This window comes from Pholcus phalangioides, unplaced genomic scaffold (assembly GCF_987345545.1).
Source record: "Pholcus phalangioides strain wild (caught in Gottingen) unplaced genomic scaffold, Ppha-v1.0 ptg000005l_1, whole genome shotgun sequence".
Classification (NCBI taxonomy): domain Eukaryota; kingdom Metazoa; phylum Arthropoda; class Arachnida; order Araneae; family Pholcidae; genus Pholcus; species Pholcus phalangioides.
The window spans coordinates 5,425,540-5,497,628 of record NW_028301598.1 but is presented as its reverse complement, the minus strand read 5'-3'; the positions used below and the strand labels follow the sequence as shown (position 1 = coordinate 5,497,628).

The 72,089-nt window shown below is 40.3% G+C and overlaps 3 protein-coding genes across 3 annotated transcripts; all 3 read left to right on the top strand.

The window, feature by feature from the left end:
• The first annotated feature begins 32,837 nt into the window (after positions 1 to 32,837).
• LOC149085781 (intracellular coagulation inhibitor 2-like) lies at positions 32,838 to 36,803 on the top strand. Its single transcript, XM_089232379.1, has 2 exons — positions 32,838 to 33,721; positions 36,225 to 36,803. Exons 1-2 carry the CDS (start codon positions 33,065 to 33,067, stop codon positions 36,771 to 36,773), a joined length of 1,206 nt encoding a protein of 401 aa, XP_089088505.1. The 5' UTR covers positions 32,838 to 33,064; the 3' UTR covers positions 36,774 to 36,803.
• A 7,928-nt stretch (positions 36,804 to 44,731) lies between these two features.
• LOC149085780 (leukocyte elastase inhibitor-like) lies at positions 44,732 to 48,631 on the top strand. Its single transcript, XM_089232408.1, has 2 exons — positions 44,732 to 45,616; positions 48,080 to 48,631. The coding sequence occupies exons 1-2, from the start codon at positions 44,930 to 44,932 to the stop codon at positions 48,629 to 48,631; spliced, it is 1,239 nt and encodes a 412-aa protein (XP_089088534.1). The 5' UTR covers positions 44,732 to 44,929.
• Positions 48,632 to 61,191: 12,560 nt separating this feature from the next.
• On the top strand, positions 61,192 to 65,090 carry LOC149085779 (leukocyte elastase inhibitor-like). The gene is made up of 2 exons (XM_089232407.1): positions 61,192 to 62,076; positions 64,539 to 65,090. The coding sequence occupies exons 1-2, from the start codon at positions 61,390 to 61,392 to the stop codon at positions 65,088 to 65,090; spliced, it is 1,239 nt and encodes a 412-aa protein (XP_089088533.1). The 5' UTR covers positions 61,192 to 61,389.
• The last annotated feature ends 6,999 nt before the right edge of the window (positions 65,091 to 72,089 follow it).

Sequence of the window (72,089 nt, the reverse complement as noted above, 5' to 3'; positions counted from 1 at the left end):
CCAAGGACCCACTAAGAACGGGTTTTTCAATATCCGATCCAAAGAGTGGGGAAGGGGGGGGGGTTCAAAGGTAACGTAGAGCAATCACGCCGTGCCGAAACTGCTGAAGCTACAATTATGAAATTTAGACAGTTTTATTTTATGATCTAAAGCAGTGATTACCAACGGGGGGGGGGGGTAGTAAAAGCTACCGGTATAACATAGGATCCTATGGGCTGGATTGCGTTGGGAGAAAAAAAATTCTGAAGAAGGGGGCAATGTGGGACAAAAAAGGTTGGGAAACTATGCTGTAGAGCAGTGTTTCTTAACCTTTTTTTGTCCGTGGCCCCCTTTGAACCATTTTTTTCCTCGTGGCCCCCTACCTTACCTTGAGTCTTCAACTCCCATCTAGAAGCAAGATCCTTTGTACGTGATGAAATAATTTTTTCATTGAATTTATACTGAACGAAAATTTTGCAAAGAAAATTGGCATCCAGACCACTGGCCTAGAATTTATTGATCTCCCCGCTAGTCCGTGTTCTATCAGAACCGTCTCAACGCCGCCCCCCCAGGCAAAGTGATGCTATGTTAGTCCCATACTTAGCTGGAAATAAACAGCCTGCACATTTCCTACTTATTTTCAAAATTTATTGTACCATACAAATATCATAATGTCCCTACCTTACTTATGGACATGAGGGCCCCGGGCATGACCTCTCACAAGAGTGGGACAGTCAGAGCTGCAGCCCGAGGCCTGATATGGTTTTCATCATTTTTTGTTTTTCACACTATAATTCAATATAGAGAAGGGGGTCTGTGGAAAATCTAGCCAGGGACGTGCGAAAAACTTCATCCTAGGGAACTTGTTGCGAAATGTAGGTGGTGAGGCCCGGGTAGGTCCATGCTTTAAGACGGCCCTGGTTTTATGGGTGGTTTCGTTGGATTCTGTAAGTGTATAGTCACTAATATAAAAGCTTTATTTCTTCACACCTTAATTTTTCTTCTCAGCTCTCTGAAGCCCTCCAAACCACATGTCATGGCCCCATTTTCCATTTTCTTCCGTGGCCCCCTTGAGGTATCCCAGTACCACTAGGGGGCCATATGGCCCCCGGTGGAGAACCACTGCTGTAGAGCATACATGCTCAACCCTAGAGCCACGGGTAAACAGTTCACTTAAGTGGCAAGTGGTTCATTGGCAGATTACTTGAGAGGCTGGCCGGCACAATGCCAGATCGCTTTAGTGACCGGCGACACATTTACATTAAAATTAGGTGGCCCGCGAACATTTTTATAGATCACTTAATTAGCTCTTGGCACATTTCAAGATTACTTAAATTGCCTGTGATATATTTCTACACCATTCAAGTGTCACTTCCATATCACCCGAGTGACTCACGGCTCATTTCCATGTGAATCAAGTAGCCTGTGACGCATTTTCATGATGACCTGAGCGAAAAAGTGAGTTCAATACGGAGACACGATGACCCTTTTCGTGTCGAAAAACCGAGAAGGAGTCATCCCTAAATTCCGACATAGCAGGTTGATGGCATTCCACGTTGAAGCAGTCTAGACTCTAACACTCTCTCAAACTACACATATTCGGTTCCAAGAAGGTAAAGCGATAAGAATACATGCATCGCAATGTATGTATTCGACCGTATAATGTCGTGAGCATACGTGAGCCCCAGCTAATGGTGCGTGTGCGCATCATTTCGCATCTATAGGTAGTCTGCCGGGTCCTTGCAAAAATAGTCCATTTTATCTTGGCACCATCACGGGTTTACCCACAATTGTCAATACTATCCACACGATGGGACGGGCTTTTGACACGTTTTCCATTTCAAAAAACTACTCTCGAAAGTCCACCGGTGAGTATATCAACTCTTTCGGCATCTATTCGGCACCCGTGTGGTTCCCACCGGTTAAAATTCGCAAAAGAAACGACAATTCTTGATGCATTGTACATCTACTAGCTGGAAACCGGCTAAACAACGGGTACATATCACGTTATGAAGAAGTGGAGCCCATGGTAAAATTTTAATGACAAAATTTCTAAATTTCGCGTTTTTCCCACCATATTATGTCGAACACAAATCTGTGAGTTTTTTGGACCATTTTGCTTACGTGCGGTTCATACACCGTAGTTTCAGCCCTAATGCGGCTCGCTACGGTATAGCTGACCATTGCATTGGCCCTTCTTGAACAGTGAGAGGTTGGTCATCACTCTTTAAAGCATGCAACATTAAGAGAGTGCGACACATTTCATTGGTTAGAGTAGGGGTCGCGGCCACTTAATTAAGTGATCTGGGACAACGCCGCAGGTCAGTGATCTGGAACAGTGACCCACCGATCTGATAATGTCCAGCGGGTCGCTTGAGGGATGTGGAACTGTGCCAGGGGTGACTTTGGTTATGTCTCACTTGACTCGTTTTTAAAAAATTAGATTTCAGGACGCGGGTCACATTAGATAACTCCGTGGGCTATATATGACCTGCGGGCCTTGGGATGAGCATGTCCATGACTGATAATCGTGTAGCATTCACAGCTCCCACCAGGGAGATGCTATTCCCATTTTCTTGGAGCAGGGGTGCGCAACCTCCGACCTGCAGGCCAGATGTGGCCAACCAAGGGGTTGCATCCGGCCCGCGAAAGGTGTTCTGGTAGGAGAGCATGAATAGACACACAACACGATAAATGCCTAGCTAGGCCGTATATTTTCTCTCCATAAAAAATATGGGAAATTGAGATTCTGGCATTCTGCCAATTCCCTGACATTAAAATTGTCAGAGGCAAGTAGTATTTTCAATTACAATTACAGCCAAAAAAAGTTGTCGAAAGCAAATAAAGTTGGCAATCACATCCAAGAAAACATACTTCAAGGGCAAGCAAAGTTGGCAATGGCAGCCAAACAAAGAAAATAAATAATCAAATGCAAATAAAATTCCTAATTATCGCCAAAAAATTGTCGAAAGCAAGTAGAGTTGTCAATTACATCCAAAAAATTTGTCAAAGGCAAATACCGTTGGCAATTGCATCGAAAAAAATATTTCCAGAACAAATAGAGTTGCCAATTACAACCGAAAGAATTATCAAAGACAATTGATAATTACAGCCAAAAAATTTTGGAAGACAAGTAAAGGTGACAACAGCAAGCAAAAAATTGTTAAAGGCAATTGTCAATTGCCAGCTACAGCCAAAAATTGTGGCAGGCAAGTAAAGTTGCCAACAATAGATAAAAATTTTCTAAAGGAAATCCCCATATTGTGCCAATTACAGACAAAAAACTGACAAAAGCAATTGCCATTTGCAAATTTCAGCCAAGAAAATTGTCAAACAAAGGAAATTGCCAATTATTTGACTGTAATTGGCAATTGACAAACGCAATTGCCAGTTACAGCCACAAAAGTTGCCAAAGTCAAATGAAGTAACCCCACCATTGCTAAAATTGCTGAAAAATCGCCAATGACGGGCAATAGGGGGCTGCTGCAATTCGCAATAGGTAAAAACATAATTCACCAAAAAAAAAAAAAAACAACGTTAATGTATAAAAGTAAGTATATATGCAATGTATACGAGATGAATTGACTACAATTAATAATGGTAATCATAATTATCATAACATAATTTATAAGCCATGAAAATAACATCATTTCCTGATTTCCAAAAATTTCAGTAAGCCTCATGGAAAAAAAAAATAAAAACAGGACATTTGGCAAAAAAGTCGGACGTTTGGCAAAAATTACGGGAATAACCAGTAAAATACGGGTCATATGGTCACCCTATATGTACACCAGAAATTTCTGACCCACGGACTGGAAATGTTGTGCACCCCTCCCTTGACAGACTTCATATATACATATATTTATTTACATTAAAATGAATATACTACTTCTGGTCAAGGGGTAGGGCACATTCAAAGATGTAGGGTCCATGAAATCTACTGATAAATATACTGATGGAAATCGTACTCACCAGCCGTAGGGTTCGGGATGTGCATTTCAGGTGGTCCAGCATGTTCGAACACCTGTGGCGCCTTAAAATACAGAAAAAAATAGAAACCCTCATTTATATCTAGTCGAAAAGATAAACATAAAAAAGATCTGGAGAGAGACTGACGCCATAATTGGCGAGCAATTCATGTCATACTGTAATTGCATTCTAACCTGAAGACTAGAGATTGTATTTGCTTTCGTCACAGCAGGTTAATGCCGCATAATAGATATGTTACGATAGAGATGTGATAAATTGGTTATTATACATAATGATTGGTTATTATACATAGCGATTGGTTATTATGCATAATGATTGGTTATTATACATAATGATTGGTTATTATAGACAGTGATTGGTTATTATGCATAATGATTGGTTATTATGCATACTTATCAATCGTGTTGGTAAGTTTGATAAATTTATCACTTTTATCGGTGAACATAATATCCAAAGCGTCGTTGGTAAAATGGATAAATTCTTGAAATTTATCGAATTTATCTGTGATTATGCATAAGCACCCTAATGTAATTGGTGAATTTGATAAATATGAAAAAAATTTCAAATGTTTCTAGTATGTATGATGAATATATAGTCGGACCCGGATATAATGTTAAAAAATTTTACGATCGTACCCCGATATAGTGACACAATATCGGGGTGACTGTATCATAATCAAGTGTAGTCAATTCATCTCGTATACGTTGCATATACTTAATTTTATACATTTACGGTTATTTTTTTTTTTGGTGAATTATGATTTTACCAATTGCGAATTGCAGCAGCCCCCTATTGCCAGTCATTAGCGATTTTTCAAAAATTTTAGCAATTTCATTTGCCTTTGGCAACTTTTGTGGCTGTAACTGGCAATTGCGTTTGTCCATTGCCAATTACAGTCAAAAAATTGGCATTTTCCTTTGTTTCACAATTTTCTTGGCTGAAATTTGCAATTGACAATTGCTTTTGTCAGTTTTTTGTCTGTAATTGGCAATATGGGGATTCCTTTTGAAACTTTTTGTATCTGTTGTTGGCAACTTTACTTGCCTTCCATAATATCGATATATACTATATCATACACCACAGTTTATCGTGTTTACCAACGATGCGCCGCTTGAGTGCTGTGAATAATCACCGATAAAAGTTATTAAAAAAAATGAGTGTAAATTTTTCAAACTTCCAAAATGCTCGGCAATTATGCATAATAACAGGTTATTATACATCAAAAAGATTAACCCGAAAGGCGAGTGAGTGACCTAGAGTGCGAGTGATTATGAGGCTTACCAAAAGAATGGACTAGAGAGTGTGTTGTGCAAACATGTGAATGATCACAAGCGTAACCTAGAAATCGAGAAACCAGGTGAGTGATCAAGAAAAGAGTGACCCAAGGGAGTGTGTGTGAGCACGAGACTGACTAAAAGTGTTATCTAAATAGAGCAGCGCTTCTGAACCCAGCAGTGAAATGTCTGAAACGATTCGTCGGACCTCTTGTGTTTCGTATTGCAGGGCATTTCCTGCAATTCCGAACTGTTTCATACGTTTGTCCCGTTTTTTCAACGATGTTTATTTGAATTTGTGCACAAAATGCACAAAAGAGTTGGTTGACTTACAGAGCGAACAAGCATGTGAATGACTAAAAGTGAGTGCGACCAAGAGAGCGTGTGAGGATATGAGTGACCAAAAGAGCGACTTTCAGATACAGGCTTGTTTACAGGAGGGATTGACCAAACGGATTTCAGCACAAGGAGGTGAATTTGAGAAGTGAGTTGTCCAGAATAATTAGACCAATAATGGAAAAAGCGAAAAATTTCTTGTAGCCCTCTGGCGGCAAATCCGAAAATCCGCCTCTGATACGCACCAAAGTTTAGAATTGGAAATATTGTCAAAAACAACTTGAATATTGTCAAATGTTTTGCCAGTGATGCTTTGGTCGGCATCCCTATCATAGGTGAATTGAATAATTCTCGTCAGCTTCTCTGAGTTTAGTTCGACCCTGTGGGAGAGGAACATATACAAGTTCTTTCTCGACGAACCTGAGGCTACCACTGATAGATGGCGCCTTTATTCCAGACTCTCACAACTTATATCGTTAGTGAATTGCTGTATGGCGATATGACTGGAATGGGTGTGCGGTGAAGTAATAGCTCATGACCCGGAAAATGCCAATTACCCGTAGCTCGTGATCACTTTACAATATGCAAATGTAATTTCAATGATATTAAATAGGAGCTGAGAAAGTTAATCCGGTAAATCTTCTAAAATACCTGGTAAGATTGTGAATATCGTGACGTTTATACCTGTTTAGAGGCGTTGATGAGTGGAATTCCCTCTATCTCTTCGGGGTGGTCCATCGTTTGGCGCCGAGTTCCAACGAAAGTCTCCTCTTCGGAAATTTTAGATATTGACGTTGATGCGGGAGTGAGGCTTGTAGACGCAAGCTGTGTTTTTCAACTGACCGAAGCTATTTTCCACAACCATTGACGAACGCATTACCCGTTCGCGTGAATATGTGTTGGAATCAGCGATGAGGTAAAGACTTTACAACGGCTAACAAGAAAATCTTTGGACTATTCAGTTAAAAAAATTACTCAGAAAATCGCGTCCTTATACCACTAGAAGTCACTTGGCCTCTCACGACAGGAAAATACCCATCCTAAGGCATCTGTAAAATCAAGCGGGCTCGTCACCCATCGTTCGGCTAAAAACAAGGTTAGCGCTTGAAATTAAATCTATGGTCGCATTAAAAAAAGCAGGATAGGTTAACACAACGGTTGACTATAGCGGTAACACTGACGTCGTATAGGCCACTGGAAACCCAAACCTATTCACATCATCCACCATTAATGTGCAGTGTGATGTCAGTATTTTCATTGTAGCCAATAGCTGTTCTCTATGCCGTGTTTTTTTTTACGATTAGACTTCACTTTTGAATATGAAAACACCTTTTTTCACTCTCGATGAGTCCGCTAGGATATATAGTCACCTTATTTCAAGGGAGGACATCTAATCGATTCGATTATTAACGAAAAGGGACAAACGGAAGAAAATTCGCCAAAAATGGTAACTTTTGTCACCAAATATATGTTTATTCACTGCCAAAATCTGTGAAAATCTGGTTTTCGGGATGATATTCTATCGCAGGTATTTCAAATTTGTTGCTCACGAGCATGCCCGTGCTCACATCGAGATCTGAGAAGGTTTAGGCAAGGCCTCTGCTTGTGACGTCAGTAAGTAGTCTATTTTCCATCAGAATATTCAGGGGAAAAAGAATTCCCTTCTCGCGGTGCCAGTATCATTGCGAGTAAAATAAATGATCGGGCTCAGAATAAGCGATTTCTATGCCCCCACATCCAATACAACACGGTATTTGTGAGCCAATCGGGAAGATTCTACGCCAAAATAAGAAGAAACGAAATAGGATGCTGTGTTTTAAAATGTGGCAAACTTGCTAGGTAGTCTGAATGACGTTTACGGCAAACTGTGCAGAGGCCTTCTATGGTTTAGGGCCGTATTCACCGACATAGTTTAAACTGTAGTTACAATTTTTTGATAAGTGATCGACAAGGATTGGTTAAATTCGGGTTTTTAACCAATCTATGTTGGTCTCTTATCCAAAAATTGTGACTACAGTTTAAACCATGTCGGTGAATACGGCCCTAATGGTTACACTCGATTTCGTGATCGCAACATATTGATGAACTTCTTAAGGCCGATACACACTAGTATGACGTGACGCAGTTACACGTCACGTCAGATGGCACGGGATGATATCAGACATTATACGGTATGCTCACTGGTCTGATGTTTTTAAGAGGTGCATTAAGGCCGAAACACACTACGATGACGAATTTGTGAAATCTTATTCGTGGAAATTCTGTGACGTACAAAATTATGTACACGGAATTCAAACGTCACAGAGTTTACCGCGTCTCTGACATGACGTGATTTCACGTCAGTGTAGTGCGCTTTAGCCTTTACGCCTTCAGTCGAAGTGAAGTCATTGCGTGTGTTGGTTGTGATATCTGTTGCTGTACTTATCGTTTTGAGAACTTAAAACTAACTGCTTTGACTTTTTTTCTTCCAACACCAAATGGATGTGAAACGTGTTTTGGATGACCTTGAAGAGAAAGAAATTACTACATTAATAGTTGCAATAAAGTACTCGAGAAGAATGTGGATGCATCCCATAAATATGATCGGCTTTACCATACATGGGGCGCGGGGCGAAAATAATACAAATACAAATACAAGGTCACAACAGGCAAAATGCCCAACGAGGTGGATGAGAAAAAGATGCTCATAAAAATACGGATGTCATATATTTCAGAAATATAGCATCCCAATTAAAAACACAATCACAAAAATTATAAACAAATATATACACATGATAAAATATTATACAATGCCCATAAAGAATACTTATGGTTGTCTTATTCTAAGAATGGATAGCTTCTCGATTTACCCCAACATGTTTATCGTATTTCTTTTTAAACGTGTCAATTGTGTTACAATTTACTACCTCCGGGGGTAAGCTATTCCATTTATTAACAACCCTATTAGAGAAAAAAATCCCCTGCGACACCATAACCTAGAATTGTACCTTACCAATCGATACTGGTGTTCCCGTTAAAAATTTTGAACACTTTGATCATATCTTCCCGACACCTGCATTTGTGGCGATGCTGTCGGCAAGAGTGTGTAGGTGTTGGTTTGGGTTGAGAATTTAAGACCGAACCAGTGAGATTTGGGAACTTGGTCAAAATTTTATGGTATGTAGTGGCACCAGAAACTGTAGTTAGACCGAGAGAAGGACCAGTGGTAACGACACCAAGAGAGTATAGAGTTGTCAAATTATCAACCAACCGGCGATTCTTGACATCAACAAGTAAACCGAATCTCTCCAAGAAATCGGCACCCAAAATAGGACTTGTGACGTCGGCCACTAAGAAATTGAATGAGAATATTCTCCTCAGTCCGAGATCAAGTTCAAAATGCTTAGTTCCATATGTGTGAATTTTAGTGCCATTAGCCGCATATAACGAAAGGTCGTCAGGCTTGGAAACTTTGGCAAGTGATTTAGGAAAACAGCTCACAGCTGCACCACTGTCAACAAGAAAACGAATTTTCGATTTTCTATCACAAATGAATAAGCGACTTTGAAAGTGGCAATCTCCGGCCGCCGCTGTAACAGGATTGCCCACTAGTTTTCCGAGTGTTGGCAAGGTGAAATGCAACGATGTGCTTTTTCACCATATCGAGCATGATACCAGCACAATTTGCGTCGATCGGAGCGATCTGAAGATTTTTTCCGCTCACGAGTTTTCGAATTGTTTCGCGACCGACCTCTGTATTGGTTTCGAGAACGAGAGAGCTCTTCGACTCGTGTAGCGAGCGATGCAATTTCTTTTTTAAGCTCATGCAACTCTGAAGAAGGCAGAGGAGGTTGAGACACCTGAGAAACGACAGCGTTGAAACTCGAAGCTTCTAATATGCGATCAGCTATCTGAGCTAAAGAGTCAAGAGGATCCCGACAAATCGACAAAATTTGTTGAACACTGACGGGTAATCTTTGCTGCCATAATGTGCTCAAAACATCATCACTGATTGTGTTATTCGACAAGTTTCGCATCTCACAAAGTAGCTGGGACGGTTTTTTGTCGCCTAGCTCGCACTCATGAAAAAGAGATTTCAAGCGAGCAGTTTCAGATTGAGCAAATCGGGAAAGAATACGTTTCTTTAGAGTCTCATATAAATCGTGTGAGGGAGGATTACGTACTAAATCACTCACGTAAGACAAGATTTTTGTGTCGAGAACGGAAATCACCGAATGAAACTTCGTCTTATCCGCGGTAATGCCTGCCGTGATAAACTGGGATTCCACTTGAAGGAACCATAAATCAACGTCGGCTTCCCAAAATGGAGGCGCACGGAATGAAACACGTGAGACTTCGGTTCCCGAAAGGGAAAGTTCAGTCTGACTAGCAGTTGCTTGCGGATTTGCCATAGCGAAAGAATGAAGACGGCAATAGTCCTACGAAAGAGAGAAATATTCACTCACCACGAAACTGAAATTAAAATCCACATTGCAGAGAGGTATTCATGATTCGTTGTAACGAATCCGATAGTCCTGAGTCACCAGTTTGTGGACACCATATGTAGTTGCCGGAGGTGATAATGACATTTAAATTGAAGTAGCTATTTATCCATAGTTAAATTTTATTTGACTCCACTAAGACTGTTCAATTCTAGATACGGTTAAATATACGGTTTATTAATTAGAAGAAACACACGGCACGTTAACACATATATACGAAATAATAATACACGGACACACAGTCAAAAGACATCTCTACTCTGCAAGAAACCAAAGCCTTCTCTGCCAAAAAGCGGAAGAGAGGCTAAGAAAAGGCGCGCGCACATAACGAGGTGTTGGCAGATTTATGCTATTCGAAACCAACACCTACACACTCTTGCCGACAGCATCGCCACAGTCAATTTTCAACCCGTATCAAGCACATTTCAGGCGATCGAAATGCGGTAGCCGATGCATTTTCAAGAATATCGGAAATTGAAATACCTCCTAGTATCGATTTCGCCGAGATGGCTCGCGCTCAGGATGAGGAAGAATTGCGATTACTTCGTGAAATGGACTCAGGTCTCGAGTTAAAACCAATGACTTTCGGTTCTCCTGAAGTCACTCTACAGTGTGATGTTTCCACTGGTTCAATTAGACCTTACGTACCGTCAACGTTTCGCCGCGCTATTTTTGATGCAGTGCACAACCTCTCCCACCCTGGTGCCAAAGCTACTACTGAAATGGTTCGCAGACGATTCATCTGGAAATTTTTAGAAAGGGACTGCAAAGAGTGGTGCAAAACTTGCATCCATTGCCAGCGATCCAAAGTTGGTCGTCACACACATTCTCCTATTGGTGCATTCGGATTACCTTCCGCAAGGTTCTCGCATGTCCATATTGACATCGTGGGTCCACTTCCACCAAGTAAAGGAAATCGCTACGTTGTGACTTGCAGTGACCGATTCACCAGATGGCCGGAAGCTATTCCTGTACCCGATCAGACTGCTGAAACTGTGGCATTCGCTTTCCTGTCGAATTGGATCTCCCGTTTTGGCGTTCCAGAACGCATTACTGCAAATCATCTAACGGACAGGGGTTCTCAGTTTGAATCTGAACTCTTCCGATCTCTTGCGAAGTTGCTGGGTGTGGACAGGGTGCGTACTACCGCTTACCACCCACAAAGCAATGGAGCCATCGAGAGATTCCACAGGGACTTGAAAGCTGCCATCATGTGTCACGCCACTGAAAGATGGGTTGACGTTCTTCCTACCATTCTACTCGGGATACGCTCAAGTTTCAAACCTGATTTTGGTGCTACGCCGGCGGACATGGTCTACGGAACATCTCTGAGGTTACCAGGAGACTTCTTCAAAGATTCCGGTAAGCACACCTCAAAATCTGATTATGTCACGAACTTGCGTATGACTATGTCAAAGCTTCGTCCTTCGCCTTTGTCCAATCATTCCTCAAAAAACATTTTTGTGCACAAGGACTTGGCCAGATCCACACACGTTTTTGTGAGGGTTGACACTGTAAGGCGTTCGCTACAGCAGCCTTACCAAGGACCTTATGAAGTTTTGAATAGGACTGATAAATTTTTTACTTTGCGTATCAATAATGAATCTAAGTGTATTTCTATTGATCGTTTAAAACCTGCATTTTTGTTTAATTCTCTCGAATGCAAAGAATCTAATGTTCGCAAATCATCTATATGTAATGCCCCAGCCTCGCCACAGGGCTTCGTCACGAGGTCCGGACGGAAAGTCCGTTTTGTAACACCTTATCAAGCTTAACGTCCTTCGGACTCGTGGGGGAGTACTGTGGCGATGTTGTCGGCAAGAGTGTGTAGGTGTTGGTTTCGAATAGCATAAATCTGCCAACACCTCGTTATGTGCGCGCGCCTTTTCTTAGCCTCTCTTCCGCTTTTTGGCAGAGAAGGCTTTGGTTTCTTGCAGAGTAGAGATGTCTTTTGACTGTGTGTCCGTGTATTATTATTTCGTATATATGTGTTAACGTGCCGTGTGTTTCTTCTAATTAATAAACCGTATATTTAACCGTATCTAGAATTGAACAGTCTTAGTGGAGTCAAATAAAATTTAACTATGGATAAATAGCTACTTCAATTTAAATGTCATTATCACCTCCGGCAACTACATATGGTGTCCACACATTCATCAAATGTAAACATATTAAAAAAATGAAATATCCCAGAAGGGACAGAGCGGGGGCCATGTTTGGTGTTTGCGTAAATCAATAAGGACACGCGTAGCTCTTCTCTTCACCCCTTCAACCAAGTGTATGTCCCTCTGTAGGTATGGTCTCCAAAACCTTACACCATACTCCAGTCCAGGACGAACAAAGCTTCGGAAAAGAGGAAGAATGACTTTAGGAATGACTTTAGGACTTACACGCATGCTAAACTTGTAGGACCTACACGCATGCTGAACTTGTAGGACCTGCACGCATGCTAAACTTGTAGGACCTACACGCATGCTAAACTTGTAGGACCTACACGCATGCTAAACTTGTTGGACCTCGATGCACGCTAAATTTAGTGACTACGACTAATATTCGCTGAACTTTGGCACAAACTGAGCTTGGTATGATTTGCACAGGCCAAGCTTGCTGAAAATGGCATACTGTAAGCACGCTGAAAACGACATACTCTACGCTAAGCTTGTTGGGCCTTGGCATACGCTAAGCTTTTTGGACCTTGGCATAAGCTAAGCTATTTGGACCTTGGTCATACGCTAAGCTATTTGGACCTTGGTCATACGCTAAACTTGCTGGATCTTGATGCACTCTAAGCTTGCTGGGTTTTGGTTGTGATGATGACTCCCAATTGACGCGAACCTTGACACAAACTCAGCTTGCTGAACCTGGAGAAAAACTGAGCTTGTTGAACCAGGACACAAACTGAGCTTGTTGAACCTGGACACAAACTGGGCTGAACCTGGGCACATGCTAAGCTTCCTGACAACGACATGCATTTGTAATTTTGTTTTTTTAATTTGGTCCACACTGAGCTCGCTGGACCTTGATGCGTGCTGAACTTGGTGACACCCCGACTAACATTTTGGTGAACTTTGGCACAAACTGATCTTGGTGACAACGACTAACATTTTGGTGAAACTTGGCACAAACTGAGCTAGCTAGAGTTTGCAAATGCCAAGTTTGCTGAAAACGACATACACTAACCGTGCAGGGACCTTGACATACGCCAAGCTTGCTGTGCTTTGACATGCGCTAAGCTTTCTGGGAACTTGACATACGCTAAACTTGCTAGGGCTTGTTATACGCTAAGGTTGGGTTTAAATGAGCTTCCGTCAGGAAGGAGCCGAGTGTGGTCGTTGTAATGAGTCGAATGATATTTAACGGTCGTTATATTAGATAAAAATATCATGGGAAAGGGGAAATAGGAAAAAAATTGGTGCTAAACAGTTGTTATAACGAATGTTGACTGTGATATGAAATATCGAAACGCAAAATTTCAAAAAAGGGAGACAGAAATCTAGAGAGGAGAGAAGGACGCATATTTAGATTAAAACTCAGAGCCATTAAAACGAAAATTTCCCCGAGAAAGTCGCGCTTTAAATCACGGAATATTGTTGTTGTTATCATTAAACTGAAGAGATTCCCGAGTTTTCTCTCCAAAGCAAAGAGCGGGGGAGAGAGATGGTGGGAGAGTTAACGAGCTCTCCCATATTCCAGCGTCTAATTCAGCTCTTCCGGGCGTATAATTCAATTCTCATGGGGCAATTATACCAAGAAAATATGAATTACATTCCGATAAGATCTTGCCAAACTAACACGAACATTAGGACGCGAAAAGAATCCCTCCATTCGCGGTTGTTTCCTCCCACTTGATGCGAAACCAACTACGCGAAGCGAATGAAAACCCTTCACGTGGAAAACGACGCGAGAGGTACTAATTTGAATCATTGGTCGTGCTGGTCGTCGGTGGTGGTGATGGTGATGAGGCACCACCACCACCACCATCATCATCATAATCGATGGGAATCGTGTTCACGGAATTGTTAATAATCTTTTCCACCCCCCTCCCTCCTCTTCTTTTTTGGATGATCCAATGGCCACCGATGTAATTAAAAGCTTTTCGTGTAGTAAGTATACGCTAAACATCTATTGAAGGGAATGGTTGAGTAAATTAGAATTTTCTTCAGACATTTTCGGCGGCAGTGGCGTAAGTGAAGCGATTCCGCGATCACCCAAGGACGACGTTGTGAATTATTCTTCGTATTTGTTGGGATTTTCTGTCGTTTCTGATGTTGTCTCTGGAGGTCCACGGGGAGGGGACAATTCTTAAATCAGTGAGAGAATATTATTTAGAGCAAGGGTGTCTCTCCAACCTTTATGAGAGTGCGGGCCACTTCATTGATTTGAGAACTTTTCGCGGGTTACTTAATTGAGTGATCTCTAGAACAGCGCCGATGGTTACTTAAATGTTGTGTTAATGTGCCGCGAGCCGCTCGAGAGATCTGGTACTGTGCCGCGGGTAACTTAAGTTTTCTGTAAAAGTGCAAGGGACACCAAAGTGATTTGGAAGTGTGCCGCGAGTTACTCAAGTGATCTTGAATTGTTCAGCGATCTGCAAATGTGCCAATGGTCACTTAAATGATCAAGAACTGTGCCACGGGTCACTTAAATGATCAAGAACTGTGCCACGGGTCACTAGGGGCCGTTCAAGTATTACGCCAGCAAATTTTTAGCCATTTTTGACTCCCTTCCTCCCCGTTGTCAGCAATAGTCAGCAAAACTCTGTCCCCTTCTCCCCCGTCAGCAAAATGTTATGAGCTTTGCCCCTCTGAATCCTAACGCATATTGTTGGGATCAGAGACGTACACGGGGGGGGGGGGGCATAGGGGGCTATTGCCCTTGTACGTCTCTGATCCCAACAATATGCGTTAGGATTCACAGGGGCAGATGCTTACTTAAGAAAAACGACATGAGATAAAGTTTTTGAAAACCTCCACTAAGCTTGCTGGACTTTGGCATACGCTAAGCTTGCTGGAACTTGACATATGCTAAAACTTCCTTCCCCGTGGGGGCATGGGGGGCTAGTGCCCCCCCCCCCCCGATAATGATTATTTTATAATGCAAAAACAGATTTATTAAAATTTCGGGAGAAAATACCTTTATGTGTGTTATTATAATCAATTTTTGTCAATTTAAATGCTATTTGAAGGGTAAGAACTGAAAATTTATCTTCAAAATAAATTCATTGCGACCCACCCTTTGAGCCATATATGGTAAATCACATAAAGGCCCTTGGCCCGCGGACAAAATATGACACTGGGGGTTATCTGATGAGGTCCGTGCCCTCCTCAAACCTAATTTTGTAAAAATGAACTAAGCGGGCCCCAGTGCGGTTCTCCATCACTTAAGTAGCCCTCGACACAGTTTCAGATTACTTAAGCACTCAAGCGGCCCGGAAACATTTAGAGATCACTGAAGTGTCTCTGTAGGGCACTTATGAATAGGGGGGAATGATGTTACTTCAGGTGCCCACAAACTATCGAAAGGTTTTCCTCGTTTTTGGCGCACCGAATAAGATGCCATTAAGAATATTTCATATCTTCAGGAAGGGTGGTTTATGATGTAAGCATTATCCAACCCCCCTCCCCCTTGTAATCAAAAGTCAGCAAATCGGAAACCCCCTTATCGATGCTGACGTAATACTTGAATGACCCGCTACGTGATCTTTAAATGTGTCGTGGGACACTAAAGTGATGTGAAACTGTGACTCGGGTGAATTAAGTGATCTGTATATGAGCCGTGATCACTTATGGGATCTGAAAATGTTGTGTGGTGATCTGTAAATATGCCGTGGGTATAATTTAAGTTAATGAAGTGGATTCACATAAGTGAACTGCACTTAAGTGAATCCATCTCTCTCTCTCTCACGGTTCTCCTTCATCACCTTACTGATATACATACAGGGTGATTCCGGAATTCCATTTGCCGCGTTTTGCTGACGAACCGGTGGTCCTAGATTCATGCTTCCAATTAGAAAACGTGTCGAAATAACGTGCAGAGACTTCAGCCAAGTCATTCATGTTGCAAAGGGTTGTATAGTTATTAAAATATGAAACTTAACTTTCTATACGGACACCCTGTCCTCAAAAATCCAATCAGAAAGTTGTTGCCCTGTCTTTTCTGAGGCCAACAATAGAAAAACCCACGTTTCAAAGTGCAAATCGGGAGAAAGGTTTGCAAAGAGCAGCATAAAAACGAGGCAAAGAAGCGTTTTCCTGTAGTTTATGACGTTCTTTCCCAACATTTCTCCAATTTTTGAATACTGCACTTAGAAACGTGGAATTTTTCTCTGTTGCATATTTGTGTTTATAAACCCTAGGTGGCGCTACTGGAATTTTTGTATGTATATATATATCCTGTGTAACCGTGTTGCGGGGCTTCACTCTCTCGCTCTGTCTTGCTTGTTCTTCAGTATGTCTTCCGCGGTGATTAGTTTCTAATGTATTAAAAAGTTCACATTAATGAATTGAAACCTCCGATGTGTTTCCCTGCGTACACTGTTGTCGAGTGCTCCTTACCACTCGGTACTACAGCCGCAGAAGAGCCAGGGCAACAATTTCCTAGTTTGGTTTCTGAGGACATGTTGTTCATTTAAAAAGTTTTTTTTAATCATTTCAATAACTGTACAACCCCTCTGTAATATATGAGTGACGTATCTTGAGATCCATACCATATTTGGGTACTTATTCTTATTGGAAATAAGCCGGCTCTTGACCAAGTAAAACCCCAATCTAGAGTCATCGCGACCCACATCCAGCGACAAGTACCGATGGCCCCACGCGATCGAAATCAAATCGCGTGCTGGTCCTTTTGCGACCTAATAAGACGTCAACGAATCGAGAAAAAAGAGAACTTTACCCTTCGAGAAGAAGCTCCCTTCATGAAGCCATCCCTCCCCATCATCGCCATCTTGTTCCCACCCTCAATCCGCCATGTTTTGATCAAGTCATGACGAAGGCATGATCATCGTTTTATGATCAACGGTTAGCCCAGTGATTCCCAACGTGGGCGTTAACGCCCCCTTGGGGAGCGATGGAGTGTTCCAGGGGGGCGGTAGAAGCTACGGGTATAACATAGGATCCTATGGATTAGATTGCGTTGGGGGGCGATGGGAGAAAAAAATTGTGAAAAAGGGGGGCGATGGGACAAAAAAAGATTGGGAAACTGGGTTAGCCAGTGGAATGCGGCAAGTTGAATTATGGAATCACCCTGTATATTATCAAATTAGGCAATTTCAGACACTTAGGACATTTCCGTACAACAAGTCTGGGAACATAAGGCCACACATTACAATGTGATCGAGCACATCCATCACAAGACACAATCTTGAGTCTACCACAGCCCCATACCCGGATATGAAAGTAAATACCCAATAAAACTCCGATATCGAAAACATTTAAGAACTAATAACAAAACCCCCATTTTTATATCGACATTCGTCTGCAGAGATCGACGGACCCCTGAAATATCGAATTCACCGCCGCCATATTTGACATTCTTGCATCACGTGACTGCATTTTGGTCCCTCCCTCTCTCCCGATTGTTCCCGGCAAATAACACAAAGAACGTTTATTATTAACCCTTTCCCTGCCACGAACGTCGATACGTTCCGGGGTAGGAAGTAATACAAAAATGGATAGGATGACCGCAGAGGGTGTATATGTAAGGGACGCACCAAAACAGATGTCCGCTTATTTAAGAGGGGGGGGGTGCGCACACACACACAAAAAAAAAAAAAACATGGCGGGACATTACCGGGCATATATAAGTTGAAGGAGGGAGGGTAAAAGAGGAAAACCCCGTACGTCTCCCGTCCTTCTTCCAGGGGCCCACCATAATGTAACATGTTGTTGAATCGATTCAGTCCGTGTCGTACTCTCATCCATTAAGTTATATGAACATCAATTTTTCCTCCCGGAGACGTCAATCCGGGCTGTTGCATGTACTGGCGGTGCTCGATATGAATCTGGAGACCGGGGGGGGGCGGTTTCTCCGGGAATTCTCCTCTATTTTATATGAATGAGTATGGCTTTGGGGGGGGTGGAATCGGGAGAAGCTCTTGAGGAATGTATTGTAACTTATTGGAACGTATATTTGGGGTTTGATTCGTGTCCGATACCAACGTGATATTGAATTTCATTGTTTTATGGGGGGGGGGGGGAAGGAGGAGGAGGAGAAAAAAGAATTTGAATTTCATTGATTTTTCTGGAGAAATTTCATTTTTGTCCCCTCTCCTCCTGCTCCCGTTGCATATGTTTTCGATATCTGCGATCCAATGAATGAATGCGAAACGATAATCAGATATCGACTTGGTGTTATTATTTGTTCGTTTGTCATTTTCTTAAGTCGGATGGGATGGGGGGGGGGGGTTGATCGGATACGTGGGACGCTAAGAAAGGTTTCAACTACAAAATTCATTCGTATGCAGTGCACGCCGCTTAATGTGATCACTTCGGGACACTTTTGTTTTTTATAACAATAATCTCCTCCTGACAAGATCATGCCCACCACCCCGGTATGTGTCAATGAAGGATTTTAGCAGTTGGTGGAAGTGGTGGTCTAGTGGTAATAGTGATGGACTCGAGGTTCAGGGTTTAAATCCCCCCCCCCCCCCCGATGCCACAGTGGTCGTCTGAAGTTGGTTCTCTGTGGTTCAAAACTTCGAGGAACAAATGTGAGCCGATCCCCACGTTAAAAAGTCTCGCCACAGAGAGAGCACCATTCCTACAAACGGTACAAATATTCAATCATGACACTTCGCTCACTTCCCTTCTGAAATACAGACGGCGACACTGAAAAATCAGACGCAACACTAGATACGCACTCAGACTGTTAGATACAAACACGCTCACATTTCCGGCACAACTCACTCGGTAGTAAATTGCCCATGGCGATGGATCTGGGTTGTGCTTGGTTTCAAAAAGAAAAGAAAAGAAAGGTAGTCGAAAAGAAGACTTGGGCCATGCTGGAAGCTATGCATGTATGTGTTGTGCGCCTAACGTGAAGTCTGTTTGTGTGTGATGCTTGTGCGTGCAGTGCTGCCATCTGCCGTCAGATTTTCTAACTATGAGTGAAGTATAGTGATTGAATAATTGTATCGTTGCAGGCCCTAGTGATGTGAGTCCGTCACTATGACCAGTTGACCACCACAGCGGCGATTAAAATAACCGATCGATAACTATATCCAAAAAAATCTGGAACCGAAAGAAACCTCCGGACAGAATACTTCAGAATAAGTAAATACTTCAGAAACTTATTGTCGAGTCTATTTTCTAGTCCATATAAACCTTTACCATTTTACCACTTTACCAGTTCTTTACCATTTTTTCACATTACGAGTTTCGTCTTAGATAATCTTGTATTATTGTTCCTGGGTATAGTATTCATGAACTCTTTCAATTTCACAGCTAACGTGGTCTATTTCTCTTTTTTTTTTACGTTGTCACAAAAGCAGGCCTCACAGCATCAACAATCGATGCAAGCCCGGTTTATTGGAGGCTTGGGTTCAACTTACTCCTTTGTGAAGGATGGCGGGAGGTAAAACATGTCCCAATATGAGCGACAGACATTTGACTACGCGGGGAAAACGAAAATATGCAATACGTTGTTCGTAACAGTTCATAATCGGTTCCGATGGATTTCTCCAACGCATCGAATCTCTCGAAAAGCAGACAAAAAAGCAAGGGATGAAAATATCAAATAACAGAAACACGATCACCGCCATACTTTTCTGACAGCTTGACGTCACCATTCTAAATCAACATCTACAGCTTCTCGCTCTCTCTCTCTCTCTCTCTACGTACAAGTAGAATGTAAAGAGAATTCTCTTTCGGAGCTCAATTTCCGGAGCACAGACAGAAAATCTCGTCTTGTCTTCGTTCATATAAAAATGGGGGGGGGGGGGGACGACCTAAACGTCATATTCTTTCATGTTTCTTCTATCCCAAAAAAAAAATAGTCCTGGATACACACAGACATACACAAGTAAGAAGAGTGATCATTGGAGCATGAGTCCCTTTTCCCCCGTCTGTTTCGACTGGATAAGGAAAATATCAAGAATGGGAATAGGATAGGGACAAAAAAAAATATATCCACTCTCGTGTACTACTGTATGTATATATACAGCGGAATTCGATTCCCGGGATGGACACGAGGGACGACGGAGCAGTTTCGTCCACTAGGGATTTTCCACGTTTCATCGATATCGGTACTTATTGGTGTGTAGGGGATACCGACCACATTCTTGAAGACGGTGGGGGGGGGGGCGAGTGGGAAGGAACATACACGTTTACTTCTTCTTTTCTACCGAGGAATACGTTTCTCGTCTAGCCTGTTTGTGTGCTTCGTGATGGACTTTCATCGTGAATAAACCGTCCGCGTTGTTTGCTTCCGAATTCGGAAGACAGATGGCTTTTGACTAATCTCAGGGGGCGCGGTAGCACAGGTCGTTGAGTACTCGCCGGAAGTACCAAAGTATTGTTCAGAGGTGTCGCGAGTTCTATACCCGGTTCGTCCTTGTCAGAAAACTTTCCTGACACAGGGGTGCAACAGAAACGGTGACGTGACAGCAGAAAAAATTGCTACCGCAGGGAGTCCCCCATCGAGGGGTTAGCGCACCGACCTCTCGATGATTATAAAAAAACAAGCCTGCCGTTCGGAATCGGCAATAAATTGTAGGTCCCGGTCTAATTAGCCCTCGTGTGCAGAAAATGACAGTGGTGCGACAAAAATTATCTCAAATGATCAAACTAATCTCAAGTATTCCTCAGAAACAAACTTCACGTCAGGTACATAACATATACACGGCACAGTCGTTAGAATTTCCCCCCAAAGGAATGTTTACGAGTTGTGTGTGCGGAGGAGTGTCCATGGGGACCTACCATCCTACTATCTCTTAATGCTTTTTCAAGAATAACCCGAGAGGCAAGAGCCGGTTCTCAACGATCGTTTCACGGACAATGATGAAAAAGGAACCGAGGGTTGATCCGTGAGAATTATGATTGAAACCACGTGACACAAAAGGAGGGAAATTCATGGGGATATATTATCCCTTGCACCTTCGTAATCACTGGCTCGTGAACGCATTTCAGAATTTTTTTCTGGTAGCACTGGCATCGTGCTCTTCTTGCTGTGTTTAAATTATTAACCCTCAGGGTGTGGGATTAGTCGGAGAAAAGATGCCCTCAAAACGGCTGAGTAAAAAAGTTTCCTTTTTTCAGTTGTTTTTCAAATAACTCATACGTTGCAAATAAGGCGAAACCTATACAAGGCCGGAATTGCACTATGGATGTTCAACAACAGTTCTTTCATAAATCTTGAAAAATTCAATCAGTAAGATTATTGGTTGCATTCAAGTGAATGTAACCAATAGGATTATTAGTTCAAGTTTTGTAGAAGTTCTTTTATCGAACCTTTATTGTGTAATCCTGGCCTAAGACTAGCACAGTATAAGACGGAAAACTTGTCTTCGACGGGATCAAAGAATAGTCCCTTCATTGGTTAATGCTTTTATGTATGTGCTCAGATTTATGAAATGGAAAACTGTCTAAAATTGATTATTTCAGTCTCTTGATGTTCTGTTTCACACTGGGTTCACTGTATAATACAATTAAAAAAAAAACGGTGTACTACTAACAGAGAATCTAGGTTCGAACCTACAATCACTGACAAAATACCACTCGGTGGCAGACAGGCCCTCTATCATTACTCAACAATATACATCCATCACTTATATTACAAGCAAATCTGTTAAAAATATTTATATACTAGGGGGGCTCTGCCCCCTTTTGGCGGCCAACCCCCCCCCCCCCCCGTCTCTTCACAACATATCTTGTTTATTTAGTCCCACTTCATCAGCGTGCTATAGAGCCGCTGCGGTGGGTGAGTGGTCATAATGACGGACTCGCGCCGCGAGGATCCGGGTTCGACCCCCACCGTCACCGCAGTGGTGGTCGGCTGAAGTTGGTTTCCTGTGGTTCCCAACTTCGAGTAGCAAATGCGAGCCGATCTCCCCATTAAAAAGTCTCGCCACAGAGAGCAACAGGCCTACAACGATTAATTATTCAATCATTACACTTCACTCATAGTTAGAAAAAACTGGTGGAAGATGGCAGCACTGCACACATAACAAGCATTACACAGAAACAAACTTCACATCAGGTTTCACTACACGTACACGCACATTCCCGCATGTACCAATTCGTTAGAGGTTCCGCAAAGGAATATGGACGAGGTGCATGTCTGGGTTTAGTAGTAGTAGTAATAGTAGCGTGCTATGGAAAGAGACGTGTGACAGCACCAGCTTATTGAAGAACCGAATTTTAATAAAAATAATAATAAAGCACCAAAAAAATAAAAGAGATTCATCAAGTACCCCCAGAAAACTTCCCCATGGGGGTCCCCAGATTCAATTCGCTGAATTTTAGTGGGGCCCAACACTGGATATATCCTGGGCTACCGATGTATTGCAAATTTTACAATATTAAACAACAAAAATCAATGAGATACATCCAGGGCATCGAATTATAACCTGTCAACATTTCCACGGAGGCCTGACGTGGAAGCTTGCGGGACACCCCCCTGTGAGGGGCCACGAAAATTTTTCATTTTTATCAATTTTACAACGAATAAAATCCAGGGCCCCACATCCAGTAGCGGGGACGCAATACGTAGATTTTTAGTGTGGCCCCAGACTGGCTTTATCTCGGGCTTCAGCTGTTGCAAATTCTACAACAGAAAAGAATGAGATTCATCCAGGGCCCCCGAAATCAAACCTGCAAACATGGAGCCCCCGACTTGGAAACTTGTCGGTCATCCACCGCTGCGAGTACCATGAAAAATTTTTATTTGTATTCGTTTTACCAACGAATAAAATCCAGGCCCCTCAACCAATTACCCGGGACACCAATTCACATACTTTTAGTGGGGCCCCAGACTGACTTTATCTCAGGCTTCCGCTGTTGCAAATTCTACAACAGAAAAGAATGAGGTTCATCCAGGGCCCCCGGATTGAAACCTGTAAACATGGGGCCCCCGACTTGGAAACTTGTCGGTCATCCACCGCTGCGAGTACCATGAAAAATTTTCATTTGTATTCGTTTTACCAACGAATAAAATCCAGGGCCCCCAACCAATTACCCGAGACACCAATTCGCATACTTTTAGTGGGGCCCCTGACTGACTTTATCTCGGGCTTCCGCCGTTGCAAATTCTACAACAGAAAACAATGAGATCCATCAAGGGCCCCTGGAAATGAAAACTTTTAACTTATACGTGCAATCCCCCGCGGGTACCCCGACCCTGTGTGTTGGGAACACTGCTGTTGTATGTATATTATACATAGGGATACATCTCGGCATGACCCCCCCCCCACACAAGGGCAGGGCCTACAGGGGCCACAACGATTCTTATCACTTTTTGATTTTTCACACTATAAATTAACCACAGAGGGGCCCCTGAAAAGCTGGTTTGGGGGCTCCCATATAAATTCCAGCCTAAGGGCTCTGCTGCAGGATATAGGAGCCTCCCGGTACATGCACATAACATGGTCCCGATGGGTCAAATGGGTCCCGATATATGCAAGAGTTAAATGAAAACTTGACCCCAAAATCGTAACCGACTTCCGTAACACAAAAACGTAACAGATTTCCGTCACCCACTTCCGTAACACAAAAACGTAACAGATTTCCGTCACCCACTTCCGTAACATAAAATCGTCACTAATTTCAGTTGCTTAGAAACAGGCCCTTTTCGAGTTTGTGATTTTAAATTATAGAGTAGATAAATACTCAACTCTACCACCTGATAGCCTAGAACGGTTGCCATTACCAACTTATTACCTTTCAAAAAAGACACATGAAGCAATATCTTTTTTCAATCAGTGACATCGAGTGTTTCTTTTGATTTGCCTAATGCTCCTCAATCAGTTAAATTATGAATCTATTTGATCTTACGCATTGCAACATTACTTTGATTTTTATTTGCATATACTTACCTGAAAATCATGCAAAGTGTATTTCATAAAATTGCACTTCTTGCTGTTGCCAAAAATACTACAAATTATGCGAAAGTTTTGTTTTGAAATTTGATTTTTTTTTTTGTGAAACCCCCTCCCCATTTTGTGTGTGCGTGTAATTGTGTTTTTCTAATATTTCGTTTTTCTGTTTTAGTTTGTTGATGTTGTTTACTAATAAGTAACTGTGTTCCTTATTATTCATTATAAATTTGCAATGTATCATCCAGTATGGGTCTCTAGACCCCTTGGCTGATTTTTTGTTTCATCTTGTGTTTATATAAAAAATTAAAACAATAACAATAAACTGGAATATATGCTATATATACCGCCATCTATACGTCTTTTCAGAACTTGATGTTGAAAAGAAAAAAAATCCAGATCACACACACACACACACGCCTCAGGATGATCAGAGCACGCTACTGTGTTGATCATTCCTGGATTATGGCAGCACGCTTAGGGTTAATATAATACTTATTTATTATTTATTCATATATTTTATTAAATAATAATTTACATAAATGAATAATAAAACAAATATCTCCCAACAATTTCATTTCATTTATAAAAAAATTCAGTTTTTTTTACAAAAGTCCCGAACTAATCCAATTATATATGGCAAAACAACTTCTTTCCCCGGGGTTCGACTGCACATGTTTATAATTTATATTATATTGTTTAATGTTATTTCAGTCAGGTCTCTCATATATTGATCTGTAATTTTTTCATGTACGAAAATAAATTGAAATTGTATACAAATATCCCTACAATTTTTACTTCATTTGCATAAAATTTCCATTTTGTTAACGAAAGCCCTTTTTATTTGTTTCCTTAAGGCAGAGTTTAATGAATGAAGATTTGTACTTTCATTATTACACTTCACTCATAAATCTAAAAATAGATGGAAGATGGCAGCACTATAACAAGCGTTACATGGAAACAAACGTTTCGTTAGGTTCACAACACGTTCACTCTGATTCGAAAATGTACCAATTCATTAGAAGTTCCTCAGAAGAATATGGACGAGTTGCATGTGTGGAAAACCACGTCTCCTCTTGACTTTTAGTTACGGAGACTAGAACCGAGGCCACTCTCATGTCCAGCCCGGTCCGTTCCAAGGCTAGCGATGTCTGTCAATACGTGCCAAGGCTAGCGATGATGGTCAAATGTTGGACTCCACGAAACCACACATGCACCTCGTCCATATTCTTTTGCGGAACTTCTAACGAATTGGTACATGTTGGAATTGTGTGTACGTATAGTGAACCTTCCGTGAAGTTTGTTTCTGTATAATGCCTGTCATGTGTAGTGCTGCCATCTGCAATCAATTTTTTTAAAAGTATGAGTTTTTCCTCAGCTCATAGACAGTGAATTTCAATGAATGAATTGTTGTAATGTTGTAGGCCTGTTGCTCTCTGCGGCGAGACTTTTTAACGGGGAGATCGGCTCGTATTCGCGCCTCGAAGTTGGGAACCGTAGAAAACCAACTTCAGCCGACTACCACTGCTGCGACGGTGGGGTTTGAACCCGGATCCTCCCGATGTGAGTCCGTCACTATGACCACGCGACCACCACAGCTGCAAATGTTGGACTCTTGAAGATATTGGGAAGCTAGTTAAAGAGAGCGATCAGGTGGGGCTTGGAAGCCCCACCGGAAGTCAAAAGCGTCATCTTCCTTCCCCTGATCTTCCAATCCATCCGGCCACACATGGTCGAAGAACGCCAGCAGTCACAACACGTGTTGGCTTGGAGCTATTTACTTGGAGAGTGTGTTGGTAGCATATGAAAAATTGGGCCAGTGTGTAGCCAGCCTATGCCGTTAGTGCTTCATTGCAGCAGGAGAAGACAACCACTAGAAGCAAATATTTGCGAATAACTATTGGACCAGGCTGGACATGAGTGTGGCCCTAGCTTTATTATTTCACCCCCCTAACCAGAAATTTATTTTTTTGGGGTAGGGGTTTCTTTTTACAAGAGTAGCAAGCTGACAGTAGAATAGTCTCAGTTTGTTCTCCTCTCCACTCTGAAATACCAGCTTCACCCCCGTCCCTTACAAAAAGAAATTTCTGGCGACGGCCTCGAGTCACCTGAATGAGTCGATGCGACCAGAACATTTATGAAAGACAAAGAAGACTGTCTTCATATACCACAAACCTCATACTGTACTTCAGGCTACCTGCAGATATCTCACCGAGTCCATAACGCGTCGAGAAAGTCATATAACATCTGTTCTACTAAATCGGGACTGTCTATAAATATAGTGATTCAGAAAAACCTCGAAGTTTTATTACGAGAGCGTGCGATCGGTTTCTCAAAACCGATCCCGAAAGAAAAGTAATTTTTCAGCCCTTATATCGATCGATCCCGATGGTGTTCAGATAACGACAGTTTTATCGACGAGTAGAAAATAAAAAAAAAAAAATAAATAAAGGATTTTTGTTCTTTACTTCTTGGGACAAAATTTCAGATTTCTTGGCACTTTCTTTCATGTGAGTCTCTCTGTGAGTGTTTGGTGGAAGTTCCTGTCATAAGGAGTTAGGAAACAGATAGAAGAGATGTTAGTAAATGACTTTTTCCCACTCTCTCCTTCCCCACAATCGGGAAGAAGTAGTAGTTATTTTCTTCGATTCACGTAAAGAAGCGATTTTTCCCTCATCCCTTTGTTTACTTCCGATGAAGGATTTGCATTTGAAGGTTCGATACGCAGTGTAAACTGACACCGATTCATACAATGCAATCAAATTCGACCACAGTAGTGTTTTCTACTACTACTACTACACCACACATGCACCTCGTCCATATTCCTCTGCGGAACCTCTAACGAATTGGTACATGCAGGAATGTGCGTGTAGTGAAACCTGATGTGAAGTTTGTTTCTGTGTAATGCTTGTTATGTGTAGTGCTGCCATCTTCCACCGGTTTTTTCTAACTATGAGTGAAGTGTAATGATTGAATAATTAATCGTTGTAAGACTGTTGCTCTCTGTGGCGAGACTTTTTAATGGGGAGATCGGCTCGCATTTGCGCCTTGAAGTTGGTGTGTTGTGAAGGGTTAATTTTTTTTTCCCTTCTCCCTGGACGGTTTGGCGTTGTGTTGGCGATGCTATCAAGGCGCCAACGGTCACTTGGCGAAACGCTCACAACAGTGGGCAATATATCGCTCACCTTTTCTTCCTTTCTTTCTTTCTAACCGAGCACAACTCCGGTCTATCACCATCTATGGGCGATTTACTACCTAGTGAGCTGTGCCGGAAGTGTAACTGTGTGCGTACCTAACAGTCTGAGTGCGTATGTAGTGTTGTGTTATTTTTCAGTGCCGCCGTCTATATTTCAGAAGTGAATTGAGTGATGTGTTATGATTGAATTACATTTGTACTGTTTCTAGGTCTGTTGCTCTCCGTGGCGAGACTTTATAAAGAGATCGGCTCGCATTCGTGCCTTGAAGTTGAGAACCACAGAAAACCAACTTCAGCCGACCACCGCTGTGGCGACGGTGGGGTTCGAGCCCGGGACCTCGCGACGCGAGTCCGTCACTATCACCACTCGACCGCCACAGTGGTGATATCGCTCACTGGGGGCCGGGGCGATGGAATGTACTAGTGGGTGATAATAGTTCATTGCGGCTCCCTTGTCTCTCTCAATTCTCAGATATTTACTTCTTCAGCCAGGGCAATCTCCAAGACATTCAGCCGGCAAAATGCCGAGAAAATCCCTTAGTCGGCAGAGGCGTACGCGATAGGTGATGACTAGGATTTTCGGGCGAAAGTTCCCGCCCGTCCGTTCTCGGGAATATTTTACGATCTGCCATTCCCAAAATCCCGAGAATTCGGGAAAAATGCTGTTGCAATACTTGCAATAGAATAAAACTTTTTTTTAAGTCAATGTTGAATAATCATTATTCAAAATGGATTAATTTTCTCCAGCATTGTTTGGAAAAGGAAGATACAGGGAATGGGAGGGGGCTTCCAATTTCCAATTCTGAAAATTATTGCAAAATCCCAATACTGAGAGAACTATACAAAGAACCTGAAGCAACCCCCTCTTTCCTGCGGTGACCACACGTCCTGGTTTTTCCGTTTTTTTTTGGCCGTCCTGACTTTTTAGGAAAGGTGTCTCGGTTCTCCCCGTTTTTTCAGACGAAGCTTACTTGAATTTTTATTCTTTATTGAAGTCAAAGAATGAAATGATTTTTCCACTCATAAATTATATTATGATAATCACAATTATAAATAAGAATATTAATCTCTCACATTTGTCTTGGTGAACGTTTTATTTCGTGGAATTAATTTAAATCCACTGCAATTTTCAGTAATGCTTCATTTGCCCGCCATTTGTTTTTTTACAGAATTTCTCTTATATTTGGCGACTTTGTTTACTTTTGGCGCCATTTTTGGCGATAATTGGCGATCTCCCGTATTTTCCTAGAAAGTACCCTGCGTTTTGCGATTTCTTCGACTAATTTTACTTTTTGCTGTTTCACAATTGTAAGTAGAGACGCCAAAAATGTTAAGAAAACAGCAGAATTCCCAGGGGCCCTGATATAACAACACACTGTCTTTTAAGGAATCATCAAGACTGATAAAGATCAGTACGGGATGAGAATGCGCAGCTCGACAAGGGTCCGAAACAACAACAACCCATTTTTCATTTCCTCCCAACAAGGAATGTGGAGTGACCCTTGTCCCCTTTTTAAATGCCGAAAACACTATTATACAAGTGGGATAATAATTTGTTCTTATGATTGTACTACAAATCTCAAACGAAGCGGGGGGGGGGGGTCTTCAACCTTTTTTGGGTCGCGATCACTACCTGTGTCAAACAATCAATCTTTACGGCAACTTTGACATGAGTATTGCCTGAAATCTGCGTAATTATAATCCTTGGATGAAGTTTTCACAGGATATTTAATTGATCAAGTGCTCGCGAGCACGGAAACAGAAACGAGCACTAAGCACTCTTGATGCTTTCAAGAGCACTGATCATGACTTGTGATTGGGTGGAAAAACAAGTCAACGCCTTTCAGGTGGGGGCTTAATAGTTCAGGGATGAAAATTGGGGACTTGAAGATTCAAAAACGAAATCTCCAGAAATTCCCTAATTAGTATTTTGTGCAAAAAAAAAAAGTATGAAAACTATTTTTTTTTCAAAGGGATGTGTGAAAATTTGATCAGCCTTGTTATCAAAATATTATAGTAGCAATCAGGGCCGTGAAACTATAATTTTTGCCGCCAGGGGTAAAAATGACATTATTTTGCCGCCACTACAACGTTTAAATTCGATAATTCTAGACGGTGTTCTTTGTTCACAACCTGAAACTGTCGCCTCCTAAATTTTGCTACCCGGAGCAGTTGCTCCCTCCGCCCCCTATAGTTCCAGCCCTGGTTGTACAGTGCCACTTGTACACTGGTGTAAGAAATCAAGAGAATTTGCAGACTTGGTCGATTATCTCTAGAACTACTGTACCGATTTTAATGAAATTTGATATGCACATACATTGATACAATACAAAACAAATAACCATTAAATAATTGTAATACACACGCACGATCGTGCGTAACACTCGTTGGAGTCGGAAGGTATGAAACAGCGGTTGCAGAATAAACAAAAAAAAAGGGTTAATAGGGGGGTATGGTCCCCTCTTACAGACATACAGGTCTCACAGCGTGATTTCATACTTGAAATAAGGCAGTTTATCATTTCCTGTGGTAATTGGTCCCACTCGTTCAGCAACGCTGTTTTCATTCCCTGGATGGTTCCCGGAGGGGGGTTGTGAGTTGATATTGCCCTCCCCAGACATGCTCTATAGGGTTAAGGTGTGGAGATCTGGCTGGCCAATCTATCCGGCGAATGTCCTCGCTCTCTAGAAAATCGTCGAGCAGAAGAGCTCTATGTGGCCTCGCGTTATCGTCCATTAAAATGAACTCGGCCAACTGCACCCCTGAAAAGGCGAACATAGGGCTCCAAGACCTCACATCAGTCACAGTACCTCTTTCAAAGACATGGAGAGGTGTGCGGCCATTCAACATGATGCCTGCCCAGACCATTAAACCTCCTCCGCCATAATGGTCCATTTCGCGGACATTGGAGGGTAGGTAGCGGGTCCCTGGTTCCCTCCATATGAACGTCCGGCGAGAATCGGTGCTTAGGCTGAACCGGTACTCATCAGTGAAGAGAACGGTCGCCCATTGATCCATACTCCAATCTCTATGCTCTCTGCACCATGATAAACGGATTCTCCTGTCCGTAGAAGTGAGCGGGACGCAAACAGCAGGTCTTCTTGCAAACAACCCCTCATGAAGTCAATTCTCATGAAGTCTTTTGGAAACAGTCACCCTTGATACACGGGTTCCTGTGGCTGCATACAAGTCACGAGAGAGCTGAGAAGCTGTAGCACTCCTGTTACGCCTCGCTGTAATCGACAAATAGCGATCTTCTCTGGCCGTCGTGGCTCTTGGACGACCTTGCCCAGGCTTTCTCTCGATGGATCCAGTATCCTGGAACTGTTTCCATAAGTTACACACGACGCTGGGCGTTAAATTGAACTCTCTACAAATCTGGACTTGAGATTGGCCTGCTTCTAACCTCCCCACAATTCGCCACCTCATTCCATCATCTAAACGTTGGTGGTTACTCATTTTTACTGTTACAATTTGAAATTAACCAATTGCTGCAAAATAACACCAAGAAATTCGCCGAGGTGTGCTAGCGAACGAAATGCGTCTTAACTTACGCGCGCATATAAAGCTTGTTTCTCTACTGGCTCCGCCTACACACACGTGTACGTTTACGTATTTGACGTATAAGATTTGCATTTTTGTGTAGAAGCAGTGGTTTTACATTCAGTTCAGTTCTTTTCATGAAATTCGATAAAATATGCAAATTCTCTTAATTTATTTCACCAGTGTACGTGTCTCTCTATGGAGCTCGTTTGTATTAATATGTCTGTTATTTGTTTTGAAAAGGATTTAGTTTTCACATACCTATGTATGTGACGAAAGCACTGTAAATTAATAGCGTTATCCCAATATTGACAGGAATGGACGTAGTAGGTCTCCGGCATAGAGATTTAGAATAGTCAAAAGAGGAAAAATAAAAAAAAAGGGTAAAATTTCATTTAATAACTGTAGGAAAATTAGAGAAAATTCTCTCCAAAATAAATTTTAAATTACTCAACTTGGAAAACATTTTAAAGCAATGGAAGGTATTCATATCAATTAACACGTATGCGTTTAAAACCTCATTTTGGATGAAGGTGCAGTTTGTTTGTTATTCTAAACCAGGGCTTGTTTTCTTTATATGACGCTTAGAACCGAAGTTAAGTCCACTTTAGAGTTGCGTTTTTGCATAAAATAATCTGAATGAAAATTTTAAATGCGTTTTATGGGGAATGTTATTTCTGGCATTTTATTTGAGTTTGAAACATGATTTTTAAAAATCTGTTCTCTGTGTATTATAGCAAAATTTTAATATTACATTTTGGCATTTATAGTCAAATGTTATAAACCAAAAGCTAAGTTGTACTAAAATGTATTCGTCTATATATAATTGCAGTGTTTCAAATACAACGATGTGTTAAGTGATATTTCAAAAAAATTCTCACGTACATCACTTGAGTGAAATGACTCTCCTGCCAAAATTTGGGATTCGAATTGGAATCAAAAGATCGTGAAGTTACGTGGTGTATAAATGAAATATTTTAATATTAGAAATTACGGCTAGTCCGATTAATCGATTGATCGGGTTGATCGATCAATTGTTAATCGCAGCTAAAACTTTTAGATGAGTTAATCGATTCGATCAATTCGATTAAATTTCGATTAAAATGTTTATTAAAAATTTTTGAATTAACTTGAGTTTTATTTGATAAAACCGATTAGTTCACTTATCCAAATATATAACATTTTGGATAAGCGAACATATTTAAAAATATTTGACTCAATATTTTGATCAAATTCGATTCAACGAAAACGGATGATTTCTGTTTCAAATTGATTTGTTGGGAGTTTTGGAAGACAAGACAAAATTTATTGTCTCCACTATGAACAGTAGTTTCTAGTATTCTTGGTAGCATCAGTTCATCTAACAATTATCCTGCGAGAGGAATGTCTTGGAAAAACAAGCAACCCAGTATTATCAAAAGTAGTTTCGAAATCAGTGAATAATAACTAAAAACAAACGATTTAAAAAAAGAACAGACAAGATCCAAGTGAAGAAATGTCAAGTTTTTGCGATTATGTTCGGCATATATATATATATGATACTTTGGAGCGTGTATATATACATATATACACGCTCCAAAGTTGAAATATTCTATGTTGAAAGGCTCCCCGTACATGTACGGCGGCAGCAATCAACTCATGAATGACATAGGCCACATGCTTATAGAAATGTCCTCTCCACCTGTTAATACTAGATTCATTGAAAGACTGGTTAATTGTGGAGATATGAAGATTACAAGGAAGAAAATTCAAGAAGATAAAAATTTTGATCGTCAGAGGCGGGCGGGGAGCCGGGGTGGGAGGGCACGCATCAATTTCTTCAATGTGTTCATGGCGATTGTGACTAGCATGACACCTATTTCCCACGCGCTTATGTTTTGAATTTGCAATACATGAATTTCCCAATTTCAAATGCGATAATAAAAATACGCAATGGTGAACAGGTGTTCTTGTTTTCAATCGAAAGTCACAAAAAGGGTGACATTTCATGTCACAACCCATTCTTTGACGAAAACCGCTCAAGTCTACTTCAAGTGAAGATCGTTCGATCCGTAATCGTTTCCTTTCAGGTTTGGAGTCCATCCCGAAACGACCGAAATTTCGCACATAAGTTGCCACACGTTAGGAACACAAAATATTTTATTTTGCAAATACTCATACTTTGGAATTTACAACGAACAAACTTTACTTGTTTGCATTGTAAATATTTCATGCAGAAAAGCTGGTTTACTTCAACATGTTTCTTTTCGTACCTGCTCTTTTAAGAAGCATGATGTCCTCTCCCGTGAGTTCGTCAGACCTGTATGGATCATCCACCGCATTGGTCGGAAACATAAACGACTTCGGGATCGGGCTGAGCAGAAATCTGAACCAGGCCGGGAACCTATTCATATCTCCGTTCAGCATATACACAGCGATCGTTATGGCATACATGGGTGCGAAGCAGAGAACGGCCATCGAAATCGAATACGCCCTGCAGTTGGGACAAAACGGCCTAATGGGTTATGACTTGCAACAGCGTTTCAAGGCCCTTTTTGGAGACTTTCGGGATAATGCGAGAAACAGTTACAGCTTGGAGACGGCGAACGGACTGTTTTTGCAAGAAGGGTTTCCCGTGAAGGAAAAGTACATTAACGCCGTAAAAGCTTTCAATCAAGCGATAGTAAAGCAGTTGAATTTCAACAATGGTCAAGCAGCAAAGAGGGAAATAAATGGATGGGTAGCAAAAAGTACTCACGGCAAAATAACACAGATGCTTTCCGAACCGCCACGGGCTTCAACGAAACTCATGCTTCTTAATGCCATATATTTCAAGGGAACTTGGAAGAAGAGATTCAACAAGTTCAGCACGCGCGATGCCACTTTCTACAAGAGAGGCGGTGTAACAAAACAGGTGAGTAATTTGTCACTGTAAACGTGTATCGATGAACACCAATCCTAAAATGTCTCATCACAGCTAATCTCATTTAAGATCTGGGGGGAATGCCGTGGAATTTTTTACTCTTCTGTCCCACCTGGACACGGAAAGGCATACTACTCTCTGGTTTTAATACTTCTTACAATGTGGGTACCACGCTCGTGGTCCGTTTTTGTAGCGAAATTATTTTACGTTATACCTCAAAAGGTCTCATGTCAATAGAAGCCACTGGTTTCGTCTTATAGGTATATTGAGGACAAATCAAATACTACCACTCTTATTTAAATACTTCTTCCGGTTCGGGCGAGCGAGAAGGGAGGCTACTAATATCTCTCACTTCAGTGCTAGTCAGTGCCGTCTTAAGAGCATCATGGGACCCCCCCCCCCCGAGCCAAGTGATTTTTCTGAGGCCCTATCTGATAAATTCTCAAAAAATTCAACAACTTCTCATTTTTCTGAGGCCCCCTCTTATCATGCGTTAAGACGGAACTGGCCATAATGCGTGAAATAAGGAATGCGAGGTCGTGTCTCCAGTGGTGTATATTCACAACTAGCCATAATACCCCGCGCTGCAGGGGTTTTCTTCAATGAGGTTTTTTGGTGTCTCCCTCTTTCTTTGAGGGACATACAAACCGTGTGCATGTTAACTAATATGGTGCCTTCCTGCGCGACTCATGAAAGAAACAAATCTATATTTAAGAAAACGCAGAAAGGAATATACAGGGTGTTTCTAAAATAACCATCCGCCACGTGCTTCAACGAAACTCATGCTTCTTAATGAATTTTAAAAAATTTAAAAAAATCTAATTAAAAAACCCAGCTCTGACGATACTCGTGGCAAATGTAACAAAGGTGTTCTGGAGTTATGGAGAATACTATACAATACAATACAAATACAACGCCACAACAGGCAGATTGCCCAACGAGATGGCTGACTTAAGAACATCATGGATCCCCGAGCCCTACCTACTACTGCTACACCACACATGCACCCAGCCCACACCCCCCCCCCCCCGCGGAACCCCCAACGAATCGGTACATGCGGGAATGTGCGTGTACATGTAGTGAAACCTGACGTGAAGTTTTTTTTGTTTCTCTGTAATGCTTGTTATGTGTAGTGCTGCCATCTGCCACCAGTTTTTCTAACTATGAGTGAAGTGTTATGATTGAATGATTTATCGTTGTAGGACTGTTGCTCTCTGTGGCGAAACTTTTTAACGGGGAGATCGGCTCGCATTTGCGAATCGAAGTTGGGAACCACAGGAAACCAACTTCAGCCGACCACCACTGTGGGGTTCGAACCCGGATCCTCGCATCGCGAGTCCGTCACTATAACCACTCGACCACCACAGCGGCAAATACAATAACCTTTCTCATCTTTCTTCTTTCTTCTTGGAGTTTTCTAAATCTTTCTTCAAGCAAAATAGGAATCAATAGAGAACAGTAAAAAAGAAGTAAGCAAATATTTTACAATAGATTCAAAAAACCGCACCAATACACCTACTGAAAAATGATATTTTTAACTAAACTTTGACATACTTAATGCCTTTACATCACTTGAACTGAATTAATTATCTATCAAAAACCTTAAGACGTTGAAGATAAATAGACTCGGTCTACTATGGTTGTGAACCCCTCATACATATATTATACGGCCGGACCCACTTATTAACCCACTGTCTTCCCGGAAAAAAAAGAGGAACATTTTCAGCTGTAGCTAAGCCTAGTAAAAAGGTAAATTCTCAGAAACGAAGATTTAGATAATAATACAAATAAATACTCGGAAATTCTTGTTTGAGAATTCGTTACTTTCAGTCGCACTTTGCTGAAATCGGCGATCATTATAAGCAATCAAAATAACACGAATAAGCAATTCGGGGGGGGGGGTTCCGCGGGGGGGGGGGGTGCATGTGTGGTGAAGCAGTAGTAGGTAGGGCCTCCAAAAAATGGGGGATGCATGATGTTCTTATGTCAGCCATCTCGTTGGTCAATTTGCCTGTTGTGGCGTTGTATTTGTATTCTTTGTATTGTATTCAATACGAAATTCACGGTTCATGGATAAAAATTCGTTGCATGTGAAAATTCGTAACATCCGTGTTCGTTATAAACGGGTTCAACTGTATCAGCACTCTTGCCCGGTTTGCAACAGGGTTCGAGAGTCACGGCGAAGACCAGATGACTTTTATTTCCGAGTTCACCTTGCATAGAAATATCCAAAGAAATGTGCAATTCCTTTGGATTTCAGTTAGCAGTACTATTGCTATGCATAGAGTAGGATCAGTGTATTGATTGATTGATTAAGTTGACTGATTCAATATAAGGTTCATGACCTTCTTTTGAGACTGTGTTATAAGTACATCCACACCCAATTCCCGATATTGCGTTTTATATACGGGTACATTCATAAACTAATATACATTTTCTAAATTCGTTAGTAGGTGCGCTGCACGAGTTACGGATTTACTGCTTTATATTTCAGGTAAAAATGATGACAAAGACTAACGACAGGTTCATGTTCCACGAAGATAAAAAAACCGGATACAAGTACATAGAGCTTCCTTACAAAGGTGACGATATCGTCATGGTCCTCGCCCTACCACCACGTAGTGCCAAGGACTTTCTATACGCGCCAATGAAGTCGGTCGACATGTACAACGTCTTTGCCAAGCTTAAAAGCGTGCATGTGAAAACCCTCGTTATACCGAAATTCAAAATCAAATTTGCAGAGGAATTGAAAGACTCACTGAAAGCTCTCGGTATACGGGACCTATTCAGCGGCTCATCTGACCTCACTGGAATCAGCGACTACGGCAACCTGTTCGTGTCAACCGTCCTACATAAAGCCATCATCGACGTCAACGAGGAAGGAAGTGAAGCTGCTGCAGCGACAGGGGTTCAAATAATGCCAGTTTCTGCAATACAGCATCTTTTCTCGGTTGATTTCGTGGCTGACCATCCATTCTTGTTTTACATCGTCGATAAGAGGAATGGATTAGTCCTGTTCTTTGGTAGAGTAAATGACCCATAGATTCAGGGGAAAATCGAATAAAGTCTATATTCCTAATTCTCTTCCGTCGTTCTCTTTTAGTATCTCAAATCCAATCTCGATTAGAATCGTATACAAAGTATACAGTCGACGCTCGTTGTAACGACCCTCCGTTATAGCGACAATTCTATTACACCGACTGTTAGAATAAATCCCAAATGTTTACATAGAACGGTCATCATTCGTGTTTTACTTTCGATATAATTACCCTGCCAATATAACGTCCATTTTAGACGGGACGAAGGGGATCGTTATATCGAGTGCCGATTTCACTACTCATTTTTGGACGACCCGGATCACCAGATTGATTTGATAAGCTGTCGTGGGTCATTTGAAGGTTTTGTGATGGAACTCGTGTGGTAATGAAATGATATCGTTTCAATTTTTCAAGCATATTTAATTGTAAATAGTGTAGTATAAGTTTAAAAATAAAACCCATAATTTTCTGTGGACTCCACTGCTGGACTTAACATTCACAGCCCACTGGTGGCAGTGGGCTGTGAATGTTAATATCAACGTCAGAAAATGCCAGTCAAAACAGGTTAATTGGGGGAAAAAGGACAAAAACATTTTCAGAAGTTACAGTCGACACTTGATATAACGACCCCTTACGTTTCGTCGAAAACGGACGTTATATTGGGAGCATTATTGTAACGCAAGTAAAACATATATGATAACCGTTCTATGAAAACATCCGGGACTCATCCTATCGGTCGTTCTAATGCAATGGTCGCTATTATGTGAGGCAGTTATCACGAGTGTCGACTGTGTTTCATTCCTTTAAGAATTCCGGTCCGTCTGAAACTTCTCTTTTTATAGTCAATTAATTATTATATTAGATGCATAGAGTTGCCAGCAATTATAGTTCTCCAAACTATGAGAATGAACCTGGATCAACATCAGCTATAAAAGATGGACTCCACACGAAGCTTGTTATGTCACTGAAGAAGGTCTTCTCACTTACAGCCATTGGATATACTACAAAAAAGGGGTAAACTTGGTGGTCGCGTCGGCCTGCTATATTCAATGGCTATAAGTGAGCTGGTCTTCTTCGCAACGTCAAGAGCTTGGTGCGGAGTCCTTCTTATGCAGGTGGTGTTGCCTGAATATGCCACATCACGTGAAATTGGAAGATTCCATTCTTTTTATATCTGTAAGACCATGTTAAGAACGAATTTCTCGCAGGAAATCATTTGAGTTTGGCATCTTCATAGATAATTCTCGTCTTTGGAAACCTTGCTATGAAAGAACTTTCTCAAGGAAACAGTTATTTTCCGGATATTATGCTGAGGTGAGCTCGGAAAGAAAAGTCATCACGTCTCCGCCGGGACTCGAACCCAGGCCCTCTTGCATACCAGGCAGGCATGCTACCTTGGTAGCATGACTGTTTCCTTGATATCTCCGGCTGAGAAAAAAGCCATCTATATCTCTCTAAAGAACTTTCTACTCCCGCTGCAAATCTTCATCATATTAGAAAATTGCCTTAATTTTCTCAGCAGCATTCACGTCATATCTCGCCTTGCTAAAAGCGTCTCATTTTAAGGCGCGGTAGCTTAGACCAATAAGACAGTACGGAAGGATGTTTAGAGATGTCACGAATTCGATATGGATGTCTCAATTCGCGACATCTCCACAATACGCAATGCGTAACAATACGCAATCTACGAATATCAGCAGTGCACCACAATAAGCAATACAGCACAACACGCATTGGTGCCAGAATACGCAACACAGCACAATACGCAATACGCACTGCATTATAATACAGAGGAGCACGCGACATCTCTCGCTTCGTCCTTGTCAGAAACTTTCCTGGTACAACAGAAATGGCGAATATGGCCAGAGAAAAAATGTTGCATCCGCAGGGAGTCCCACACCGAGGCGTTGGTTACCTCACGATCCTCTCGGTAATTATGCAAAAAAGCCACCGTTCGGAATCGGCACTAAATTGTAGGTCCCGGTTATAATTAGCCCTCTTGCACAGAAAATGGTGTGACAAAAATGATTAAATGGCTTTTATTTGCTAAAATAAAAAGTTAAGTTATTTTGTAAAACTGATTTCTCGAAGGGGAAAATTTTTTTCCTATAACCCCCTTTACTTTCTAAAAGCTGAAAATTGAAAGAAAGCGTACTTTATTGCAAAGATATGTCACTTTAAAGGGACTACCACTACCACTTGTAAAGGGATGAAGTATCGTATAACCACCGCAATACGCCATAACCACTGTATTACAATAAGCAATACAGCACGCGATGCACTACAACCAGCAATGCACCACTATTTGCAGTGCGACACAATAAGCATACAATAAGCAATACAGGTCACTAAACAATGCATCCCTATTTCCAGTGCGGCACAATATGCAACGCATCGCAGTAAGCAATAAATCAATAAGCAATGCACCACTATTTGCAGTGCGGCACAATAAGCATACAGCACCCGATGCAGTACAATATGCAACGTATCGCAGTAAGCAATAAATCAATAAGCAATGCACCACAATGTACAATAAGCAATGCACCACAATGTACAATAAGCACTGCATTAAAATAAAAAATACAGCACTGCATTAAAATAAAAAATACAGCACTGCATTAAAATAAAAAATACAGCACTGCATTAAAATAAAAAATACAGCACTGCATTAAAATAAAAAATACAGCACTGCATTAAAATAAAAAATACAGCACTGCATTAAAATAAAGAATACAGCACGCGGTGCACTACAATACGCAATGCACAACTACTTTCAATGCACCGCAATGAGCAATACAGCTCAATACGCAATGAACCACCATTGGTAATACAGCAAATACATATATACACACACACACACACACATACATATAGGGCACCACAATAAGCAACACAGCGCCCGATGCAGTATAATATGCAACGCATCGCAGTGAGCAATACCATAAGCAATGCACCACAATGCACAATAAGCACTGCATTAAAATAAGAAAATACAGCACAATACAATAAGCAATAAGTAGTTTAATTAGCAATACGGCAAGCGATGGAAATACAATCCGCGATGAATAAAAATACGCATTGCATTGCACCTAAAAATCAGAAATACACCACAATAAGCAGTACAACTCAATACGCAATGAAAAGCAAGATAACAATGAGATTCATCAACGAGATGAGAATCTCTAAATCAAACCTGTCGACTTCTCCACGAAGGTATCTATTCAAAGCCCAGCCCCGGGTACCCCAGACCCTGTGTATTTGGAGCACTGGTGATATACTGTATCTCTGTACACACGCAACACTTGGTCCCGATTGGTTAAATTAACACTTCCCGATATGTTCAGGAGTTAAATGAAAACTTGACCCAACCGATTTTCCTAATAGAAAAACGCCACTTTCCGTGCATAGAAACGGACCCTTCTCCTGTTTTATATTATAGAATATTCTACATAGATAAAAATTTCGCACGTATCGATTTGATTATCGATAATTTCGACTATGCCTGAAAAAGATTAGTAATTTATGCGGAACAGTATCCAGAGAAAAAAAGAAATGTCACTAGAGTATAGGGTGTCTCCCACTCGGTATTTCCTGCCCGCCCGCCCGCACGTTCTCGGGATTTTTTTTAACGATTTCCCGTTCCCGAATTCCGAGATAAATTCCCGAAAATTCAGGAAAAATGCTGTTGCAACATACTTAACATACGACATTCAAAAATGGAATATCAAATGTTTTCAAAAAAATCAGTAGGGAATATTCAATGGGAAATTAAATAATTTTCTCTAGCATTGCTTGGAAAAGAAATGCAAGAAAGAAAGATACACGGGAGGGGCTTCCAGTTTCGAATTCTAAAACATACGTTTGTGCCCACTATAAAATCCAAATACTGTGAGAGAACTTATACAAAGATCCTGTAAGATCCAGTAAGTAAGAAGCAAAGAACGGTCCTCTCCCATTTTGTGACCTGGTTTTGGGAACACCACGGGGATGGGCACGAGATATTGGTACGTACTCTCCTAGAAAGCAGGTTACAATCACTAACTTTAGTGATTTATTCGATTAATTTTACTTTTCCGTCAGCAACGTAATGACGGGATATTTTGCAATTATCCGAGGATGATGTCACACTCCGATATCCATATAAAGGATTTTAACAGCTGGCTGATGCGAAGATATATTTTGGTAAGAGATAAAATTCAACTGTCCCTGCGGGGAATGAAAGGACGTGGGTTCGATTCCCCGCAGGGGAAGTTGAATTTTCTCTCTTTCCTAAATATATCAACGCATCAGCCAGCTGTTAAGAGTGGAGTGAAACTTGTTGGATTTTTTTTTCCGAAAACACCATTATACGAGACGTTTAAGGTGCTGTGTGTCTTTGAGGGGATATAGTGGAGAGAGAGCTACACTTTTTAAGGGGGTTAGTGGTTAATGGTCTTTAATGACCACAAATCAACTCTGCCAAAAATTTTTTATCATGATTTGTGATTGCGTGGACGAACAAGTCAACTCCTTTGAGGTGGGGCCGAATAGTCCAGAGAGGAAAATTGGGGACTTGGAGATTCAAAAACGAAATCTGCAGAAATTTTCTAGTTTTGTTATTATTATCGAATAATTATTTTTATCAAAGTAGTGTGTAAAAACTTGCTTAGTTATGAAATTATTATAGTGGCGAGCAGGGCCGTAATTATGATTTTTGTTTTGATTATTTTCTCAATCAAAGGGGGGAAAAAAAGTTACATGTTAAAAATATATACATTCTATATCACCGGAGCACCATTGGTCCTAGATTAACAATTCACCTTACAAAACTCGGGCAACACCATTAACAACCCGCGAGCAGGAATTTGGTGCTCCCGATTACCACTTTTCAATCTATTTGTTTCTCTCGGGAACATTTCACTCTGTTCCTAAGTACCTTTGCACTGCCAAGTCCATTATACCAGAAAGAAGGGTTCTTGTTCTTTGGTTTTTAATCAGTGCCGTAATTGGAATGTTAGTGCTTGTGAAGTTCTGGATTTCTGTATCCAAGAGGCCCCATGTCTCAAAGGGAAATTTTACAGGATAGTCATTTTGAAGATTTTTTTTTTAGTACATTATGTCTCTCAATGGAGCTCGTTTGGTTCAATATATGTTATTTATTTAAAAAAAGATTAGTGTAATGTGACGAAATTTCTGCAAATTAATAGCGTTATCCCAATATTGATAAAAATGGACGTACCTCCTGTATACGGTTTTTTAGAATATTCTGAATAAGATAAATTTAAAAAGTTAAATGCCTTATTTGATAACCGTAGAAAAATTTAAGAAAGTTCTAACTTAAAAAAAAAACCCGTTTTAAATCAATAGAAGTTGATTAGGGGAATCAGACTACGTTTTAAAACCTCATTTTGGAAGAAAATATATGGGGTTTTTTTCCTTTTTTATGAAAGCCCCATTTTTCGTGATTCGGAACCAGGCCTTGTTTTGTTTAGTAAAGCTTAGAACCTAAGTCCACTTTAGAGTTTTGTTTTTACATCAAGTAATCTGTGAATGAAAACTTTAAAGGCATTTAACGAAGAACGTTCTTTTCTGGCATTTTACTTGAGCTTGAAACATTATTTCTAAAAATGAATTGACTGTATAATTGCAAAATTTAATATCATATTTTGCAATTTATTTTAAGAGTAATAAACCAATATGTGTAAGGTGCAATAAGTGCATATGTCTAATTGCAGTGTTTTATATGCACGATATGCTAAGTGATATTTTATAAAATTCTTACGTACATCATTTGAGTGAAATGATACTTTTGCCAGAATTTGGGATTCGAGCCGGAGTGAAAACGTCGTGTAGTTGAGGTTATGTGGTGCATAAATGAAATATTTTAAAATTAAAAAGGATAAGGAATGATTCAGAACAAACTTAAACGTTGTGTGAATGAGAAAATATCATAAATTAGAATCGTATAAACGAGGTTTCTCTGTCAATAAGTGATTTTCCGTTCCCGAAGGCTCTAAAATGTCGGGAATCTGGAAACCCCAGTGCTGTTCAAAAAAGTATCGTCCCACCCTCTTCATCAGAAACAAGAGAAAAAAAAAAGACAGCATGGTATTTTGAACAATTTCTGTTAATTTGAATGATTTTTCAAAGTTGGTAACACAAAATTTCTTTGGAAGGAATTACTTGCCTCCTCCCAAGCCATTGCGCCCCATTTCGGTTAGAATTTTCATGACGGAAAAACTGACGAAATATGCGTCATTAAATGTATGTCTCAAAACAACTGATAATGAATTAAAAAACTAAAATTATCCCGTGTAAATCAAAGAAAGAAAGGACCTAAACCCCTTTACCCATCAGTCATCATTATGGGCCCCTCGATCCGGGTGAGAATGAGAGTTACAGCGTAATCAAGCGTAACTTGTTGGCCGACCAACTCCTAGAATTTCTCTGCTGAAAAAGCCTCGTGTGCTTCACACCAAATCGGAGGAAACTTCTGCTGTTGGTTGAAAGCAATCGCCTGATATCTAACAAGACAAGGGTTTCATTCGCTCAGAGGCTCATGCATAAAAACCTGACTTCTATTGTGAAAAGAATGTGCGCAATCTTGTACGTATTTCAGTACAAGAAAAATGCGTCGTAGAATCCCTGGCAAGGGAAAAGAAAGACTTGACGTGTTGCTTAATGCATCTGTGTGCGTAAGAGTGTGGTTTCTGGTTTCGCCATGGGGGAGACAGAGGGATTCGATCGTGACACTGGTAAGATCAGCCCCAGCAGTCGAACCGTAGTGTGTGTAGTTAATAAAAAAACATCTTAAAAAAAAATCTTTGTTCATTCTAACTTGGGTCCGAATGTAAGTTAAAAAACGTGTGCGATACTCAAAATGATTGGTTGAAGAACATTTCACAATTCTAAAGGCCCCCTTCCTCCTTACACGTACAAACTTCCCAAAAGCCGGAGCGGGACATTACAATGTCACCGAAAATTGTATTGATGCTATCGATTTTGAGAATTTGAAGTGTAAAATTGAAACATATTATCTGAATAAATGAAAAATTGATTCGTCTAAAATGACTCTGTATTTTATTGTTCCTTTGTTTTATTTTTTATAGCTAATTTGGGAAGGCTTTTTTGTAGGCCCTACCTACTACTGCTACACCACACATGCACCCCCGCCCACACAACCCCCCTTCCCGCGGAACCCCCAACAAATCGGTACATGCGGGAATGTGCGTGTACGTGTAGTGAAACCTGACGTGAAGCTTTTTTTTGTTTCTCTATAATGCTTGTTATGTGTAGTGTGCCATCTGCCACCAGTTTTTCTAACTATGAGTGAAGTGTTATGATTGAATGATTTATCGTTGTAGGACTGTTGCTCTCTGTGGCGAGACTTTTTAACGGGGAGATCGGCTCGCATTTGCGCCTTGAAGTTGGGAACCACAGAAAACCAACTTCAGCCGACCACCACTGTGGGGTTCGAACCCGGATCCTCGTAATTTAATAAAGATCCCTCAATACGCAGCGCCATCTAGTGTCCCTTGTCTTCACCCTCCCCCCTTATCGCCTAGCAGCAAAGGGCAGCACTCATTATAAATGAGCAGTAAAGGGCAGCAGGTGGGCCACATGCATATAGAAATGTCCTCTCCTCTTGTTAATACCAGATTCATTGAAAGACTGGTTAATTGTGGAGATATGAAGATTAAAAGGAGGGAAGTTCAAGAAGATTACAATTTTTATCGTCAGAGGCAGTCGGGGGGGGGGGTGAGGACACGCTTCAATTTCTTTAATGTGTTCATGGCGATTGTGACTAGCATGACACCTGCTTCCCACGCGCTTTTGTTTTGAATTTGCAATACACGAATTTCCCAATTTCAAATGCGATAATAAAAATACACAATGGCGAACAGGTGTTCTTGTTTTCAATTGAAAGTTACAAAAAGGGTGACATTTCATGTCACAACTCATTCTTTGACGAGAACCGCTCAAGTCTACTTACATGAAGCAGCAAAAATCGTTCGATCCGCAATATACCGTCTCCTTTTAGGTTTGGAGTGAGTCCACACCGAGACCACCGAAATTTTACACATACGTTGCCAGACGTTAGAAACACAAAATATTTTATTCTACAAATACTGATACTTTGAAATTTACTACGAACTAACTTTACTCGTTTCCATTGCAAATAATGCATGCCGAAAGAGTGGTTTATTTCAGCATGATTCTTTTCGTACTTGGTGTTTTAATAATCATGATGTCCTCTCCCGTCAGTTCGTCAGACCTGTGTGGATCATCCACCCCATTGGTCAGAAACATAAACGACTTCGGGTTCGAGCTGAGCAGGAATCTGAACCAGACCGGGAACCTATTCATATCTCCGTTCAGCATATACACAGCGATCGTTATGGCATACATGGGTGCGAAGCAGAGAACGGCCATCGAAATCGAAAACGCCCTGCAGTTGGGACAAAACGGCCTAATGGGTTATGATTTGCAACAGCGTTTCAAGGCCCTTTTTGGAGACTTTCGGGATAATGCGAGAAACAGTTACAGCTTGGAGACGGCGAACGGACTGTTTTTGCAAGAAGGGTTTCCCGTGAAGGAAGAGTACATGAACGCCGTAAAAGCTTTCAATCAAGCTATGGTAAAGCAGTTGAATTTCATCGATGGTCAAGCAGCAAAGAGGGAAATAAATGGATGGGTAGCAAAAAGTACTCACGGCAAAATAACACAGATGCTTTCCGAAACACGAAATGCTTTAACGAAAATCATACTTCTTAATGCCATATATTTCAAGGGAACTTGGAAGAAGTCATTCAGAAAGTCCAGCACGTACGATGCCACTTTCCACAAGAGAGGCGGTGAAACAAAACAGGTGAGTAATTTGCACTGTCAACATGTATCGATGAACACCAATCGTAGAACCAGTAGAGTTATTAGAATGTTTTATCATAGCTAATCGTATTTGAGTTCTGGGAATCTATCTTCTGTGCCACATGGGAGAGAGGCATACTACTCTCTGGTTTTAATACCTCTTACAATATGGGTATTAGGCTCGTGGCCCGTTTTTGTAGAGAAATTATTTTACGTTATACCTCAAGAGGTTCAATAGAAGCCAATGGTTTTGTCCTATAGGTATTTCAAGGACAAATCCAATTATACCGCTCTGGTTTAAATACTTCTTTCGGTCTTGGCCGCGAGAAGTTAAGGGAGGCTACTGTCTGTACTTCAGTGCCGTCTTAAGAGCATTACGGGCTCCCGGGCGAAGGAAATTTCCTGAGGTCCCTACCTGACAAATCCTCCAAAAATTCAATCACTTCTCATTTTTCTGAGGCCCCTACTTACCTTGAGGCTCCCGGGCAGTTCACGGGTGGGCCCATGCGTTAAGACGGCACTGACCATAGTGCGTGAAATAAATAAGGCAAGGTTGTATCTCCAGTGGTGCATATTAATTACTAGCTATAGCACCCGGCGCTGCTCGGGCTTTCTTCAATGGGGCTTTTTGGATCACGTGATATCTCAATCTTTCTTCGAGGGACATAGAAACCGTGTTGAAGTTAACCAATATGGCACCTTCCTGCGTGACTCATGAAAGAGACAAATATAGATTTAAGGAAACGCAGAAATGAATATACAGGGTGATTCAAAAAGAATCATCCGATTTAAAAAAAATCATAACTATTCAGCTTTTAATTCGTTTTGATCGAATAATGTATAGGTAGAAAGAGGGGGAAATCCCGAGTTTCATGCAGTTGCTGACAGGTAGCGTTAACGCTCACGACCGACACTTTAGTGTTTGTCAAGATTGTCTTTTCCCACGGTTAGAAACCGATTCGGAAGACTTCATTTTCCAGCAGGACGGGGCACCACCGCACTGGAGCTTGGACGTTCGAGAATTTTTGGACAATCGGATCCCTAAACGATGAATCGGCCGTACGGGACCTGACGATTGAGTTAAACATCACTAGCCTGCAAGATCGCCAGACCTCACAGTGTGCGATTTCTTCTTGTGGGGATTTATAAAAGACTATGTATCCCTTCCAGCTACATTAGTAGCCGAAATGAAGATATGCATAACAGCAGCTGTAGAACCAGTGAATGCAAACATGCAATTAGACTCGAAAAATATAGGACCAATTTGACTGCCGTATAGACATATGCCGTGCTTCCCAAGGCATGCCATTTCGTAACATATGTATTTCAAATCGGATGATTCTTTCGAAACACCCTGTATTTTTTTCTTTTCTTAAGGGGGTGCTAGGTATTTCGATTCTTTCTCCCCTCTCGAACTTCTCCATCTGCCTGTTTCGGATCCCAAGAATGCTTAGCTGAGAAGCTGTGGAATTTTTTCAGTGTAATGTATAGGCCCCCATAAATAATTTCAAAACATCCTTAACTATGAATTTATGCAGTTGAATATCAAAAGACAATACGAATACATTAATTTTCATGCTTGAGAAGATATAAATAAAAAGTTGAAAAATTGAAGTTAAAATTTAATGCATGGATCCAACTTAAAAGTGGGTCCGGCTAATTATATCATATTTAATTTTCTGGGCTTCATATATGGGCGAAGGATTAAGGAATTACACATATCACTAAGTGAACTGAATATTTCAAAAATCGAAAATTCAATAAAAAATTTTAAAAATATTGATGTGGCGGAAAACTCCATTGAAGAAACAGATGTTTTGGAGTCATGGGAGAGAGAATATAAAAAAATTACCTTTCTCGAAAATTCTTGTTTGAAAACCGGTTGAAAATCCGTTACTTTCAGTCGTACTATGCTGAAATCGGTGTTCGTTATAAGCAATCAAAATAACACGGATAAGCAATACGAAATTCACGGTTCATGAGAAAAATTCGTTGCATGTGAAAATCCATAATATCGGTGTTCATTATAACCGGGTCCGAGTGCATTGGCCCTCTTGCCCGGTTTGCAACAGGACCTGGCTTTTATTTCCGAGTTCACCTTGCAAAGAAATATCCGAACAAATGTGTAATTCCTTAGTCCGGTTCATTTTATCTTCATTGATGTCGCAAAGTCAAAAATTTACTTACATAACTATCGGCACCGTTTGTTGTCTGTTAGAAACTTTTCACTTATTATGTGGATTTCAGCTCTGATTTCTGTTAGCAGTACTATTGCTATGCATAGCGTAGGATCAGTGTATTGACTGATTAATAGTTGACTGATTCAAAATAAAGTTCATGACCTTTTTTTGACACTGTGTTATAAGTAAATCCACACCCAATTCCTTTTATATACCGGTACATACATGAACTATATAATGTACATTAGTAGGTGCACTGTATAAGTTACTGCTTTATATTTCAGGTAAAAATGATGGCAAAGACTGACACCGGTTTCATGTTCCACGAAGATAAAAAAACCGGATACAAGTACATAGAGCTTCCTTACAAAGGTGACGATATCGTCATGCTGCTCGCCCTACCACGTAGTGCTGAGGACTTTCCAGACACGCCAATGAGCTCGGCCGACATCTGCGACGTCTTTGCGAAGCTTAAGGGCGAGCATGTTAACACCCTCGATCTACCGAAATTCAATATAAAATTTGCAGAGGAATTGAAAGAGCCACTGAAAGCTCTCGGTATACGGGACCTATTCAGCGGCTCATCTGACCTCACTGGAATCAGCGACTACGGCAACCTGTTCGTGTCAACCGTCCTACATAAGGCCGTCATCGACGTCAACGAGGAAGGAAGTGAAGCTGCTGCAGCGACAGAGATTGGAATGGCGTTACACTCTGCAACATACGTATTTTATCCTTTCTCGGTTGATTTCGTTGCTGACCATCCATTCTTGTTTTACATCGTCGATAAGAAGAATGGATTAGTTCTGTTCTTTGGTAGAATAAATGACCCATAGATTCAAGGGAAAATCAAATAAAGTCTATATTCTTAATTCTCTTCCGTCGTTTTCTGTTAGAGTGTTAAATCCAATCTCGATTACAATCGTATAGAAAGTATACAGTCGTCGCTCGTTGTAACAACCCTACATTATAGCGACAATTCCATTACAACGACTGTTAGAATAAATCCCAAATGTTTCCATAGAACGGTCATCATTTATGTTTTACTTTCGATATAATCACCCTGCCAATATAACGTCCGTTTTAGACGGGACGAAGGGGATCGTTATATCGAGTGTCGATTCCACTACTCCTTTTTGGACGACCCGGATCACCAGCTTGATTTGATAAGCTGTCCTGGGTCATTTAAAGGTTTTGTGAAGGAATTCGTTTGGTAAGCAAATGATATTTTTCAAATTCTCAAGCATATTTAATTGCAAATAGCGTAATATAAGTTTAAAAATAAAACCCATAATTTTCTGTGACTCCGCTGCAGGACTTATTAGCAATTTCCACCAGCTGGCTGTGAATGTTAACATCAACGTCAGAAAATGCCAGTCAAAACAGGTTAATCGGGGGAAAAAGGACAAAAACATTTTCAGAAGTTACAGTCGACACTTGATATAACGACCCCTTACGTTTCGTCGAAAACGGACGTTATATTGGGAGCATCATTGTATCGGAAGTAAAACATATATGATAACCGTTCTATGAAAACATTCGGGACTCATCCTATCGGTGGTTCTAATGGAATGGCGGCTATAACGTGAGGCAGTTATCACGAGTGTGGACCGTGTTTCGTTCCTTTGCGAATTCCGGTCGTCTGAATTTTTTCATCGTAGTCAATTAATTATTGTATTAGACGCATAGTTGCCGGCAATTATATTTCTCCAAAATATAGGAGTGGACATGGATCAATACCACCTATAGAAGATGGACTCCGCACGAAGCTTGTTACGTAACTTTTTTTTTTTTTAACCGAGCACAACTCAGGTCTATCGCCATAGGCAATTTTCTACCTAGTGAGTTGTGCCGGAAGTGTAAGTGTGTGTACCTAACAGTCTGAGTGCGTATCTAGTGTTGTGTATGATTTTTCAGTGCTGCCATCTATATCTCAGAAGTGAAGTGAGTGATGTGTAGTGACTGAATATTTGTACTGTTTGTAGGTCCTTGTTACGTAACTGAAGAAGGTCTTCTCACTTGCAGCATTGGGTATACTACAAAAAAGGGTAAACTTGGTGCACGCGTCGGCCCTGCTATATCCAATGGCTATAAGTGAGCTGGTCTTCCACTACGTCAAGAGCTTGGTGCGGAATCCTTCTGTGTCGCCTCAACATGTCACATCAATTGATATCAGAAGATTCCATTCTTTTTATGTAAGACCATGTTAAGAACGAATTACCCGCAGCAAATCATTCGAGTTCGGCATCTTCATAGATAATTCGGCACCTGCTAAAGATGGCTTGAGGAAAATCAACACACGGGTCCACAAAATAAGTTTTTGCTAAGACAACGTAATAGCGTAACCTCGAGAATAGTTCTCGGTATCTACTCACGAAAAGATTAACCATATTTTTTTCAAAATGGACGTTCTGAAGCAATACTCGTCTTTGGAGATCTTGCTATGCAGGAAATTTCTACTTCCTCCGCAGGTCTTCATCATTTTAGAAAATTGCCTTAATTTTCTGAGCAGCATTGACCTCCTATCTCGCCTTGCTAAAAGTCTTTTATTTTAGGGCGCGGTTGCTTAGATCGATAAGACACTACGGAAAGATGTTTAGAGATGTCGCGAGTTCGATCATTTTTGTCGCGCCACGGTCATTTTCCGCAAACACGAGGGCAAATTAGACCGGGACCTACAATTTATTGCCGATTCCGAACGGCAGGCTTGTTTTTTTATACTCATCGAGGGGTTGGTGCGCTAACCCCCCGATGGGGGACTCGCTGCTGTAGCAACTATTTTTGCGGTCATGTCGCCGTTTCTGTTGTACCCCTGTGTCAGGAAAGTTTTCTGACAAGGACAAACTGGGTATCGAACTCGCGACACCTCTAAACATCCTTTGGTACTTTAGGCGAGTATCTTATCGACCTGGGCTACCGCGCGCCCCGCGAGTTCGATATCCTTTCATGATTTGCCAGAAACCTTCCTGGTACAAAAGAAATGGCGATATGATCACAGAAAAATGTTGCATCTGAGTCCCACACCGAGGAGTTAGCTCTTCAACCTCTCGGTGATTATACAAAAAGCCACCGTTCGTAATTGGCACTAAATTGTAGGTCCCGGTCTAATTAGTCCTCTTGCGCAGAAAATGATGGTGCGACAAAAATCAGATAAAATAACCATTTATTTTTGCAAATATAAGCCAAGTTATTTTGTAAAGCTGATTTTTCGAAAAGGAAAACTTTTCCCCCAATAACCCCCTTTACTTTCCACCTACTGAAAATTGGAAGAAAGCGTACTTTATTGAAAATATATGTCACTTTACAGGGGTGATTTCTAATGGGCCACAGAAGAGGAAAACAAAATCCTTAAGACCTTCATATTCATGAGTGAGAATCTTGATTATGAATGATGACGACTGAATGTATATTTATCCAATTACTTGGGGGGGGGCGCTTTGCCCACCTGACACCTTCGGCCTCCTCCTCCGGCAAATACAGCATGCAATGCACTACAATACGTCATGCACACCAATGTACAATGCATATAGTAAATCTGTATTTAAAGGGCACTATGATACAGTGCAATAAGCACACAGTGACGGCTTACAAGCCATCAAGAATTGCATTACAGTAAGTAATGCAGCATGCAGTGCATTGCAATAAGATCGCAATATTATTTTAATAAGCATGCAATAATTGTGGGTTAGTTAATGATATTCAGAATAGTACTGAAAATGGACGCAGTGCTTTTTACTTCCTGTATACAGATTTTTAGAATATTAAAAATATTCAAAATAAGATAAACTAATAAGGTTAAATGCCATATTTGATAACTGTAGAAAAAACAGAGAAAGTTCTAACGTTTTAAAACAATAACATTTTAAATCAATAGAAGTTGATTAGGGGAATCAAACTACGTTTCAAAACCTCATTTTGGAAGAAAATATAGGAGTTTATTTACGAAAGCCCCAATATTTGTGTTTCGGAACCAGGCCTTGTTTTGTTTAGTAAGGCTTAGAACCTAAGTTACGTCCACTTTAGACCTGCGTTTTTACATCAACTAATCAGTGAAAGAAAACTTTAAAGGCGAATACCTGGCATGAGCGGTCTATCTTTTTGCCAGAGACTTCAATTTCTGGGTTTACACTCACTGAAATGGCGTAGAATCGCTGCAGATCTGAAGATGTGCTACAAACTAGTCCACCAAATTGTTTATCTACCATCGAGAGAGCCTTTCTTTGAGATCATAGACAGGCGAGTTAACCTACGTAGGGATCGCTTCCAAACAAGAATACCAACGGCTAGAAGGGATTGCTTTTTCCACGGATATAGATGCCGTGTGGCAAGAATATGGAACAGTCTTCCATCAGAACTTGTGTGTGCCTCCTACGCAGGATTCCGCTATTGGGGATTTCGACCTGACTCCGTATGCGAAGTGCTTCCCATACTAACTATTATTATTATTATTTTCTTCCAGTATAAGTGCATTTCATGCCTTCTGGGGTTATTGTAAATAAATAAATAAATTTAATGAAGAAAGTTCTTTTCTGGCATTTTACTTGAGCTTGAAACATGATTTCTAAAAATGTATTGACTGTATAATTGTAAAATTTTAATATTATACTTTGCAATATATTTTAAGAGTTATAAACCAAAATGTGTAAGGTGCAATTAGTGCATGTGTTTAATTGCAGTGTTTTATATGCACGATATGCTTAGTGACATTTTATAAAATTCTTACGTACATCATTTGAGTGAAATGATACTTTTGCCAGAATTTTGGATTCGAGTTGGAGTGAAAACGTCGTGTAGTTGAGGTTATGTGGTGCATAAATGAAATATTTTAAAATTAAAAAGGATAAGGAATGATTCAGAACAAACTTAAACGTTGTGTGAATGAGAAAATATCATAAATTAGAATCGTATAAACGAGGTTTCTCTGTCAATAAGTGATTTTCCGTTCCCGAAAGCTCTAAAATGTCGGGAATCTGGAAACCCCAGTGCTGTTCAAAAAAGTATCGTCCCACCCTCTTCATCAGAAACAAGAGAAAAAAAAAGACAGCATGGTATTTTGAACAATTTCTGTTAATTTAAATGATTTTTCAAAGTTGATAACACAAAATTTCTTTGGAAGGAATTACTTCCCTCCTCCAAAGCCATTGCGCCCCATTTCGGTTAGAATTTTCATGACGGAAAAACTGACGAAATATGCGTCATTAAATGTATGTCTTAAAACAACTGATAATGAATTAAAGAACTAAAATTATCCCGTGTAAATATCAAAGAAAGAAAGGACCTAAACTTTTATATTTCTGGTATGGCTTTACCACAGAGAATTTTTATTGTCCTGTAAGATTTGATTTTTGTGACTTGCGTGTTCTTCCACGTCAATTCCACAATTGATGAATACACACAATGACATGTTTTCTTCATGTTGGCACCTATGGTCGCCCTTGAGCTTCGCCTGCATAATTGTGAAAATTCCAATTTAGTGCAAAGTTTTTTGAATAGTTCCAAATTCATTTAAATTCTAATGTATCGCCAGTGAAAAAAAAATCTTTCATTGAAGTTGTGGGACTACCACCTGGTCATCTTCTTTAATGTGTTGATTACTGCTGAGATATGTATGTAATATTGTAATAACACAAAATCTTGATCAGAGGAATAGGTGTGGGTTTGTGGCACCCTTGCAATGTGAGAAAACATGAAATTTGTAAAGTCATGATGAAAATTTTACAGAATTTCTTATATGCTCTGAATATTTAATATGTTGGAGGGGAAAACAAAAACTTGAAATTTAGAGATTTTATATAAAATACTGGACAAGGTTTGAATTGTAACTAAGTAATTAGTTCTAGCAAGTTCTAACAAGGCACTCTCTCTGAGTTTACAATGTATTATTTATACAGAAAAGGTCACATAATAATCAATAACAAAGTTTGGTCCACTCATCCATACATCTCCCTCATGAGAGATCTTAACGATGATTCCTTTTACCCACCAGTAATCATTATGGGCCCCTCGATCCGGGTGAGAAAGAGAGTTACAGCATAATCAAGCGTAACTTGTTGGCCGACCAACTCCTAGAATCTCTCTGCCGAAAAAGCCTCGTGTGCCTTCACACCAAGTCGGTGGAAACTCCTGCTGTTGGTTGGAAGCAATCGCCTGATATCTAACAAGACAAGGGTTTCATTCGCTCAGAGGCTCATGCATAAAAACCTGACTTCTATTGTGAAAAAAATGTGCGCAATCTTGTACGTATTTAAGTTCGTAGAATCCCTGGCAAGGGAAAAGAAAGACTTGACGTGTTGCTTAATGCATCTGTGTGCGTAAGCGTGTGGTTTCTGGTTTCGCCATTGGGGAGACAGAGGGATGCGATCGTGAAACTGGTAAGATCAGCCCCAGCAGTCGAACCGTACAGTAAAGGGCAGCAGGTGGGCCACATGCATATAGAAATGTCCTCTCCACTTGTTAATATCAGATTCATTGAAAGACTGGTTAATTGTGGAGATATGAAGATTACAAGGAGGGAAGTTCAAGAAGATAAACATTTTTATCGTCAGAGGGTGGCTGGGGGGGGGGGTGGGGGAGGACACGCTTCAATTTCTTTAACCCTTCGACCGTTACGCATATTCAAAGAAAATCTTCTGAATCGGGCACACGATTTTACCAAAATCCTTTGAAAAACGGCAGGGCCTCTTCAGGTAAGGCGATGCCTTCCCCCAGTTGTCAACAGTAGGGTGCCGGATTTTCACTGATAGGATTCCTCCCACCGCAACAATAAGGCCAGAGGTATGAATAGGTCTTTTGTAAGTTGACGATAATAGCCTTACTGAGTGTAAAAAGTCCATGAAATTGAGGGAATAAGTTTTTCGTCAGTGAAAATTCTTCTTTCCATCTGTTTCTTTGACTTCACACAAAATGATTCCCATTTATAGTGATTATAAAAATTACAGCAATATCAAAATCTGCTATACTTTGATATTCACATACATGCGATTAAAAATAATTAAATGACGTATCACTATGGATACATCTGATACGAATTCGTATACAAAAATGTATAAAGAATAGCTATAATTTTCCGTAATAGAGAGGTGTCACATTTAAATTTCAGTCAATTTTTAGCTCCAATCAGCGGCCAATTCTAGGTCTCACGGCCTATTTGACAATTTTTTTAAGTATTATAGCTTCGATGATTCTAATGAACTTTTATGAAAATTTTTACACCCTAGAATATGGATTAGTGTCCAACCTTGGGGTCCCTTATGATTCTCATCATTTTTTTCCATGCCATAAATTCACTTTGAAAGGGGCCCGAGCGCAGGGCATGCTGTCTTAAACCACGAGCCCAACCAGTCACGGCCCAGAGGCTTGGAGTGCAGACGGGAGGGGGGCAAAAACAAAATCAGGTTAAAGTTTTCGAAAGTAAACACGTAGAGGGCCCACGATGCCCTTAAGGCGATCGTGTCTAGGGCCCTGCCTCAGGATGGGGGGGGGATGCATTCAGAAGTTAAGTTGATTCTTCATAATTGAGTATTATTCAATATTTCTATCTCAGTAGGCTGATACGAAGCTTTTGTGTGTCGGTTGCGGTGTTTATACGAAAACTTTTTTTTTCTTTCTGGTCATCTTTCTAGAGAATTGAATATTTACAAGAAATTACAATACATTTTACTGAAGTTTGAATCAATATTATAATATGTAGTAAATTATTCTTTTTTCCCATTCAAATCATTATTTTCGATAATGAAATGAAACATATATATATTTTTCATTTGTATGGAAAAATTCAAATCCATAAACAGAAACAAAAAAATCAGTATTATATATGATATGCAAAGGCCTTTGTGGCAGTGCTCCTCAAAGTGTGCGTCGCGACAAGATGGAAGTATTGATAAATATCACCCTATTAATGCTTCGAAGTGATTCTGTTATGAATGCACATTACCTACTAAAATATCCCGGGGAGCCACCGATGAACCATGAGTGGGGCAAGGGAATTGCGAGTGACAAAAAAAATGTTCATCACTAATTTAGTTGATACAGTACTTTGATTTTTGAACAACCACCTCAAAGTGCGTAAATAAGCACACAAATCAATATCTTGAGCTTGCCGCTGTGAGTCGCGATGAACCTTCGGAGAATGCTGTATGAGTACGCATCCATTGTTTGTGTGTGTGGGATTGGGGGCGGGGGAGGTCGTGCCCACGAGAGGTAGTCATCTCGCTTATCTGCCCTGACAGCGAATTGTTCGTCCAGGCATACATTCGTTAGCCATCGAAAAAAAATTGTGACTCGGTGAAAACGTTCTAGAAGAAAGACACACAAAACACATCTTGATGTATGGGAGCCAACTGAATTAATATTCAATGAATAGAAAGGATTTGGTGGAAAATGAATCAATAAAACGAATCTGATGCTTCCACGCATATTACCGAAATTAACAAAGAAAACCAATATACGTTTCCACCTGTGGAGCAAAATATCTTTAGTACAGAACAATGCTGGGATTACCATTTACCCATTTTTGGTACAAAGTTTAGATACGTGAAGAATTCACGCTAAAAGGCGTGTATCGATCGTCTTGAAAAAAAAAACAGTGTCGGATTATCTTTGCCATTGTCAAAAGTTACCTGTTATCAGGACTCAAGAATCAAGAGCTCATTCAACACTCCCAAAGAAGAGGGTGGGTTGGTTATTTTGGGAGTGTTGGTTCAATACGGATGAAAGTATTTAGGGGAAGGGGGGACGCGAGCATAGAAATGAGTACGTATTGGTGAATAGTTTGAAAAAAAAGAGGGGGGAGATATTTCTTTTCTTATCAAAAGTACGTTCGTAAATGAGGACAATACATGTCTATTAGTGAGAATATACAAATACAACACCACAACAGGCAAAATGCCCAGCGAGGTGGCTGAGAAAAAGATGCCCATAACAAATATGGATGTCATCTATTTCAAAAATAAAGCAACCCAATTAAAAATGTATCGCCTCGTTTTTCTCAGTTCGATTTTATACTGTGTTTGCTAAAAGAAAACAAAAATGGGAGATATAATATGTGGCCCGACCAAAAATGAATAAGAAAAAAAATTTTCGGACGAACAAAAATTAAATGAAAGAAATAATTTGCAGTTCTGTTTACGGGTAAAATAGGAATAAAAACCAATATAGGGGCAGTAGTATACTCTGTACTGTATTTAAAATTAAATTGAAAATCAAATCGAAAATTACGTATCGACTATATGAATTGGGCAAAATGTTCCATGGATGTTCAAGATCAATTGTGAATATCGATCTCAACGATTTCCTGTTCCTGACATCAGCACATCAAGCATTGGCCAGGGATTTCCAGCCACTTTGCGAAATAGCCGGTCTAAGCCCGAATCATTTCTGAAATTCAGACGGATTTCGGCCAAAACTCTTGGCCCGTTCGCGAAGTGGCCGGCCCCGTCTCAAATCGGTCGCGAATCGGGATTTGGCAGTAACATGTATATAGGTGTACTGCTTATAGATTATTTTTCTAAAAATCAACTGCATATATTCAAACTTTCAATTTTTTTCTCCATCTCCCGGTCATTTTACATGTATACATTATTTTATATGGTAATTTTTTTTAAATACCAAAGAAAGTTATTTTTCACTCTCTCTCTCTAAGGGGCCGTTCAAGTATTACGTAAGCTAATTTTTAGCCATTTTTGACCCCCTACTCCCCTTGTCAGCAAAAGTAAGCAAAACGCTGACCCCCTCCCCCCCCCCCCTTGTCAGCAAAATTTTGTCATCAGCTCTGCCCCTCTGAATCCCAACGCATATTTCTGGGATCAGAGACGTACACGAGGGGGGGGTATAGGGGGTTTCTCTCGTGCCCCTTTTCCACGATCAAAAATTTATTTTTTTAATGCAAACAAAAAATTTTTTTTTAAATTAAAATTTCGGAAGAAAATACCATTATATGTTATTATAATCAATTTCTGTTAATTTCAATGTTATTTGAAGGCTATGAACTAAAAATTTATCTTTAATAAATTCATCGCGACCCACCCTCTAAGTCATATAATGATAAATCACATAAAGTTCCTTGGCCGGCGGACCAAATATAACCCTGGGGGTTACTTGATGCGGCCTGCCTTCTTCAAACCTAATTTTGTAAAAATAAACTAAACGGCACATTTACAGATCGCTTTAGTGTTCCGTGGTACAATTTTCAGAACATTTAAGCAGCCCGTGGCATATTTTCAGAACATTTAAGCGATCCGTGACACATTTAGAGATCCCTTGAGTGACATGTGACGTAGTTTTAGAGCATTTAAGTGGCTCCCAGTGCGGTTCTACATCACTCAAATTACCCGCGGCACATTCTCAGATTATTTTAGTGATGCGTGGCACAGTTCCAGAGCACTTAAGCGGCCCGGACACATTTCCAGATCACTTGGATCCGCGAAACATTTAGAGATCACTAAAGTGGCTCTGTAGGGCACTTATCAATAGGGGGGATGTTACTTCAATTGCCCACAAACTATCGAAAGGTTTTCTCGTTTTTGGGCACCGCGTAAGATGCCATTAAAAATATTTCATAAAAGGTGGTTGATGACGTAAGCATTATCCAAACCCCCCCCCTTGTCATCAAAAGTCAGCAAATCGGAAACTCCCCCCCCCCCCATCGATGATGACGTAATACTTGAACGGCCCCTAATGTACAGTGTTGCAACTTGTTTCGACACCTCTTATTATTTGGTGCCCTGTGCCATTGCACAGGTCACACTGCCCTAAGACCCGCCATTGGCCTTATACTGTTCTGGTGGCCTCTGTATATCATTCACGGTATTGCATCGTCACCTTTACTTTATTGGCACAAAGGATCCGTGAAGCACAAAATATTTAGAATCCTGCTTATTTTATTTGTTTTAATAATATAACATTTTATAGCACATTAAAATATATTGTAAAATGCGTCTATAATAATAATGAAAGAATGTTTTTACTCTTCGCTGCTGACAACAAACACACAGCTCTCATACCAACTGATAAGAAAATTCCATTTACTTTTCAATACATGTTGTATAGACACTTATGGATAAGTCAATGAATAGAAGAATTCAGTATGTACTTGTGGGGGGTGTTATTTACAAAGGTTTTTGTGAAAGAGTTTATCTACTACAGAGGTACACACCTATCTGGCATTTTCTTTTTCTTTCTCTCTCAATACACGGCTAGTCACATACAAATACGGATGTAAAAAACCTTATCCAATTTAAAAAGAATTCCAATTATCCTATTATTCTTGGAATCCGAAATTTTCTTTCAGCACTGTACATGAAACGTCGTTTTATATACAGTGTTGTGTAATATTGATTAATTGCATCTCAATATTCCTCATTCTCATATTATTTTTCTAAAATTAATGTTACTGTAAATAGAAAAGGTAAATTTTTGTATCAATTTTTATTTCATAAGGCAAATTTTCGGTCTTTCGGGGCATAGTCATTTTTTATAGAGCATTTTTTATCAGTTTTCATGTCCTGAAAATCCTAGCCTTAATTATAAGCATACTTGCCAACTACTATGGAATTTACGTAGTTTCTACGGATTTCCACCACAAAATATGAAACTACTGTGGAAATCGTGAAAAAATTATATATGGTTGTTTTAGAAACTTCTTTTAATCAAGGATTTCCTTGAACTCCATTATCCTATCGTGTATAAAGTGACGTCACACAAAGACTGCACTTCCAAAGAATAAATATCAAATTAATAACAAATCAAAAAGGTGCGGTTTACACTAAGATAACTTATCGTGCAGGCGGGTAACTAGGCTGGGGTGACCGGGGCCCTCTTTGAACTTCCTCCTTGAGAGAGAACACACATTACTATTATTATATTTTTTATAACAAGCTGCAACATTCCCCTCCGTTATATTTATTGACTCATCATAATATTATAAATTATAATGCAATTGTAAATCCTATAATTATTTTGATACAGTAATACCCCAACTTACGCTACCACGAGTTGCGTGATCTTCTATGAAAAGTTGCATGTTCTGATATATTCAAACTTAATCACGGTATTAATGCTGAGATAGTAGAATATGTTAAATAAAAATCAAGAAAGAGTTGTTTTATTCGATCAGAACACCATATGTAATGAAACTACATCGATTTCTGGGAGGCTACAGTATATAAAGATGAAAAATTTGCAGTGATTTAGAAATTAAATCTCAAGGGTTTTATGATACCAGCCATTTTTCTGTTAAAAAGTCATAATATTCAACACACCCGGTAAAACGGGGGGGGGGGTTGAAAAGGGAGACTATTTTTAAGGTTAAAAAATGAAAAAGAAAAAATATTTTTTCCCACAACGTAAATGCAAAAAACATTTTGTTTGCAAATTGATCATCATAGTGCACCTCCCGGAAAGAAATGCTAATTACGGACCTGGGGGGAAGGTGAAACAAGTAAGGTGTGACGGACCAGAGGTGTGCCAAAATGGATGTTGTCGGGCTGGCCGAATTTATGGCTGCAGCCCTGACTGAATTAACCTACTTATTCAATTCGTGAATGATTCTCGAATTCTCAAGAATCATTTAAGAAATATTATCAAAGAAGTATTACAAAAAATATTATTACAATTATTCAAGAAATGATAATTTTTAGAGGAAGAAATCTTGATATTTAATTTCTAAAGAAAGTTAATTTTAAAAGTTTAAAATTTTGAACTTGTCAGAACTATTGCTGTATTTAACAAGTGCAATCAATTATATTACGATGTTTCCGAAGTTCTTTGGGAATATTAAGAAAAAGTGCTGTTCACACAAGAAAAAAAAAAAAAAAAAGGGTTTTCTTAAACGCACAGTTATAACCACACACACCCGCACAGAGATTTCGCTATTCAAGTTCTTATGTGTGTTCTCTATTATAGTACATAATAGAGAACACAGTATCCTTTATTCATGTCTGCTTGCTGTATTATGTGCCAGTGAAGAGCATCCTACAATGAGATCAGCATTACTGAATGCAGAGGGAGGAGCTCGTCAAACAGCATGGGTGACAAGTCTCAGACAAAGCAACTAGGGGAAAGCACTGGCCTGACCAGGACGCGTTGACGCGTCCTCGCCCGTTTTCGAGAGAATTTTTTGGTCGCGTCAACACGTCCTTGCCCGTTTTCGAAGGAATTTTCATGACGCGTCAACACGTCTTCGACGATTGAAGGGTTAATGTGTTCATGGCGATTGTGACTAGCATGACACCTGTTTCCCACGCGCTTTTGTTTTGAATTTGCAATACATGAATTTCCCAATTTCAAATGCGATAATAAAAATACACAATGGCGAACAGGTGTTCTTGTTTTCAATTGAAAGTTACAAAAAGGGTGACATTTCATGTCACAACCCATTCTTTGACGAGAACCGCTCAAGTCTACTTACGTGAAGCAGCAAAAATCGTTCGATTCGCAATATACCGTCTCCTTTTAGGTTTGGAGTGAGTCCACACCGAGACCACCGAAATTTTACACATACGTTGCCACACGTTAGAAACACAAAATATTTTATTCTACAAATACTGATACTTTGAAATTTACTACGAACTAACTTTACTCGTTTCCATTGCAAATAATGCATGCCGAAAGAGTGGTTTATTTCAGCATGATTCTTTTCGTACTTGGTGTTTTAATAATCATGATGTCCTCTCCCGTGAGTTCGTCAGACCTGTGTGGATCATCCACCCCATTGGTCAGAAACATAAACGACTTCGGGTTCGAGCTGAGCAGGAATCTGAACCAGGCCGGGAACCTATTCATATCTCCGTTCAGCATATACACAGCGATCGTTATGGCATACATGGGTGCGAAGCAGAGAACGGCCATCGAAATCGAAAACGCCCTGCAGTTAGGACAAAACGGCCTAATGGATTATGACTTGCAACAGCGTTTCAAGGCCCTTTTTGGAGACTTTCGGGATAATGCGAGAAACAGTTACAGCTTGGAGACGGCGAACGGACTGTTTTTGCAAGAAGGGTTTCCCGTGAAGGAAGAGTACATGAACGCCGTAAAAGCTTTCAATCAAGCTATGGTAAAGCAGTTGAATTTCATCGATGGTCAAGCAGCAAAGAGGGAAATAAATGGATGGGTAGCAAAAAGTACTCACGGCAAAATAACACAGATGCTTTCCGAAACACGAAATGCTTTAACGAAAATCATACTTCTTAATGCCATATATTTCAAGGGAACTTGGAAGAAGTCATTCAGAAAGTCCAGCACGTACGATGCCACTTTCCACAAGAGAGGCGGTGAAACAAAACAGGTGAGTAATTTGCACTGTCAACATGTATCGATGAACACCAATCGTAGAACCAGTAGAGTTATTAGAATGTTTTATCATAGCTAATCGTATTTGAGTTCTGGGAATCTATCTTCTGTGCCACATGGGAGAGAGGCATACTACTCTCTGGTTTTAATACCTCTTACAATATGGGTATTAGGCTCGTGGCCCGTTTTTGTAGAGAAATTATTTTACGTTATACCTCAAGAGGTTCAATAGAAGCCAATGGTTTTGTCCTATAGGTATTTCAAGGACAAATCCAATTATACCGCTCTGGTTTAAATACTTCTTTCGGTCTTGGCCGCGAGAAGTTAAGGGAGGCTACTGTCTGTACTTCAGTGCCGTCTTAAGAGCATTACGGGCTCCCGGGCGAAGGAAATTTCCTGAGGTCCCTACCTGACAAATCCTCCAAAAATTCAATCACTTCTCATTTTTCTGAGGCCCCTACTTACCTTGAGGCTCCCGGGCAGTTCACGGGTGGGCCCATGCGTTAAGACGGCACTGACCATAGTGCGTGAAATAAATAAGGCAAGGTCGTATCTCCAGTGGTGCATATTAATTACTAGCTATAGTACCCGGCGCTGCTCGGGTTTTCTTCAATGGGGCTTTTTAGATCACGTGATATCTCAATCTTTCTTCGAGGGACATAGAAACCGTGTTGAAGTTAACCAATATGGCACCTTCCTGCGTGACTCATGAAAGAGACAAATATAGATTTAAGGAAACACAGAAATGAATATACAGGGTGATTCAAAAAGAATCATCCGATTTGAAAAAATTCATAACTATTCAGCTTTTAATTCGTTTTGATCGAATAATGTATAGGTAGAAAGAGGGGAAATCCCGAGTTTCATGCAGTTGCTGACAGGTAGCGTTAACGCTCACGACCGACACTTTAGTGTTTGTCAAGATTGTCTTTTCCCAGGGTTAGAAACCGATTCGGAAGACTTCATTTTCCAGCAGGACGGGGCACCACCACACTGGAGCTTGGACGTTCGAGAATTTTTGGACAATCGAATCCCTAAACGATGAATCGGCCGTACGGGACCTGACGATTGAGTTAAACATCACTAGCCTGCAAGATCGCCAGACCTCACAGTGTGCGATTTCTTCTTGTGGGGATTTATAAAAGACTATGTATCCCTTCCAGCTACATTAGTAGCCGAAATGAAGATATGCATAACAGCAGCTGTAGAACCAGTGAATGCAAACATGCAATTAGACTCGAAAAATATAGGACCAATTTGACTGCCGTATAGACATATGCCGTGCTTCCCAAGGCATGCCATTTCGTAACATATGTATTTCAAATCGGATGATTCTTTCGAAACACCCTGTATTTTTTTCTTTTCTTAAGGGGGTGCTAGGTATTTCGATTCTTTCTCCCCTCTTGAACTTCTCCATCTGCCTGTTTCGGCTTCCAAGAATGCTTAGCTGAGAAGCTGTGGAATTTTTTCAGTGTAATTTATAGGCCCCATAAATAATTTCAAAACATCCTTAACTATGAATTTATGCAGTTGAATATCAAAAGACAATACGAATACATTAATTTTCATGCTTGAGAAGATATAAATAAAAAGTTGAAAAATTGAAGTTGAAATTTAATGCATGGATCCAACTTAAAAGTGGGTCCGGCTAATTATATCATATTTAATTTTCTGGGCTTCATATATGGGCGAAGGATTAAGGAATTACACATATCACTAAGTGAACTGAATATTTCAAAAATCGAAAATTGAATACAATTTTTAAAAATATTGATGTGGCGGAAAACTCCATTGAAGAAACAAATGTTTTGGAGTCATGGGAGAGAGAATGTAAAAAAATTACCTTTCTCGAAAATTCTTGTTTGAAAACCGGTTGAAAATCCGTTACTTTCAGTCGTACTATGCTGAAATCGGTGTTCGTTATAAGCAATCAAAATAACACGGATAAGCAATACGAAATTCACGGTTCATGAGAAAAATTCGTTGCATGTGAAAATCCATAATATCGGTGTTCATTATAACCGGGTCCGAGTGCATTGGCCCTCTTGCCCGGTTTGCAACAGGACCTGGCTTTTATTTCCGAGTTCACCTTGCAAAGAAATATCCGAACAAATGTGTAATTCCTTAGTCCGGTTCATTTTATCTTCATTGATGTCGCAAAGTCAAAAATTTACTTACATAACTATCGGCACCGTTTGTTGTCTGTTAGAAACTTTTCACTTATTATGTTGGATTTCAGCCCTGATTTCTGTTAGCCGTACTAATGCTATGATTAGTGTAGGATCAGTGTATTGACTGATTAATAGTTGACTGATTCAAAACAAAGTTCATGACCTTTTTTTTGACACTGTGTTGTAAGTAAATCCACACCCAATTCCTTTTATATACCGGTACATACATGAACTATATAATATACATTAGTAGGTGCACTGTATGAGTTACTGCTTTATATTTCAGGTAAAAATGATGGCAAAGACTGACACCGGTTTCTTGTTCCACGAAGATCAAAAAACCGGATACAAGTACATAGAGCTTCCTTACAAAGGTGACGATATCGTCATGCTGCTCGCCCTACCACGTAGTGCTGAGGACTTTCCAGACACGCCAATGAGCTCGGCCGACATCTGCGACGTCTTTGCGAAGCTTAAGGGTGAGCATGTTAACACCCTCGACCTACCGAAAATCAATATAAAATTTGCAGAGGAATTGAAAGAGCCACTGAAAGCTCTCGGTATACGGGACCTATTCAGCGGCTCATCTGACCTCACTGGAATCAGCGACTACGGCAACCTGTTCGTGTCAACCGTCCTACATAAGGCCGTCATCGACGTCAACGAGGAAGGAAGTGAAGCTGCTGCAGCGACAGAGATTGGAATGGCGTTACACTCTGCAACATACGTATTTTATCCTTTCTCGGTTGATTTCGTTGCTGACCATCCATTCTTGTTTTACATCGTCGATAAGAAGAATGGATTAGTCCTGTTCTTTGGTAGAGTAAATGACCCATAGATTCAAGGGAAAATCAAATAAAGTCTATATTCTTAATTCTCTTCCGTCGTTTTCTGTTAGAGTCTTAAATCCAATCTCGATTACAATCGTATAGAAAGTATACAGTCGTCGCTCGTTGTAACGACCCTACATTATAGCGACAATTCCATTACAACGACTGTTAGAATAAATCCCAAATGTTTCCATAGAACGGTCATCATTTATGTTTTACTTTCGATATAATCACCCTGCCAATATAACGTCCGTTTTAGACGGGACGAAGGGGATCGTTATATCGAGTGTCGATTCCACTACTCCTTTTTGGACGACCCGGATCACCAGCTTGATTTGATAAGCTGTCCTGGGTCATTTAAAGATTTTGTGAAGGAACTGGTTTGGTAAGGAATTGATATTTTTCAAATTCTCAAGCATATTTAATTGCAAATAGCGTAATATAAGTTTAAAAATGAAACCCATAATTTTCTGTGACTCCGCTGCAGGACTTATTAGCAATTTCCACCAGCTGGCTGTGAATGTTAACATCAACGTCAGAAAATGCCAGTCAAAACAGGTTAATTGGGGGAAAAAGGACAAAAACATTTTCAGAAGTTACAGTCGACACTTGATATAACGACTCCTTACGTCCCGTCGAAAACGGACGTTATATTGGGAGCATTATTGTATCGGAAGTAAAACATATATGATAACCGTTCTATGAAAACATTCGGGACTCATCCTATCGGTGGTTCTAATGGAATGGCGGCTATAACGTGAGGCAGTTATCACGAGTGTGGACCGTGATTCGTTCCTTTGCGAATTCCGGTCGTCTGAATTTTTTTAATTGTAGTCAATTAATTATTGTATTAGACGCATAGTTGCCGGCAATTATATTTCTCCAAAATATAGGAGTGGACATGGATCAATGCCACCTATAGAAGATGGACTCCGCACGAAGCTTGTAACGTAACTTTTTTTTTTTTTAACCGAGCACAACTCAGGTCTATCGCCATAGGCAATTTTCTACCAAGTGAGTTGTGCCGGAAGTGTAAGTGTGTGTACCTAACTGTCTGAGTGCGTATCTAGTGTTGTGTATGATTTTTCAGTGCTGCCATCTATATCTCAGAAGTGAAGTGAGTGATGTGTAGTGACTGAATATTTGTACTGTTTGTAGGTCCTTGTTACGTAACTGAAGAAGGTCTTCTCACTTGCAGGCATTGGGTATACTACAAAAAAGGGTAAACTTGGTGCACGCGTCGGCCTGCTATATCCAATGGCTATAAGTGAGCTGGTATTCCACTACGTCAAGAGCTTGGCGCGGAATCCTTCTGTGTCGCCTCAACATGTCACATCAATTGATATCAGAAGATTCCATTCTTTTTATGTAAGACCATGTTAAGAACGAATTACCCGCAGCAAATCATTCGAGTTCGGCATCTTCATAGATAATTCGGCACCTGCTAAAGATGGCTTGAGGAAAATCAACACACGGGTCCACAAAATACGTTTTTGCTAAGACAACGTAATAGCGTAACCTCGAGAATAATTCTCGGTATCTACTCACGAAAAGATTAATAATATTTTTTTTCAAAATGGACGTTCTGAAGCAATACTCGAATTTGGAGATCTTGCTATGCAGGAAATTTCTACTTCCTCCGCAGGTCTTCATCATTTTAGAAAATTGCCTTAATTTTCTGAGCAGCATTGACCTCCTATCTCGCCTTGCTAAAAGTCTTTTATTTTAGGGCGCGGTTGCTTAGATCGATAAGACACTACGGAAAGATGTTTAGAGATGTCGCGAGTTCGATCATTTTTGTCGCGCCACGGTCATTTTTCGCAAACACCAGGGCTAATTAGACCGGGACCTACAATTTATTGCCGATTCCGAACGGCAGGCTTGTTTTTTTATACTCATCGAGGGGTTGGTGCGCTGGGGGACTCGCTGCGGTAGCAACTATTTTTGCGGTCATGTCGCCGTTTCTGTTGTACCCCTGTGTCAGGAAAGTTTTCTGACAAGGACAAACTGGGTATCGAACTCGCGACACCTCTAAACATCCTTTGGTACTTTAGGCGAGTATCTTATCGACCTGGGCTACCGCGCGCCCCGCGAGTTCGATATCCACTTCATGATTTGCCAGAAACCTTCCTGGTACAAATGAAATGGCGATATGATCACAGAAAAATGTTGCATCTGAGTCCCACACCGAGGAGTTAGCTCTTCAACCTCTCGGTGATTATACAAAAAGCCACCGTTCGTAATTGGCACTAAATTGTAGGTCCCGGTCTAATTATTCCTCTTGTGCAGAAAATGATGGTGCGACAAAAATCAGATAAAATAACCATTTATTTTTGCAAATATAAGCCAAGTTATTTTGTGAAGCTGATTTTTCGAAAAGGAAAACTTTTCCCCCAATAACCCCTTTTACTTTCCACCTACTGAAAATTGGAAGAAAGCGTACTTTATTGAAAAGATATGTCACTTTACAGGGGTGATTTCTAATGGGCTACAGAATCGTTAAGACCTTCATATTCATGAGTGAGAATCTTGATTATGAATGATGACGACTGAATACATATTTATCCAATTACTGGGGGGGGGGCGCTTTGCCCACCTGACACCTTCGGCCTCCTCCTCCGGCAAATACAGCATGCAATGCACTACAATACGTCCTGCACACCAATATGCAATGCATATAGTAGATCTGTATTTAAAAGGGCACTATGATACAGTGCAATAAGCACACAGTGACGGCTTACAAGCCATCAAGAATTGCATTACAGTAAGTAATACAGCATGCAATGCATTGCAATAAGTAATGCAGCATGCAGTGCATTACAATAAGATCGCAATATTAGTTTAATAAGCATGCAATAATTGTGGGTTAGTTAATGATATTCACAATAGTACTGAAAATGGACGCAGTGCTCTTTACTTCCTGTATACAGATTTTTAGAATATTAAAAATATTCAAAATAAGATAAACTAATAAGGCTAAATGCCATATTTGATAACTGTAGAAAAAACAGAGAAAGTTCTAACTTTTTGAAACAATAACATTTTAAATCAATAGAAGTTGATTAGGGGAATCAGACTACGTTTTAAAATCTCATTTTGGAAGAAAATATAGGAGTTTTTTTACGAAAGCCCCATTTTTTGTGATTCGGAACCAGGCCTTGTTTTGTTTAGTAAGGCTTAGAACATAAGTTACGTCCACTTCAGAGTTTTGTTTTTACATCAAGTAATCTGTGAATGAAAACTTCAAAGGCATTTAATGAAGAACATTCTTTCCTGACATTTTACTTGAGCTTGAAACATGATTTCTAAAAATCTATTGACTGTATAATTGCAAAGTTTTAATATCATATTTTGCATTTTAAGAGTTATAAACCAAAATCTAAGGTATATTACGTGCATATGTCTAATTGCAGTGTTTTTTATATGCACGATATGCCATGTGATATTTTGTAAAATTCCCACGTACGCCAATTGAGTGAAATGACGCTTTTCGAGAATTTGGAATTCGAGTCGGAATGAGAGAGAGAGAGAGAGAAAACGTCGTGTAATGTTACGTTTACTTACCTCCTATGTTACGTTTACGTAACTCCTCCTACGTTTACTTACTTTACCTCCTTGCGCCCTTGTTAGTCGTTACAATCTCCTAGATATGTAGTGCATAAATGAAATATTTTAACATCAAAAAGTATAGAAAATGATTGAGGACAAACTTAAACGTCGTGTAAATGAGAAAGTATCATAAATTAGAATCGTATAAACGAGGTTTCACTGTCAATAAGCGATTTCCCGTTCCCGAAGTCTCTAAAATGTCGGGAATCTGAAAACACCAGTGATGATCGAAGAAGTCTCGTCCCACCCTCTTCCTCAGAACCAAACAATAAAAAAATGACGGCATGGTATTTTGAACAAAACTTCTCTTAATTTAAAGGATTTTTGAAAGTTGGTAAAACACAAAATATCTCTGGAAGGAATTCCTTGCCCACCCAAGCCATTGCGTCCCCGTCAGAAACCGATCCTCCTTACGCTCTTGTTAGTCGGTACAATCTCCTAGACACTTCCTTCGACTGAACAATCTCCCTGACACTAAGCCGGTGCAATCTCCCTGATATTTCTTTCGCCTGTATAATCTTCCAGACACTCCCTCAGTCTGCACAATATCCAAGACCTCCCTACCGAGAATTAATCAATGTGATGTCACATATCCGGAGTTGCGTGTGCCGGAAGTGTGTGTGCATGTGTACTCAACAGTCTAGTGTTGTCATCTGTTTTCCAAAACTATGATTGAAATGTATTGATCGAATATTTGTACCGTTGTAGACCTGATGCTCTCTTTCTACAGGTTTTTTAAAGGGGGATAGTCTCGCGTTCACAGGAAATTTCTCCAGTTCAGTAGGCCTATGTGCCTGACAGATTGTGGATCTAAGGGATCACCAGGGAATTATTCTAAGCAAGTGTCTGTTCCTCCCACTGAGCAATAAAGAAACTGGAGGGATGACTCCCTATACAATAACACAGACGTACGCGAGCTGACGCGGAGGAATACAAAAGTGGGCGTGTCGGAGCGAGACTTGCAAAACATTGCTGGTTTCAGCATCTAAACTATGGGAAAGCTTAAGTATTCATCTTAAGTATTTTTTTTCAGTTTTCATATTATTTCATTAGTATAGTTGCCTATCTGCACATACCCAAATGGTGTAGTCGTGTTCTGCCTATAATTGCACCGACCGATGGGGGAAAATTAAAGGAACATACAAATAAACTTCAGTTCCATAAGTTAAGTGCACGTGGTTTTATATTAAAAGATACAATTATGGTATAGAAATCAATGCAAAATTAAATGCATGTTGTTTTCATTTCACGTTCAATTTCTGTTTAATGAGCATGATTCCAAATAACAAACTAATTTCACGTGGGTTTTAAATTTCGTAAATATTTTTGTGAAATCGTGTAGAAATTGCTTATTACAATTTCGGTTAGAATTTTCATGATGGAAAAACTGACGAGATATGCGTCATTAAATGTATGTCCTAAAAAATTGATATTGCCTTAAAGAACTAAAATTATCCCGTGTAAATATCAAAGAAAGGAAGGACCTAAACTTTTGTATTTCTGGTATGACTTTATCACAGAGACTTTTTATTGTCCTGTAAGATTTGATTTTTGTGACTTGCGTGTTCTTCCACGTCAACTCCACAATTGACGAATATACACAATGCCATGTTTTCTTCATGTTCGTACCTATGGTCGCCCTTGAGCTTCGACTGCATAATTGTGAAAATTCCAATTTAGTGCAAAGTTTTTTTGGATAGTTCCAAATTCATTTAAATTCTAATGTATCGCCTGTGAAAAAAAAATCTTTTATTGAAGTTTTGGGCTACCATCTGGTCATCTTCCTTAATGTGTTGATTACTGCTAAGCTATGTATGTAATATTGTAATATCACAAAGGAAAAGGTGTTAGTTTCTGGCACCCTTGCAATGTGCGAAAACATGACAGTTGTAGAGTCATGATGAAAATAAAGCTAATGAAAATTTCTTATATGCTCGGAATATTGCATATGTTGGTTGGAAAAAATCCGGTTTTTGTTAGCCACGAAGAGTATTTGGCCGAGCCCCAATTGTGTCCCATATATCGGTTCAATCGGTGGGAGAGACAATCATGGTGGCTGAGAATGTTTTTTGTCAACCCAAATGCGGCTATGGTCCTATCGCCCTACAAGGATAATTTACTGCCATTTTACCTCTGAAGAAGTGGCTATGCAGGTGCCACTGAGCTATAAGGAAAGTGGAGTGACGACTTCACTAGTCGTCCTTACGCGACCATATCACACCCTTTTGGAGCGAAACGGGCAAAACGTTCCCTTAACGTGTTAATCAAGGTTCCAGCACCTATATAGCCACTTCTTCAGAGGTAAAATGACAATAAGTTATCTCTGTGGGGTGATAGCCGTCGTTGGGAACGGACGTGCTGTTATCGCGCTCCGCTCACCGTCCAATAGAAGAAGTTTTATCCGAAACCGTTGCCGGGGGATTACCGAAAGATTATCCGTCACGCCAGTGCGCCATTTTGTGTCTTTCTTTGTGTTTTTCTTCGTTCTCGTGAGTTTTACTTAGCGTGTTGTTTATTTTTGGGTCATATTCTGCGGTGATTTTCTTTTTTTTTTAGCGCACGTTGGATTGTGAGGTAAGTGGTTTTTTTTTATTATATTGCTCTCATTTTTTTTTAAATTTTCGTTGTGTATTTTCGATCGACTTATATTTATTTTTCTCGTTCGCATTTCATTTTCGTTGTTTTTTCGCCAGGTTCGCTCGCTTCTTTGATATAAGTTCGTAGGTTTTTGGACGTTAGTGTTAGCAAACAGTGTATACTTTTTCCCTGGTACTCTCAATAACTTTGTTTTCCTTCCATTTGGGCCTATTGTTGTAGAGTTAGTGTTTTGAGATAGTTAGCTAATTCTAATAAGTATAAATTGTACTTCGTAGCTTAATACTTTTTTTAGAGGGTGTTGTATTCTTTATATACATATTTATTTTATTCTTCGTGATTTAGTGCTGAGCATTCTACTTTACGTAATTTTTTCGTATAGTCTCTTACGTATATTTTGCATAGTAATGTATTTTACATTATTTTAATTTCCAGTTAACGTTTCTCATTTTCCTATTGTTAAGTATTATTATTATTATCTAGCTTTAGCAATAGTGTTAGTATGCCTCGACCTCGACTAGTGTTGTGTAGAGCTTGCGACGGGAGGTTTCCCTGGTCTAGGGGTATAGTAGCTGATAGTTTCAATTGTAAAGGGTGCTTGGATAGAAAAAGGCTGGAACTCGAGGTCGAAGCTTTACGGGAAAAAGTTAGGGTGCTAGAGGGTCCGGTTATAACGGACCCTCTGGTCGTCGAGCCACCTATTGATGAAGAAGCAATCTCCACGAACAACGACATTTTAGAGGGCGAATGGGAGGTCGTGGATGAGGTAGAGGGGGATAGTGATAGGGGTTTAATCATCGGCG

Bases quoted from the DNA above. Each gene is read 5' to 3' on its own strand.
- LOC149085781 (XM_089232379.1), top strand. From the start codon at position 33,065: ATGTTTCTTTTCGTACCTGCTCTTTTAAGAAGCATGATGTCCTCTCCC. The intron at 33,722-36,224 runs GTGAGTAATTTG...TTTATATTTCAG, and splicing joins GAGGCGGTGTAACAAAACAG to GTAAAAATGATGACAAAGAC.
- LOC149085780 (XM_089232408.1), top strand. From the start codon at position 44,930: ATGCATGCCGAAAGAGTGGTTTATTTCAGCATGATTCTTTTCGTACTT. The intron at 45,617-48,079 runs GTGAGTAATTTG...TTTATATTTCAG, and splicing joins GAGGCGGTGAAACAAAACAG to GTAAAAATGATGGCAAAGAC.
- LOC149085779 (XM_089232407.1), top strand. From the start codon at position 61,390: ATGCATGCCGAAAGAGTGGTTTATTTCAGCATGATTCTTTTCGTACTT. The intron at 62,077-64,538 runs GTGAGTAATTTG...TTTATATTTCAG, and splicing joins GAGGCGGTGAAACAAAACAG to GTAAAAATGATGGCAAAGAC.